The following is a 72,089-nucleotide window of genomic DNA, read 5'->3' on the forward strand; positions in this document are numbered from 1 at the left end:
CGGAGCATTGCAACTGCTCCCTCGCCCCATGGACCCCTTGCGCGATGGTACACGGCCAGCGCGCTTCCTCTGCGCTCGCACGCTATCACTTGCACATAGAGCGCATAGTGCGAGGGGCAATGGTATCGATCCGCACTTGAGTGCGGACTGATACCATCGCATGGGCAGCCCAGAGTGCCCATGCGATTGCTACCGCAATAAACATATGCATGGTGGCAAAGCATAGCGTTCGCGGTCGCAGTTTCTCGGGCAACTCTTCTGCTTCTGCCGCATGTTTATGACTGTAAAATCCTCGTGCAACGCTTCCCGAAGCTTCAAGAGTATACGCACGAGCGTGCACAGCCGAACACCTCAGAAGATGGGCAGAAATTTTGGAAAATATTTAAATTGTGCGCGATGTCTCCACATTTATATGGACACTTCTCCGACTAAAGTTTTCACCAGGGGAAAGCGAGGCGCCGTATGCTTGGAAAATGGACCATTGACTAACAAAGCATGTACTGGAGCAAAGTTGTGTAACCCGACGTCATTCACTGTGTGTTCCATTGAGTGTCCCATTGGGTAGATCGTTCCACAACGACGTGGGGATCCTTACTCTAAGTCCCACCGTTGGACACGAGTTATGTAAGTCCCGAATGGGTACCGAACGAGGCGGCCCAGGCACTCTGTCTAAGAGGTTAGGGTATAAGGAAGCGAATATTTCATAATATACACATCCTCAAAGAAAACAACCTTCTGCATGCGATGTGTCGCTACTTTTTGAAGTAACACTGGTTGCAACATTTTGCTTGAATAAACAGAAACCGCCCTGAGAAACACGCCTCGGAAGTTGACGTTTAATACATCATACGGCCTTTTTTTTTATTCCCAGCCGTACTACTATACCCAAGACGTCGCTGAGAAACTGCATCCAGTCACTGAAAAAGAAGCGCGCAAGTTCGCTAAGAAATCAATACACGTTCGTAAGCATCCGAAACATACCTGATTATCACTTTGCGATAGCCATGAAATCTCCGAAAGCCCACAGCAATGCCCTTAACTCAATCAACATATGAAGCGCCAGAAAGAATAACTGAACTGATACCATAGGTGCCCAGCTATAGGGAAACATCGTGTTGTAAGAAAGTACAGCACCTTATATAAAATAAATGCACAAACATGCTACTCCAAAAATTCATCTGGCGAACGAAAGAGTGCAACGCCAACGGTAGGACTGAAAAATTATAATAGCATGGAGCAGGTCCTACAATTATCTGATACTCATTTGTCGGGCAAGTTGCCGAAAAGGGTCTCTTCCAGCGCACCCTAAGCAGTTTTTTGTTCACTTACCCCTATCTCTCTCCGTCCTTTTTCAGCAGGATTGATGGATAATATAAATGCTTAAAACCACCCCTTGGTATGAATTGATGTTTCCTAAAAAATAAAATGTTGCAACAATAATTTCTAATGTGCTTCGAGAAATCCCTGTTTTAATAATTCGCCAGGACAGGATGCGATTGCAACGATGAGATTACGCACGCACGAAAACATTATTGGAGCGGTGTAGGTCAAAGGCGTATAAGCAAAGGCTCTTCACTTCTACCCGGCTATACCACAAACAATGCGTTTTGCTGGGCGCATTTCTTCATCGTGCGTTCTCCGCGATAATAAGTCGCGTGCGGGTTCTCTAATGCCGTATATTCAATAGCGTTTTGCCATGTCATGGAAAGGTAATGTCGTCCACAATGGTGTATTGCGTAGATAGCAGCTCTGTTGACCGTCGACCAAGCTCCTTCTGTTGGCTTTTCAGGGGCCTGTTCCACTGCTCTGTGTACAGTGCCTACTGCATTGTAGCATTGTAAGTACACACTAAAATAGCACCTTTCGAGTACTTTTAAGAAGAATCGAAGAGAATAACTCGTCGACTTATGTTCCTAGCGTCTTTCAAGCTATTAAATATGGCCCTAACCATGTGGCATTGGCATAAGTAGAATGTTCTGTGTTGAAAGTGCACACTCTATGTGGAAGTGCCCATTGTACGAGTCATTCGGTTTTCCATTTCACAGGGTTTTGCAAAGCGTCCAACACTGCTGTCTAGCGTCTCTTCAGCTATTAAGCCAGACACAAGCAATCACTTGGTATTGGAACCAGTGGTATGTTCTGAGACAAAAGTGTCCCCAATGTGCGGACCGGTGTCTATAATTTGCTGTATATTTTGCTTGGCTGCCCTTATAATGATAAAAGTTCCACTAACAATAAGTTCTCGTTGCTTTAAGTCCTATATTTTGTGTCGAAAGTGCTCACTTTCTGTGTATCAGTGGCTATTATTTGCGAAACCTTCTGATTAGTTTTGCATAGCGTTCACCTGTTGCCTGGCGTCTTTATAGACACAATCTCACGCAAACAACTTGGCAGCCACATCAGTGGTGTGATATGATTCCAATGTGACCACAACGTGTCAATGAGTAGCAATAATTTGTTTTCACTTCTGAAGAGATATGCGACGTGTCCACTTCCTTTACCGGCCTTCTTTGAAATGCACAAACAATAAATTTGCATTCTCATGAGTGCTGCGTACTCTGTCGGAAATGTCCACTGTGTGCGAATCAGTGGCTGTAATCTGTTTTCAGATCTGAACAGTATTGTAGCAAAACAGCCATTTAGGCTAGTTGGTCACGATTCATCTTAAATGCAAAAATGGAGCGCGCTACGAAACAGGGTCAAAAGTAGAGAACGACGACACAGGCGCACTGTGTCGTAGTTCTCTACTCTTGTCCCTGTTTTGTAGTGCGCCCCATTTCTGCATCAAGAAAACACCTGAACAATTTCGCAAACAGGCCACTTATGCTGCCGGGTGTCATTCAAAATGATCCTATTAAACCTGGCATTAATAATACCGTCTCTTTGGTACAAGCGCTACACTATGTGTCGAAAGGGTCGAGTATGTGTAAACCCGTGGATATTGCCGCAAGTCTTATATTTCATGAGTTGAAGCTTCACCCACAAAGACTGTGGGCAACGCGCTGCGCAGGCCTCGCCGTGATGTGTAGGAAGCTTCGCGATTGTTTTGGAACAATCCGTTAAGATTGCGCGCCGCTAGAATGTTCCAGCTTTGTCGAGAGATAACGCCGCCAACAGCGATATCGCTGGAAAGTTCGATAGCACCTGTATAAAAGCCGACGCACTTCGCCGCTTGTCAGTTGATCGACGGACGACGCCCTGTTCGCCGCTATCATTGTACAGCGTGTATTGCTGTAGTTCTAGTTCTCATTTTCCCGGCCACAAGTTCGGCCAAATAAACAGTTTCATTCTGCAAACGCCGACTGCTTTCTTCGTCGACGTCACGACCACGTGACATCTGGTGGAGGTGCTGCTCGTTCATGTTCCGGACGCCCCCGACAAGCCTTGAACCCAGCCCACGTCGCGAAGAAGACACCGACACCATCAGCGGCAGTCGAGCCAGCCGCAGACTGGAAGGACTACCCCCACAATACGGACCCCTACCGGACAAGACCAGGATCACAACGAAGAAGACAACAGCCACAATGACAACCGCTGTGGCGCCTACAACGGTCGTCATGCATCAACCGAGGGAGCCGCCGACATTCCGCGGATCACCATGCGAGGATCCAGAAAGCTGGCTGGAGGCATACGACCGAGTCTCCACGTTCAACAACTGGGACTGCGACGAGAAGCTACGCCATGTCTACTTCGCCCTTCAAGATGGCGCAAGGACCTGGTTCGAGAATCGAGAGTCCACGCTAACATCATGGGACCTCTTCCGCACCGGATTTCTCAACACCTTCACGAGCGTCATCCGGAAAGAAAGGGCTGAAACCCTTCTCGAGACCGGTGTACAGCTCCCGAATGAAAACGTCGGACTGTACACCGCAGAAATGGCTCGACTATTCCGCCATGCCGATCCAGCCATGTCCGAAGAAAAGAAAGTTCGCTTCCTGATGCGGGGAGTGAAGGAAGAACTCTTCGCCGGACTTGTGCGCAACCCGCCGAAGACGGTCTCGGAATTCCTTTCAGAGGCCACCACAATCGAAAAGGCACTAGAAATCCGCACTAGGCAGTACAACCGCCGCATTCCTACGACGACCTACGGGGAGGTTCAGGCGCTGCAGTCTGATGACCTGCGTGACACCATCAGAGCGATTGTGCGGGAAGAGCTGCGCAAACTGTTACCTTCGCCGCAGCATCAAGTGCATTCAATCGCCGACGTTGTCCGCGAGGAAGTCCGGCAATCGCTTGGAATTCCCGAAGCACCGCAGGCTCAGCCGGAAGCAATGAGCTATGCTGCTGCAGCCCGACGCAACGCCCCACCCCCTCGCCCACGTCAAGACGCCGCGTCGCCGCAGCAGTTCCGCCGCCAGGCACCGCCGCCACCACCACCGACGCCATACCGCCCGCCGACAGGACAACGCTGCGCCCCCCGAAAGACCGACGTTTGGCGTGCCCCTGACAACCGGCCGCTCTGCTATCACTGCGGGGAAGCCGGCCACACATACCGCCGATGCCAGTATCGACAGATGGGGCTACGCGGATTCGCCGTTAACGCGCCGCGCCCGCAGCCAGGCGAACGGCCTCGCGACATCGACGACTACCTCACCGGAACACAGTGGGAAGAACGACGAGCTTCCCGCTCGCCGTCGCCCGGCCGCTACATGTCACCGCACCGCCGGCAGTACACTGGCCCAAACCGGGGCCGGTCGCCTAGCCCGTATCCGGGAAACTAAGGGCAGCAACCGATGGAGGTGCGGTTGCTGTACGACGAAATGCCGAAGATCCTCCGCGGCCGCCGACGACGACAACGCGACGAGACCTTCAGAACACGACGCAAACCGGACGGAGCCCTCACGACGAAACTTCGCGGCCCGAAGAAAACCTGACGACGCAACGTAGAAACAGCGGGACAAATCGACGAAGCCGTGATCCGACGCCACGACCTAACCGCAACGCAAGACGACGAACTAGCGACCTCGATGTCCTTATCGACGGCCACAGCATCACAGCTCTCGTCGACACCGGAGCCGACTATTCCGTCGTCAGTGGGCCATTCGCCACCAAGCTGAAGAAAGTAAAGACCGCTTGGAGTGGACCCGAAATCCGGACAGCTGGAGGCCACCTGATAACACCGATTGGTGTCTGCACGGCGAGAGTCACCATCAATAACCACACTTATCCTGCGAGCTTTGTAATCCTACAAAACTGCTCCAGGGATGTGATACTCGGAATGGACTTCCTAAGTGACCACGGCGCCGTTATCGACCTGAGGTCTGAGTCGATAACACTAACCTCAGACAAAGCGCTCCCGCCCCACCCGACGCCAGGGAACCATGCACTGAATGTGATAGAAGAGCAGGTGACCGTTCCGCCGCGCTCCAGCGTCATTATTTCCGTCGGCACTGAAAAACCTGCAAACCTTGAAGGCGTAATCGATGGCGATCAGCAACTACTCCTGAATCGTCAAATTTGCGTCGCAAGAGGTATCGCCGAGCTGCATGACGGTAAAGCAAAGGTACTGCTGACAAACTTCAGCCACGAATATAGGCACCTCAACATGGGTACGACGGTTGCCTACATCGACGAATGTGTAGCCGCCAGCGATGCTTTCGCCCTCTTCGATGCTGCCGAACCTGCTTCGACGAATAGAGGTCCCGAACCGGATTTTGACGTCAACCCGAGCCTTCCGAAGGTCAAGCAAGACCAGCTCAAAACCCTGCTCCTGCAATACAAGCACTGTTTCTCGTCGTCCTCGCGGGTCCGACAAACGCCCCTTGCTAAGCACCGCATTATAACAGAAGAAAATTCTCGACCACTCCGACAGAGCCCCTACAGAGTTTCGACGCGAGAACGTGAGGCCATAAAGAAACAAGTCGACGAAATGCTACGCGACGATATCATCCAGCCTTCAAAGAGTCCGTGGGCGTCACCCGTGGTATTAGTGAAGAAGAAGGACGGGACACTGCGCTTCTGCGTTGATTATCGGCGCCTGAATAAAATCACGAAGAAGGACGTGTACCCCCTCCCACGGATAGACGACACCCTGGATCGACTTCACAACGCAACGTACTTTTCGTCGATGGACCTCAAGACCGGCTATTGGCAGATCGAAGTAGATGAAAGAGACCGAGAAAAGACCGCTTTTATAACACCCGACGGCCTCTTTGAGTTCAAGGTCATGCCTTTCGGTCTTTGCGCGGCACCTGCGACGTTCCAGCGCGTCATGGACACCGTACTGGCTGGATTGAAGTGGCAGACGTGCCTTGTGTATTTGGACGACGTCGTCGTGTTTTCCTCGACCTTCGACGAGCATCTCCGGCGGCTTGAGGCAGTACTTCAAGCAATCAAGACCTCTGGACTGACCCTGAAGCCAGAAAAGTGCCGATTCGCATACGACGAGCTCCTGTTTCTCGGTCATGTGATCAGCAAGTCTGGAGTGCGCCCAGACCCGCGGAAAACAGCGGCCATCGCCGACTTCGCGCCTCCCACCGACAAGAAGGCCGTCCGCCGATTTCTCGGCTTATGCGCCTATTACAGACGCTTCGTCAAAAGCTTTTCACGCATCGCCGAACCACTCACGCTTCTCACGAAGACTAACGTGGAATTCAGGTGGGAACCGGAGCAAGTGCAAGCATTTGAGGAACTTAAACGACGCCTGCAGACGCCACCCATACTTGCGCATTTCGACGATTGCGCCGATACTGAAATACACACCGACGCAAGCAGCGTAGGACTCGGTGCCGTCCTTGTGCAAAAGACGGACGGGCTTGAAAGGGTTATCAGTTATGCTAGCCGGTCATTATCCAAGGCAGAAGCCAACTATTCCACAACAGAAAGGGAATGCCTCGCCATCATCTGGGCTACGTCAAAGTTTCGCCCCTACCTCTATGGCAGGCCCTTCAAAGTTGTCAGTGACCATCACGCCTTATGTTGGCTAGCTAACTTGAAGGACCCTTCAGGTCGTCTCGCACGATGGAGTCTGAGGCTTCAAGAATTCGACATTACCGTCGTGTACAAGTCCGGACGAAAACACTCTGACGCCGACTGCCTCTCTCGTGCCCCCGTCGACGCGCCGCCGCAAGACGACGACGATGACTGCTTCCTCGGAACTATAAGTGCCGACGACTTCGCCGAAAGGCAACGAGCCGACGCGGAACTGGGGGGCCTTATGGAGTACCTCCAGTGCAAGACCGCCGTTGTTCCGAAGGTATTCAAGCGAGGACTGTCGTCGTTTTTCTTACGGAACGGCGTTCTCCTGAAAAAGAACTTCTCGCCACTTCGAACGGACTATCTTCTTGTCGTGCCCTCATCATTGCGACCAGAAGTCCTCCAGGCCCTACACGACGACCCGACGGCTGGACACCTCGGTGTTTCCCGCACGCTCGCCAGAATACAGGAAAAGTACTACTGGCCACGCCTTGCTGCCGACGTCGCCCACTACGTCAAGACTTGCCGAGATTGCCAGCGACGGAAGACACCGCCGACTAGGCCAGCGGGACTTCTGCAGCCAATCGAACCACCTCACCGGCCGTTCCAGCAAATCGGGATGGACCTACTGGGGCCGTTCCCGACGTCGACTTCCGGCAACAAGTGGATCGTCGTAGCAACTGACTACCTCACCCGCTACGCCGAGACAAAGGCATTGCCCAAAGGCAGTGCCGCGGAGGTAGCCAAGTTCTTCGTGGAGAACATCGTCTTGCGTCATGGCGCCCCAGAGGTCCTCATCACAGACAGAGGTACCGCCTTTACAGCGGACCTAACTCAGGCGATCTTAAAATACAGCGAGACGAGCCACCGCCGCACCACCGCCTACCACCCGCAGACCAATGGCCTCACCGAGCGTCTAAATAAGACCATCGCCGACATGCTCGCCATGTACGTCGACGTTGAGCACAAGACGTGGGACGCCGTCCTTCCGTACGTGACCTTCGCTTACAACACGGCCGTCCAAGAAACGACGCAGATGACGCCGTACAAGTTGGTCTACGGAAGGAGCCCGGCGACGACGCTCGACGCCATGCTACCCAACGTCACCGACGAAGAAAATGTCGACGCCGCCGCTTACTTACAACGTGCCGAAGAAGCTCGACAGCTGGCCCGCCTGCGCATCAAGACCCAGCAGCACACCGACAGCCGTCGCTACAATCTTCGACGACGCTTCGTCGAGTACCAGCCCGGCGACCGTGTCTGGGTCTGGACGCCAATACGACGACGCGGACTAAGCGAGAAGCTTCTTCGACGATACTTCGGACCGTACAGGGTACTTCGACGTCTCGGCGCACTCGACTACGAGGTTGTCCCCGACGGCATCACGAACTCTCAGAGGCGCCGAGCTCGACCCGAGGTCGTGCATGTGGTGCGCCTTAAACCGTACTATGCTCGTTAACGCACCTGAGGACTCTAATGTTTGCTTTCTTTATTAGTTTTCTTTAGTATTGCATGTATTCATGTTTTGTTTTTAGGCATCAGGACGATGCTTTTTCAGAGGGGGGCATTGCCGCAAGTCTTATATTTCATGAGTTGAAGCTTCACCCACAAAGACTGTGGGCAACGCGCTGCGCAGGCCTCGCCGTGATGTGTAGGAAGCTTCGCGATTGTTTTGGAACAATCCGTTAAGATTGCGCGCCGCACGAGAATGTTCCAGCTTTGTCGAGAGATAACGCCGCCAACAGCGATATCGCTGGAAAGTTCGATAGCACCTGTATAAAAGCCGACGCACTTCGCCGATTGTCAGTTGATCGACGGACGACGCCCTGTTCGCCGGTATCATTGTACAGCGTGTATTGCTGTAGTTCTAGTTCTCATTTTCCCGGCCACAAGTTCGGCCAAATAAACAGTTTCATTCTGCAAACGCCGACTGCTTTCTTCGTCGACGTCACGACCACGTGACAATATTACTCATCTTACGTTACGAAAACATTTGCAGAGCTTCGATATCTGTTGTCCGGCGTCTATCCACTCAGTAATGCTGGCACCACGAATAACTTGTCATTGGCATTACAGATGTGTTTTTTTTTCTTATTTCGAATGCCTGCCCTTACGCATGGTTATTCGAGGTATCAAATATACACATGCAAGGTTGCTTCATGTATAAAGTCCAGCAGTAAACGGTGTCGAAAATTTTCAATGAGTGTGAATCAGCAGCTATAATTCTCTTTGCCTTTCAAACGCTTTTCCAAAGAGCGCACTTATTCTTTTCCCGGCCTCTTTTAAATGTAATAGATCTGACATAAAAAATTGGCCGCGTATCTGCGTGCTTCGCTGCAAATGTCGTCTAAAGACGATAGAAGATGCGCTGCGTGAGATATGGACGCCATCTGGTAACACGTCGGGAAACATGAGTGCTGTGTTGCGGGCTGGTAGTCCCGGCGAAGCGGCAGGCGAAGACCGGCGGTGACCAACCCGACCGGTGGGGACGCCGGCCAGCCCGAACACGCTGTTTGGCGCGATGCGCCGAAGGAGAAGAAACGTCCGCACTCAACGAGTACTCTCCAGAAACTCTGACTTATACATCGCCTGGGTAAAACAGGAATGCCAGAGCGGCGCCCCCTGTCATTCGTACAATGCAATACTGAACCGAAACCGAAACACAATATGAGCTTGTGCAGAGGGCACGGAGGAAGACAAGTTTCAGCGCAGTCGCATTTTCAGCGCACCTTAAGAAACTAGGGTTGTAACATTGTAGGGCGAGCAGGGCCAGAAGGACCGTCACTACGAAAACCTGCCTCCTCAGTCGTATTCGCCTGGAACGTTGGTGTGGCTTCGCGTTCCCTCCTCCGCTCCTGGCCTTTCCACAAAGCTACTGACTAAGTACGAAGGCCCCTACCGCGTCCTACGTCAAGCATCCCGAGTTAACTATATGATTTAGCCTGTTCAATCATCTACGGACCACCGTCGTCGCGGCCGCGAGACTGTTCACGTCGATCGACTGAAGCCGCATTATGACCCACCTGTTGTACCTGTTCCTTAGGTCGCCAGGATGGCTCCTTTTACGCGGGGGAGTGATTTGTAACATGGTAGGGCGCAGACAAGAACGCCTGCGAAAGAGGAAGACGAAGACGGTTGTTGTTGGCGCTCGCGCTTGCTCGGCTTGGACCGCTGATTGCTTCAGCTGTGGCAATCTTTTAAAAAACGCGTTACTGTCTCAACGTTAAACGCATACCATCAAGGTCTTTAAAATTGCGTATCTATGTATTTTCTATTAAAGGAACACACCACCTAATACTTACCTAATGATGTTACGCCTCAGATATGCGTAATATTTACTTTTTGATCGACAACGTTCACAAGTATGAACAGCCGTACCAGTTCAAGATGGGTGGGCGGTAAGCAAGTGGTTCAACATTGGCCGGTTGGCTGAATCGGGTGACGTGCCGACAAACAGAAAGACAGAAAGACAGACCAAAATTTCTGCGTTCAAGTTCCCCAAGAAAGACTATCGTCTTTAAAAATAGCTTGGAATAAGCGGTATGGTCGGGATTCAGGCTGTCCAATATGCACGCGGATCGCAGCTGTCTATTTCTTATAGAAACGTTCGAGATGTTCAGGAAAGAACAGGAGAGAAGAAAAGACAGTGCCATGAACTACACGTTTATCCCATTTGCTATACTGCGTTGGCGAACGATATTCGCTGATGAAGCAGTGAACAGAAAACGAATAGCACAACTCGTAGGCTGACTGGGAGGCGCAAATGAATCGTCGAGTAGTCGCAGATACCTGTTAACCTTAAAGCACTGCACCTTCGTTCTTTTCAATGTGATGGACCCACGTACCCATTGTGAAAGAATTTCGGCGTCCGGTTATTCGTCCAGGATTTCAGTCCACATGTTTCACTGTTGTGCGCAGAGAATGGCATTGCATGTCCTGCCGAGCCTAATCGCCCAAGTCGTTGTCAGGATATTTTCATTTTCGCAGAGGTCTTTTGTCGGAGCCTTCGTCACACATATGTTGTGCATTTTCTCTCTTCCCCACAAACGCTGTCCATTAATCGCAACTGCCATCATAAGGCTCCATGCCAACATTTCATTCCTGTGAGAAATTTGATATTGCCGTTGATGTTCTCAAGCAGGGTCATATTTATGCGCGCGAAGCTGGCAGTTCATTTGAGCAGAGGCATGAGACACGCCTTTTCAAATCGGAGAAACAGAGGGCAGACTGACATTAATTTGTGAGGGGATATCGGTCCGCGAAAACGCGGCCAGTATGAAGCAGTGAGGAATTCCCCTTAGCTTGCTAACTAAACACACGTCAACCCCGATGATCGGAAAAGGCAGCTGACTCTTGGCAAAAGAAATGGGCAACAGGTGGCTGCTACAAAGATCTTCTGCAGAAGATTGCGAAGGAAAAAGAACAAACACCGGATGTATTAATGTTAAAGATAGCCTAGTTGAACGTGGTCGTAAGACAAAGACTCCTATTCTTGCGCCCGTCAATCTCCAATGTTTTCTCCTAACGCGAACACACTCGAGAGGGGCATTGTCGGAAAAAGTTAGCGGTAGTTGCTTAGACTGAAATCGCAGAAGGACATGTGTCGCTGTGTCCATTCGCAGAAAACAACACAAGCTGGCTGCTGAGAGGTCTTGAGGTAGACAAAAGTTGAACGATGGAAGAATGTAACCTCTTAGAATGTAGCCAGAAGTGCCTTGCTGGGAGTGGAGAAGTTCATCCGCGACGCGTGATTATCATCTTTAGAACACATGGGCTCCCCTGATTCAGGGGTTACCTTATACTGTTGAGCGTGAGTAGTACTAAGGTCAGCTTTTTCACCACGTGCTGTCTGGCAACCATGGTAGCCAATGACGCATTCAGTTGTCTGTCGAAGCTCCTGACCGTGCGGCTCCTTCTGGGTAGTAAGCCGCGGTGTTGTAGAGGCGCATGGTGCGCACTTCTGCCTGAGCAGAATAAGCAAACTTTGGAATTGGCGATCACGGTCACTATTCAGTAAACACGGCATCCGTATGCCGGCATTCGCGGAGCAAGATTGATTTCGCCACTGTTTAAACCATGGCTCAGAGGGGTTGCTTCCAGCCACCTTGTGTACCGAAGGACACACCTGAGGGGCTGGTTGAAGCCTTGGCAGGGCGAAGAATGTCTACAAAGTTGATGCGCATGTGGTTCATAGGGCTCTCTGGTGGTCAAACGGCTGCAGTGCTGGGCGTGTGCGCCGGATTACTTTCACTAATTTACAAGCTTGCCAAGTTCATTGACAGCTTCGAGCATTTTTTATGCCTGTAGAAGCGAATCAGTTCGTGATTAGCCTTTGTGTCGCTCTGAAGCCACGATGGTTTAGCTCGAACAACGAATCAAATACTGGACGTTTTAATTGATGGCGCATCAACAGACGAGGAGCAGCTTGCGGTTTGTCGCACGTGGTTAACGCTGTTAAGCAGAAAAGCCGCATTAAGATGCGGCTTTCCTTCGGGATTGCCCCATCTCAATGTCTTGTGTCTGTGTGTGTGCGTGCGTGCGTGCGTGTGCGTGCGTGCGTGCGTGCCTGCGTGTGTGTGTGTGTGTGTGTGTGTGTGTGTGTGTGTGTGTGTGTGTGTGTGTGTGTGTGTGTGTGTGTGTGTGAAAGAGAGAGAGCGAGAGAGGCCGCCGAGGCTTGAAAATCCAAAGGAGCAGCAGGCACAGCTCTGTACTGAAACAGAGCGTCAGCTGCCTGATTTTCGGGCCCAGATATATGGAGGTTGTTTGTAATTCTCGGTAATTCTGGATGGTTTCCGAAGCTCACATTTTGAGCAGGAGAAACTGTTATTCGAAAGGAAGATTCAGAGGCCTTATGGTAAGCCGGAATGCCAAAGGTGCAGTCTTAAAAGAAGATACAGAAGTGCTTCAGAGCAAGATAGATAGGGAACACCTCCTTCCTACTCTCGTAACCACTGTGATGAGCGTCCTAAGGCTTCAGGTGCTTAAAAGAGAAGGCCGGTTGTCTCCAGTCTGTACTATCATGCTGCTGCAGTACTACACCCACTGCAGCGGTCGAGGTGCCTGCCATAATGCCAGGAGATAAATCGGCCAACGTATTAATCAGGCTTGCCGCGGTTGCCAACCTCGTTACGACTTCCTGAAACGAGTGGTCGTTCTCCGAGCACCAGTGCAATGTGGGCGGTTTCCTGGAGTAGCAACGCGACAAGTCGGCAACGACTGAAGAACTCGCGCGCGAGATCTTGTGAAGTGCCTGTGAAACTTTCTGGGGCCCAGAAGCTTGCACAAATATTATAAGGGGCCAAGGCCGGGAAAGCCTTTGATTGCCTACGCTAGTGGTTCTAATGACCAGAGGCATCGGCGGCAAGTGCGATGGCCGAGAAAATGCAAGGCTTTCGCACTGCTAGTGCTCTTCTGAGGCTTCGGGACAAGGCAGCGTTCATCAAGCCACTCGAAGAGAAGGCGAAGGTTTCGTTCTTGCCCTTCGTCGGTGCTTCTTCCAAGGATATTGTCGTCAAGGTAGACGAAGACAAACAGGAGTCTGCGCGTACCGTGGTCAGTGAAATTTTGCAATGTTCGAGCCATATTCTGCGACCATTAGGCCATGCGGAAGAACTTAGGCCGAATAATGGTCGTAATTGCTGTCTTGAATATGTCACTTGGTTGAGCACAGTGTTGCCCAGTATCGAAAATACGTGCATCTCAGATACTGTCTTGAAGGCTCTTTAGATGTTGTGCATCTGTATCGTGATCCGTCTGCGAAGAGGTGTATCAGCATGTGTATGCCTATACACGAAGGCTCGTGCGAAGGAAGATAATTATCTTACAAAGCCAGATAACGATATCACAGCGTCACCGTGCCATTATACTGTAAGCGCTGGCTGAGCTTCGCTTCTTCAGCTGATACTGATCCACTGAGCCACTTGAACAAAGGAAAAGCCAGTGACATTCTCTTATCTTTCCGCCAGAGCATTCCAGCGAGAGCAACTGATCTGCGCGCCCCTGGTGGTAGAACACAGTCTCGTTGGGCCGTTCACGCCGTTCCGGGAAAAACAAGTGCGCGAACATTTGCGCGCATCCGACGTTTTTTGAAACAAGATTCAGGAGATTTTGCTCTATCGGGAAATTAGGTTTAAGTGAAGCTTGGTGCGGGCGTGCCTTACGGTACTACTTTCTTTTATCTCTTTTTTCCTTCTTTCTTTCTATCGCATTGCGCAAGGCTCCCTCCTAACTGTTTCCTTCCTCCATGCTGGGAATTTCGCCTTCATTCAAGTGCATATCCGCCTAACACTTCAATCGCTACAGGCAACAATGACGGTCATGTGTGCCAATCTAGGCGAAAAAAATAAATGTGGCCACGTAAAATGACAGGTCATCTCAATAAACTAACAGATTGACATATCAGAAGCCGCTGATGGCCCATAAGTCCATTGCCTATAAAGGATCAATTATTGAAAGACGGCACATACAGATATTCATGTGACCTGCGCACCTTTGAGGGCCGCATATATGTACGCTCGCTGGAGCCGGGCTTTTCGCGTGCCACGGCACCTCTGAAATCTGTGAGTTAAAAAAAGCTTCTCTTGAACAACAGCCCGAAGTGAACATGAGCAAGTAATGTCACAGGACTAGCGCTGTCCGTGTCCGTGTTTAATTCGCGCTGTTTTACAGCACAGCTCTTGTGCTCGACGTTCCGTGTCTCGTAGATAGAACATTATCATCATCGTGAACCACCACGCGCTCATTGACCGCCCAAGCATTCTGTACAGATGATTAGTGCAGGCTGTGCAATTTTTTTTTAACTTTGGAAGCTTACTAACAAGCTCGACCTCAGATGCTATCGCACTTTTCGTTCGTGTTCACTCGTTTCGTTTTACCGTGAAAGCTCTGATGTGATCACGAGAACAGCCGATTTTGGTGGCGTAGGTGCTGTCGCCGCCGGTACCGTAGCCGCTATGACGCGAAATGAGAAACAATATCCAGAACTGGATGAGAGTTGAGCGAGGACCCCATGCGCGGAAGTTGAGTATTCTACCCCAGAGGTACGCCGGTGCTTGAAACTACTTCGTATAATGACCCTATGCAGGCGTCGCGCTGAGCAAGGAATCGCGTTAACACATGTAATACATTGTGATGTAAGAGTAAAATAAGAAAAATAAAAACCCGGCGTCACACACTGTCACACACACGACGCGTCACAACTGCAGGACGAGTAGGTCGTTTAAAGCGTCCAGCCCATTACAAAGGGCTCAGCCATAATCATTCAATGTCATCAGCCACAGCACCAAAAAAGTGCACATAATGCCCTACAGATGTGTAGCGGGTACCTCGCTTGTCCGCAGAATGACGAATAATTGCATTGTGAGTGCTTCCCTACTCCAACAATATAATTATCAGTTAGGGCGTAGTGGGTACATTGGAAGTGTACTTGTATTACGGTATGCCTCAAGAGAGCTTACAACAGGATCTACAAAAGGCCGCTCTTACCAGCTATCACTGTGACTGTGCTTCGTATTGCGTGCAGGCCTGGCGTTTTTCGTTACGTCGGTGCCATGACTCTACCTCGGAGCAACTATACTGTACGGCGTACGCTAATGCATGCGGCCTCTTTAGCGCAAATTTCGATGCAATAGATATCTTGCGTTATGCGTTTATCATTAGGTATAACACATTGATCTGCTCTTCTGTGCCTGTAAAAAAATGTTCTCTTTTGACTCTACCACTTCTCGCCCTCGTCGCATGTTAAATTCCGACCTTCTATTCAAGCAACTACGGCTCCTAAATCCTCCGAGAATGGAGTCTAACAATTATCGCATGAGCATTAGTGATGCTAGATCTAATAGAACAATTATTTACCTAAGGAAGTATATCTTCGCATATAGTATCTCCATTCTACCTCATATCCTTATTCAAATAGTTTTTAATACAAGTGCTTTCTTACCTGTCTTTCTTGGCATCGTACACAATATGTAGTATTCTGCGTCGTTTTCCGCGTCTCTTCGCTGCAATACATCTTTTATAACCTACTTCCAATATACCTTTTACGTCTTTTATTTTTTACATGTCTAGATTAGTCCTAATGCGCATAGTGTTCCATCCAACTTCAGTTTAAGTAAACGTGACGTAGATAACAAAAAAAAGTCACAGTTTCGCCGTAACGGCGAAGCAATGAATGCGATAGCAATAAATTGAAATGTAACGCGAAGAACGGAAAACAGCTCGAAATTGCCAGCGCGTCGCTCGAGCCCAAAGGACGAACGAAAAAAAACGCACGGAGGACGAGCGCGAACTATCATGCATCACAGCTCGACACTGGAAGCCCACTGCTCTAATATAAAGCAGGACGCACGCAACATACGAGCAGGTACACACAGGACGAGTGCGAACTAACTGTGCCAGTTGTTACTTATTTCTGTTTGAACAGCGCGCTCCTTTCGCAAACGCGGCCCCTGCAGCGAGCGAAGCGACCTTCGTACGCTCTGTGACTTCAGCGTGGACATCGCGGGGAAAGCACAAGGCATACAACCCCCCGCTCCCCCCTCCCCCGCCAGTTGCCCCTTCTTCCCTCGAGATAAGCGCACGAAGGCGGCCACGCCCTGTAGGTCGAAGAGCAACGGCGTTCGCAGGAACGGCGCGATGATCTTTAAAACGCGCCACGTGTGCACATCGCGCCATCTATGTGGTAACTAAGAAAGCATGCTGATGTAAGTGGTGTATAAAAATAGCTCGCCGTAAGCAGGCTGAAAGATTGTGCTGTCGGTGGCCTAACCGTCTAACGCCGTGCGCTGGAAAGCGGGAAGTCGCCCGTTCAATTCCGCGCGTCGGAAAGTTTTTCTGAATTAATTTTCTTTGTGGCTTTCATATATATACCTATAGACATATATATATATATATATATATATATATATATATATATATATATATATATATATATATATATATACGGTACATGGCGACGGCGACGGCAAAAATAAGGCGAGACTGTCCATATAATCGCTATCACAATAAAATTGTCTGGGCTTGCCTGGAGCATAGAATAGCAAAACTGTGCTTACGATTCAGTAGAATAGCGCAATTTAATTCGAACCATAATAATGAACAATACGGATATGTGCTACGCTCTTAGGAAGCGGGTTCCAGAAACATAATACTAATTGCTCCTCTTTTTCTCAGGAGTGTATCCACGAGCCGTTTTTAACTATTTTTCACAGGAACTATATTTTCAATTTTCTGAACTTTACCATGAGTTTACGTTTTATGCCCAAATGTCATGGCTGTTAGTCGTGTGGCCATTAACGTGCTTTTACGCATTCACTCTGACTTTATTGGGCAGAATCACATATCCATTCTCCTTGGACACAATACATTTTTTAGATCATACTTTTTTATGTTACAAATCACATAATCAGAGCTATATGTTGGAGTAGCGGGAATAACAGCGCTATTCTGCGATGACTTTGGCCTCCTCAATAGGTGTGAATGGTTTTTAGACTGCAAAAGCTTTGTAGGGGAAGTAATATTGCAAAGTGTTTTCACATTATTGAATATGCCGCTAACGAATGCTTTAGACCAGCACATAAGCAGAATATGAAATGCCATTGTAGCGTTAAGTGATGTCTGTATAATCAACGCGCCACAATAAATGTGACGACCATTGTTGCTGCTGGAGTGCGCTGGTCCAGTGATCAGATAATGCGTATACGGCGATGCTTCTGCGGACAAGGTCAAAACTCCGCAGTGGTATTTGTGCCACTGGATAGGTGTTTGATGCTGACGAAAGCGGAATGAAACAGCGCTTTGAACGGGACGATGGGAGGAAACACGACATGGTGCCGCTTTTTAGATGGCGTATTTAGATGGCGAGCCCCAAGCTCACCGGCAAGCAGCGCAGCGACTCCTATCAATTACGAAAGCCACAAGCAAAAGCCACTGAAAGTTTGACATATTAAGGTCACCACCTTCTAGAAAAAGTTCACAGTTGTAGTCCAAAAGTTATAATTATTGTCTTGGCTTGTAGGGCTTAGGAATATTTAAAGTTTAAAATGGCAAAATTGCTTAAAATGTAAAAAAATATAATAAAATCAATTCCTGCCAAAGTATGCATGTTGCGGCAACAGTCATAACTACAATATGGTCGGTGCGATTCACACGCGATTTGGCACGCATATAGTGAGGACAATATTATGTGCATCTAACCTCCACGATCACAACTCTAAGCAAAGTTGCCTTATCTCAACATGAGTCATAAAGTTGATTTTGGCAGGTTTGTTTTATGCAAACCTGGCCATTGTACAAAAAGTTACAGCTAATTCTCAACAATTCAGCTTAAATGCGCAGATCCATCTATGAAGGAATAGCACACAAAATTTGGTGCGAAAATATTTATTAGAAGGAAAGCTACAACTGTTCGCGCAACTGTAGAATGCAACAATATCATGTTTTGAGAACAATGGCTTTAAAGAATGGAACCGAATTTCCATGTAGTAAAGAAACATTCAATATGTCTGAAATTCACCTGGCTCGCAGCTTCTTACCTCTTTATAACGGCACAATCTCCTTTTGAGCGAGCTGAAGCACGTATTTTTTCTAGCTTGTTTTGCGTCACTAACTGACTCTCATCCACGTGCTCCACAGCGGGTCCACACTCGATATATTGATTCTCTAACTTGCGCTGAGGCTTTTTCATTTCGTCCTATATTTTAGCATATGTCATGGAGTACTATAACTTTCTCATTGAAAGGTCAAGGCTAGGTCGAAGGCTCGAAATGGCGTACGAAAAACCACAGATGGCCAAGCCAAAACGCGCGCGATTTAAACAGCAGAGTGCTGCAGCCATCTACTGGAAATTTTAAAAGAAATTGAAGAGATCATGTCCCACAATCTTTAGAATGCGCTTAGACAAGTTAGTATTACGTTATATGCGTACGAAGAGACCTTTATAAAAAAGATTCAAGGTGCTGTGGAATCAGAAATCTCCAGGTTCGGTTTTGGATACGTCTAGGGGAGGGGGGGGGTAGGAAAATTATCATAACTTTCGAACGCCTCAAGATAACTACATAATTCCTTCTGCTAAATATTCTTGAAAATACAGGGAGCTTGAAAATATCAAATAAACTTTTTTTTTTTTGCAAAACATGCACTTTTCAAGGTGGAGACGTACCTTAGAAACTTTCATATTTGGTAACTAGAACAACCGCAACACATTATTTCGAAATGAAAATTCGCAATGCCCATAGACTGTCGCGCCGCCAAGCGGAATTCAGGAGCGTCCTCTCGAGGAGGGTTAGTAGACGAAAAAATGGCAGTACTAGTCCTTGTTCGGCTGCGCTAGCGTCAGTGTTAACGCGTTGGCAAGAAAGGAACACTACGACTTTGCATGTTCCCTGCATCAGTGAAGAAACCGGACCCTCCGTGACACGAGAAATTTGATTCGTTCTTGCGAGACGCGAAGTTTTTGTGAAAATACGTGGCAGCTCGCGCTTTCAATGCTAGCCCAAAGCGTACACATACTATCAGCTTCGCGAGGCTTTCTGTAGCCACGTAGATTAGTTAAATGTTGTCGTCTGACATATTCAGTTGAAGATCACCCTGTTTTAATTGCATATAGCATTGGTCAGTGTTTCTTGTAGTGCATGAATCCCATAACACTGTACGCGGGAGGTCGCGCGAGCTCGCGATGTGCTCTTGTATAAATGATCGATCCCAAGTTGGCGATACATTAAAATAGGGCCTCTATCCTTTGTCAGCAAAGCGCTGTTACGAATCGTGCGAGCGACGTTTCAGTCATTCGAGGACGCGTCTGCTCGACGCCTTTCGTGGAGCGAATGCTTTCCACGCCGTCCTTCGCCAGTGTTGGTTTCGTCGCCAGCGCTGCGCCGCTTGTTTTTGTACGTTTGTTGATGGGCGGCAGCACACTGCAAGCGATTTGCTCGTTGACCGGTCTGAGAGCGAAATGTTCTCCGCGCCCAGACGTCTCTCTAATTGTAAACGTGGTGACGCGGAGTGGTCGAAGTGGTTCGGCGGAGGAAATTCTACTGATTGCTTTCAGCAGTGATGTTGAAAGAAATCGTCGTGACGACGAGGATTTTTCACTGGACGTAGAAGACTGTGAAAGCACCGAGGGTGACGGCGACGATGAACGATCAGCTGCTAACTCACGAGGAGCGAGTTGCACTTCACGTCCCCTCGTGCGTTAATGTTCTTTCACGCTCGTAAGTCACTTCGATTGTATTTAATGTACAATATCTTTGAGCGAGATCAAAATAAAAGCATAGTTTCTCTTGTGCATTGCATGTGTCACAATTATTGTGGATGTTCTGGAGCGCTGCATGCCGCCAACACGATCGAGCTCGACCAGCGAAGCGAAATGGTTAGAGCGATGGAACGTGCAGTCACGACCACAATCCACGCCTCTCGTGTAACTTCTTCGACGTTGCTAACATCATACGTGTGCATTCTTTTCGATATTCATGTTTCGATCGTGCTGATCGAACCTGCAACATGCGAGTGAAGTGAATTGCACACGGCTAGAGTCTCGGCATGGCTGTGATACAAGCGCTACTGAATATGGGATGTTAAATGCTTGTGTCCCGTTGAAGACGTAACTCCGCGTTCCCGACTGCGCAAGTAATGACGACGGCGTATTATGTTTGCAAACAATCACCACGTTAAACGTGCGTTCCCGTGCAGCAGCAATGGCGCTACTCGCTGGCGGCCTACTACTGCGGCAAATCCGCCAGGCAGGCTCGGTACGTACTACCTCGGAGTGGCGTTCAGCTCATACGTCAATTCTAGTTCATGCGGTTTTATCTAGCACGCACAGGATTTCGCAAGCATCGTTATGCATGGTAACGGAGCTGAAATATAATCTCTCACACCGCAGCAAATAATTAGGTGGCGAGTACTTAGCACTTTCAATGGTTTGGGAAAGTATATTAGTCTCATATCCATTTCAGCGCAGCTCATGACTTCATCCGGTGAAAGTGGCACGGGCCGTACGTCCGCACGTCCTATCTATTCCTTTGCTAACAAACTGGTTGACCCTCCTCCTGGCGCCATCTTGAAAAGCACGGCGCGCCACCTATAGTTCGTGGGCATTGCGAATATCATACATCAGACACTAATGACCGACTTTTCGAGATACTAACAGACACTTCATTAAAACCAAACAAGGTAGGTGGGAACGAAATTTTCAAGCACACATCGTTGAGCATGCGCGTTTGCTTTACATTGCATAGACACATATAAGAACTTCACGAGGATGGCTCGATCGCGTAGGTGGTTTTGCATCTTAGAAATGCTGCAGCGCACACAAACAAGGACGCAGTGAAGAAGGTATAAGAAAATATTCGGCAGATCCCATGCATTGTGGGAACCGGTTTTATGGCGGGCTTACCAGCCACGTCGACTACACTGGCCTTTAAACGGTAACTTACGGTCTTGCATAACGTCAGCACTCATGCCAGAGCACAGACGTCATTTTTATCGAAACTAACTACATGCTACGGTGCGATGATGTGCATATCATATGTGGCTTTCGTTTGTTGAAAACCAGGAAGCTGAGCCGAATTATAGAACGTCTTGTTTATGGACGCTGAGTAAAAAAAAACAAAAAAAATGGAATGCAGGCGTGCGCTCAGGTCCACGCTCGCTTGTCTCTTCTTCGTCTTCGCTGCTCTTCCGAAAGAATATTTAACAGCTCCCGACCGAACAATGTGTGCGGGTTTGCTTCCTTCGAGTCGAATGTCTGCAAGATGTCGAAGCTTTTCCAGCACGTTCCTGGCGGTACAACATCTCTACCGGTGTTCGCAACGTGGTGCCCGCAGAAGCGCCCACGGTGCATCAACGAACTTTGCCGTCGCTGTCCGTAAATACTTCTGCGACTCTTCCACCTTCCGCAGTTGTCTTGTCGAGTCCTTTCATTTGATGTCTGCAATCATCATTGACTCTTTGCTTCTATTCTTACTGACGTAAATGGAGCGACGCTCTTGGAAGTGCTTTCGTCGCCACCGGCTACCGAGATCGCTTTGCACTCGTTGACCGTGTTTCCACCTTCGCTGAAGTATTTCGCGTGACGACTCTGCCTCTTGTGATCCTTTGCTCGTTGCTTTGCACGAGCTGCTTATCAAATAGCTATTTTCCTTCTGAAGCTCTGGATCTCGACGTATCTTTTTCTGCAGAGACTCCAACCTCTTGAAAGTTGCACCCCCGTTTTCTTTAACCTCGGAACAATCGCTGCGCCCAGGCAGTCGAACTTGGTAACGTCCACTGGTTTTAGGAGTTGGTTCAACGTAGTCGTATTTGTCAATTTCCGAAAGTCTATGTTCGTTGGACAGTGCCCGCTGTTCTACTTCGCAAACATGCTTCAATTGATTGGAAATGTCGGTTTTCGTTGGGCATATATTAAAGTTCCTTACTGCTTCTGGCTTGTTGACCTTAAGTAGACTTCTGGTGTCTCCGTGAAGTGTCCATCCCATCATAGTTTCTATGGCAGTCAAGGAGTCGTCGAGTCGCTGAATTTTTCCGCTGACAACCTGCCAGTAATAGTCTGCTCCTACGAGTACGCGTATTCCAGCCTCAGGCGAGACGTGCGATACTGTGGCGTCAGCCAAACGCAAGTCCTTGTCGCTCACCTTATCAAGTACACCTGTCTTTTCCAATGCTGACAATTCATTGCATATTTCTGGAACTTTTATGGCTTCTATTTCAAGTGAGTTTTAGTCGAACTGACTATGCAGTGCGACTTGCACTCTCCGATAATATTTGCGAGGTGCGGAAATGCTTCCAAACCCGAGATGGCGAGCTGCTTTTCGGCTAACAACGTGGCGTTCAGTTTCCTTGACAAGTCTTCCGTGATGAAGCTGTGTTCACCGCCTCATCAATCACCATTCTTGCGAGGTGTTTCCTTCCAGTGCCCTGAGCCCAAACTTTAGCGGTCTGAAGAAGAACAGTGCTTTTTATCCAGTCTGCTGACGAGCTGGAAACTGTTGTCTGCGTTTCTGTATTCTTCTGGTTCCATGTTGGGTGGCACATGGTTGTGCTGTATCGTCCCTTGCAATTCGCGCAGCTCAATCTCTTCCAGCTTCTGCATTCTTTCGCCCTGTGAAATTGTCTAGCGCGTCGGAAGCAGCAACCTAACTTGAGCAGTTTCTGCTTTTTCTCATCTACGGTGAGTTCAGCTGGGCAGGCATCCACAGAGTGATCTTTGTTGCCGCATAGTATGCAACTCTCTGGAATTCGTGTTACTGTTAACATAGATGTAGAACCTTGTGTATGTTCAGTAGAGTGTTGTTTTGTGGTTAGGAATCGCTCTCTGATCAACAGTCATCAGTGAAGCCTGTTCCCGGCTTCTTACTTCAAGGGTCAAGAAGTCTAGAAGAGTAGACAGTCTAATTCATCTATTTGGTCACTAGTACCTCTTGTGTTTGTCGAAGACAAGGTGCGCTGTGTATAACAGAGCACAATATCTTGCGGAAGCTTCTGTATTATAGCCGCCTTTAGTAGTACTCCATATTCTTTGTCTTCAACACCAAGGTTATGAAGAGATCTAATGCGGGTTGGGACCTCTTCATACAACCTTTGAATCCCTTCTAAATCTTCACACGAGCGGACTTTACGTAGGTTTAGAAGGCGGCGCATGTGGTCCTTAAGAATCAGCGACTTATGGCCGAATCTTTTTTTAGAATATGTATAGCTGTGCTGTAACTTTCCTTAGTTTTGGCCAGGCTACTGATGACACCTTCCGCTTTACCCGACAGGTAGCTCCGGAGGTATTTCAAATTGTCCACGTATGCAAAATGGCGGTTCTGATGAATAGATGACTCAAATTGATCCCAAAACTTACGCCATCTAACTGGGTTTCCATTAAACTTCGGTATATCGAGCTTGTGTAGCTTAATCTGCGCACGTGCTTGGTGAGAATCGTCGTGAGATGTGTGCGTAGCTACAGGTGGAGGATGCGTTCAGTGTGGACTTTGTGAGGACGATAGAATCTTCATATTGCCCGATGGTGTTAATCTCATCCTCAAGGTTATCATCAGTGGCATGCTCTTATACTTGGTTGTCAAGGTGTGTGAACATCGTTTGCTTTATCTTCAATAGGTTAAGATGATCGGTTAACTCACCAGTTGGCGTTGGTTCCGTCCGCATAAGAGTTGTCATGTCGTTGACGGTCCTGGTGACCGAAGCTCGAAAGGTAGCACGTTTCCGTCGTAGCCTTTCCATGTCGTCACGTCGGCAATCGAAGAGCTCGTGATGACGTGGATCGTTATTCGTTTCTCTCCCAGCGTCGTCGCGTTGATCGCGTCGATCAGCCGTCCTCTTCAGGTAGCTTGCTTCATCGTCAGGGGTCTTCAACTGTTCTTCGTAATCCTGGTCATGGAACCATACTGTTGAAACCCAGGAAGCGGAGCCGAAGCATAGAACGTCTTGTTTATTGACGCTGAGTAAAAAAAACTAAAAAATTGGGGGACCCTTAAGCTTCGCCTTTAAGAGTTGAACGCCATAGCGAAATCCGGCCTCCTAGTGCGCACTTCAACCACGAAGTGCATACTTATTAATGTGTATTGTTACACACACGCGCACACAGACACACACACGCGCGCGCGCGCGCGAATGGTACAGGTTTTTGACGTAAAGCAAGAATCGCATGGCCTCCAAGATACACGCCGCGCACTTGCCATCTCAGAGGCCATGAAGAGTCTCACAATGCCTCATAGATGGCAGCACAATATCAAGCGTTTGCTGTTTGCTTGATCAACGCCTCCTCTGGAAACCCGGCGTTGGCTTCATATGTTTTCCGCTAGATGGACATAGTTGTCCATTTTTAGAGCTGCTTGAAAGTTCGTGTGTGTTTTTAGCGGCGATCGCTGCACTATCCCGGCCTTTTTCGACGTAGTTTGATGGCCTCCAAAATGCGCCTACAAATCGCAGAATGGGCTCGTTTTCGTCGTAACACCTGTCGACCAAAATGCGTTAAGGAGACTCGTTCCACTACATGGCATTTATGTAGTGTTTTTTTTCCGAAGCAGCTGCAAGTAACATCGAGGCTTTGTGGTAGGACACCTGCTTGCCACGCCAAACGGCCCGGGTTCCGTCCTCAATGGGACCGAAAATTTTATTCTTTATTTTATTTGCTTCTTTCTCGATTTTTCGCTCACGGACGATTTTTCGCTCACAAGTAACGGTGGCGACACCGACGCCGACGGCCGAATTTCTGCGACACGAGTTCTCTAACGCTATCGCGTTAATGGAATGTGCGCGTGCGCTCGGGTCCACGCTCGCTTGTCCCTTCTTCGTCTTCGCTGCTCTTCCGAAAGAATATTTAACATCGTTAGCGCACTCCTCCTGTGTGGAGCAATGCTTGAATATATCTTCCAAGGTGCGCTTAGTGAACACAAACAGCACAAACGAAAAAAGTACAGGACATAAGGCAACGAGCGCAAACTACCAACTGGTTTATTGTCTGAAAAAACGTAACCCCAAGAAAGGGGTGTGTCAAACGAGCATGCGCAGATACTCTTAAAAACGCAAACGGGGCAGGGCGATAATGCGGGGGGGGGGGGGTAAGAAGAAAGGAAAAGTTGAAAAAGGAGGGTAAGGAGGGAACGCGATCAGAAGAAGCAAGATCTAATCAAAATTAGCTTGTAATTTTCGCGAAATCTACCTCAGCCGCTGTAAGGACGATAGAAGGGGCACTAACACAAGCTTCCTCGCCTTCTTCCATAATTTTCAATGTCTCTAAGATTTCTCGGACCGTTTTATCTTCGGAGCGGGCTACTACAGCTGTTCTTTCGAAGAAGGCTTTACATGAACATTTCTTGCAATGTGCCGCTAAGTTACTAGCGGCTGCTAGCTGCTGGCAAGCGTACCGATGCTCTCTTAGCCTTAGGTTAAGGCATCGTCCCGTCTGTCCGACGTACGACCTACCACATGATAACGGTATCTTATACACCACCCCTTTCGTGCACTCTACGAACCTGTCTCTGTGTTTAACATCGCAAATTGGCTTTTGGTTCATTTGACCTGCATTGACCATTTTGCACAAGCCTTTCAGCTTTTGTGGAGCTGAAAAGATTACGTTAATATCGTGTCGCGCAGCGATTTTCCTCATTCTATGTGAAAGACTGTGTACGTATGGCAACACGACAGGCCTCTTGCTTTTATCTATAGGTATTTTAGCTATGCTAGGGTCGCGTTTTAGTTCTCCTATCTGCTTTTCACAAATTTGTGTGATCATTCCTTTAGGATAGCCACTGCTCTGAAGTCGCTTAATTTGGGTTGCTACGCTTTCTTCTACCCTGTGGTGGCATGATTTCGCAAGGGCTTGCTTCAGGCACGTGGTTGCGATTCCTCTTTTAATTATTTTTGAATGCCCCGAATCGAAAGGAAGAAGCCCTTTCTCCCCGCGCACATTGTACGACCAACAGGTATGTTGATCCCCCATCTCGATTTCTAAGTCAAGGAACTGTAATTTACCTTCCACTGGGAGTTCAAATGTGAATTCCAACCCTTTATGTGCCCTTTCAAATGACTTGACAACACTCTGCGGAGTAAATGTGTCTTTCATGTTTCTTTTGGTGCAAATTAAATAGTCGTCGACGTATCGGAAACATGCGATAATGCCAATTTCGCGTAGACTATCCGACATCTCACGGTTACCCACTGCCAAAAACAAATCTGATAAAACCGGCGCAACGCAAGAACCGATTGGGACACCCTCTTTTTGGACGTATAAAAGCCCTTCATGTTCTATCACAGTTGAGTGCAGATAATAGTCCAAAAGGTCGAGGAAACCCGCGACACTGCACTTGCATAAGTCCTGGAACTTGGAAATCCCGAACAGGTCAATGGCGTCCTCAACTGCCCTGACAGTCTCTTTCCTCGGGATATTGTAGAAAAGGTCTTTGACCTTTTCTACAATATCCCGTTGACCGTTGCCTTATGTCCTGTACTTTTTTCGTTTGTGCTGTTTGTGTTCACTAAGCGCACCTTGGAAGATGAATCAACACCAACTAGCCCACCTTATAGCTCTTCTCAATCGCTTGAATATAGCTTGCTGCGTCATAGGAGTATATATGTGACGTTTATTAGATTTCTATAAAAGTGGAGCAATTAGTGGAACCGCAATAAACGTTAACCCGGCATAAGGCCCGTATCACAGGAGCACACATACAATGTTCATTACCTTGTTATTAATTAGGTGCCACGAAAATTGACTTTGCACTGACACGATGCATGCATCAGTCAGTCGGTCAAGAACTTTATTCATCGGTCCTGTAGAGTTTAAGCCGCCGGGGGATCCGGGGGGGCCACCCTAGCAGCCGCTGCCGTAGGCGACGCCCTAGTCGGGGCGGGAACGTGATGGCGTTCCGCCAGTTCTTGAGCCCTCTGGACTGCCTTGAGTTGTTGGTGAAGCTCGGAGCTCCTGAGTGCCTATAGGATCTTTTTCCAAAGCAGTTTCAAGAACTGGCACGGGTCTGTGGTAGAATACTTGACTGCCACGCAGAATGCCTGTGTCCGATTCCTTTTTATTATTTCCAATAATGTTTTCAACGCGGCCAATGCCACACTTTCTTAACGCCCTAGCGTTGAAATTACCGATGAGTGCTCTCGACGTTCCTGGGTAGATCTAAACTGTAAATCACCGGTGGCGCATACACGCATACCGCGGCCCGTGGTATACGGGTATGTGCCAGACGTGACCTGAGTAAAGAGTTTCATGATGTCCATCATAGCATTTTCGCGTTATTCATGTCATGACTAGGCAGTCAGGTTCGCCATACCCTCATGCCATCCTATGCCAATTTTGGTCTATACTATATTAAGACGACAACAAGAGCACCCAGACGTAGATAGATAGATAGATGGATAGATAGATAGATAGATAGATAGATAGATAGATAGATAGATAGATAGATAGATAGATAGATAGATAGATAGATAGATAGATAGATAGATAGGTAGATAGATAGATAGATAGATAGATAGATAGATAGATAGATAGATAGATAGATAGATAGATAGATAGATAGATAGATGGATGGATGGATGGATGGATGGATGGATGGATGGATGGATGGATGGATGGATGGATGGATAGATGGATGGATAGATAGATAGATAGATAGATAGATAGATAGATAGATAGATAGATAGATAGATAGATAGATAGATAGATAGATAGATAGATAGATAGATAGATAGATAGATAGATAGATAGATAGATAGATAGATAGATAGATACGGTCAAACCGCACTTGGTTCGCTAAGAAATCCTTCGCATTTAAAAGCGCTGTGTCTTCTTTCTTCTTAACTCTGTGCCCCTGTGTCCGCTGCAACATTTCTAGGATAATAAGAAGTTTGTGAAGTTAGCGAAGTATGATACAATATAAATGGAAAGTATGGTATTCGATACAATAATTGCAGTCGTATCTTTTATCTGTACCTGAAGTTCTTTGCCCTGAGGTACTTTGCCCAGCACTGGTACAGCAGGCAATTGACGGTAGTCCTTCTTCAGATGACTCAGATTTAACAGTAGTCCGAGATCAGATCTGACTGACTGCTTGCCCATCCAGAGCACGCTACTAACACTTTTATACTTTCTTGAATTATTACTGGATATACCGTGCCGCAATTGCATTTCTTCTGCCTTCTTCTACGTTGCAATAATAATTTCTGGGTTTCACGCGCCAAATAGTCAATATGATACCAGGCCTTCTATAGTGGCGGACTCAGGATTAATTTTAATCACATAAGGCTCATTAACGTGCACCGCAAGCTAAGCGCACGAGTGTTCCTTCTCTCTTTCGCTCCAGCTATTTTATTTGGTTGCTGTTGCTCATATCGTCTGTTATAGTCACGTCATAAATGTTCGCTTCTTCTCGCCACTCATTGTTCCCATTGCCTTTGTAAGTTTGTATTGTACCACATTCTGCCCTACCGTAGTTTATCAATTGAGACCCCTAGCGCATTGGTAAATAATAGTGTAAATTACGGTTACACACTCACAATAAATGATCTAATGTATCCGAGTGACATCGCTCAAAGTTATCACTTCATGCAGCAAGACTGCAAAAGGCAACCTGGCGTCGGTAGAGACCGAGCCTACCACCTTCACATAACCCGTCCAATGTTTTAGCGATTAAGCTTAAGCGGCGGTCATCCTCCTCCCACTTTATTGAGCGTCTCTGGGTATGTAAACCTGCGAGTGTTAGTCGCATTATTCGATCATTTTTGGCTGAGCCCCTACCGGCGGAAAGTTGTCTTTTCGTCCACTTTAATTTCTTTGCATTTATATTACAATAATTAAAATACAGTTAAAGAGTACAGCTGATGTCCCCTATACCTTCCTTGACTTCATTTTCTGTTGGTTCATTGGGTTTGTGTCTAACGAAGACAGAACGAGCCCTTGATCCATTCCGCATCTGGCGTTCGATAAACATTTCACGCTGCACATGCAGGGACCGACAGTCGTAGGCCACCACGAATGCCGTTTTGTTTGATTATGTGGCTACATACTTTCGACAGAACGGCCTTCATTTATCAGATTAACAATAAATGTTCCTGTTGGATTTACGAAGATGGTGCGGTTGCACAACAAACTTCTTATTGCGTTGTTTCTACACCGAAGCATGTTTATTGTTTTACTGTTTCACACGTATGAAGAGCATGCGCAGTACTTCGAGTGAAAAGTGGTCAATTCCTGAGGGGTCGATAATTGAAGAGTAAGATGCACGAAAAGCACAGTTCATGACAACCACGAAGGAAGAAACACTGCTGCCACTGGAAGTGGGCTGAAGGGGATGAAAAAGCGTTCGCTGTAGTGGCGAAAACCTAAACCTACGGCTCCATTATCGCTGATTCCGCCGGGCACGAAATTGTTCATTCCAATCAGAACGTCTTGACAAGATGGCTGGTACGTGATTTTAGCTTGTTTTTTTACCATTTCCTGGTATGGTTTAAAACACTCTGTTTCGTTCACTACTAGTATGGAGGAGTTTTTCACCCGCAGTTCAAACGTGGTCTCTTGTCCACCTGCATAAAAAACGTTTCACGACGTCACAAAAGTTCTGAGGTGCCACCTGACAGTTCATAACAATTATGCTGATACTTAAACTGCACATCCATGTTGGTATTCTTTTCAAGGATGGATGCTTTTTCTCCATTTGCAAATGCTTTATACAGTCAGAAACTAAAAGCAAAATGGGATGAAGGAAATTTGTGGCATGTGATTGTTGAACGCCTCCCTGGCGAGGAGATATACAAACACAACCTATTTCACCATTGATAAATACGCATGTGAGGCATGTAATTTCCCGCATCGTGTAGGCGCACTAAGTTTCCGAGATTACGGAGACATTTGCAATGTGATAATCTGTTCAAAATCTCCTCACGGATATAATCAGTTCTGTGTGTCAGCATCCTGTCACACATTTTAGAACAAGCTTGAGTGAGTAAAATACCAAAGAAATTTCTCACAGATTGTGCTGTGTAAGAAACCCGCATGCATGTTTCTCGAAGCAAGACTATAAAGCCGCGAGACCTTATTATTGCGCAGGCAGCAAGGTCACAGCTGCGTTGCCGCTAGGATCACACATTCACATATGCGGGAGCTGTGTTTGAGATATAGCTTTTGTGCACTAAGTGCTAAAGCGGCTCCATAGACGTGCGCTTAAAGCTTTTCTTCAGCGGCGCCTGGTCGCCTTGGTATCCGCTACCTAGACTCTGACTGTGTTCCCGATTTCAAGGATTGTGCTCTTGTCATTCGTCATGGGGACCGGCTGACACGTAAAACCTGGAGGCTTTCTAAATGGCACGGCCAAGCTGTGGTTTGTAAGCAGGCCTTCGATTGCTTTCTCCGATAATGACATTCTTTACCCCTCACAACGTTGCACACGTAATGTGCACGGTATGCAGTCATGGTAGCGACAGGTTGTTTATATTATCATCGTTTCATTATTACCTTGTTAATTCCTTCATTTCGATGTAGACTGCGCAAGTATATATTGCGCGCTGTTATCGAAGAAACATTTCATGTAGGTCAGCGCTGTATTCAATGCTCCTTGTTTTGCGCTCTTTGCATTCTATGCTGTTGTGCTGATCGCGTTTTCGAGCATGTGCAGACACTTTATGATGACTGCATATATGCGGGCATTGTTATTATTGTTAGAAATTACTGTTTTCACATTTGACTGTGCTGGATAAAAATAAAACACGTACTCACCATTTACCATATCATCAACCGCAAATATACCGCACAGGTTGTCGATGCTTAAGTACACTAATGTTTCAACATCTAAAGGAGGGCCATGTTCTGCAATAGAGATGGAACGACCATATGCCACACGTAGAAACTGAAATTACGAAGTCGCACTTCTAAGTCTACAAAAAAACTTCCTGTGCTTTCTCCCTTTAGTTTTTTGGCACTGCCTGCGCCCTTGCCCATGGCTTAGTCGCAGCGATAGTACATACTTCTCACGCAGACGCGCAAGCCCCAGCTAAATCAAAATCAGATTAAAATGTGTAAAAGTAGGCAGAGATGATAAAGCTATAACGCAATTATTAACCGCTCTAATGAGCCAGGAAAAAGAAAGGAAACAGAGTGGGGCTCTGACACTCAACCACACTCTTCAGACATATCCAGTTAGTAAAGAAGGTGTCAGACGTGTTCAAAAATACGCAGCTCATGTGCTCTCTGTTATCACTGTTTCTATTGCACTCCCTGTTCTCATCTTGACGCGTTTCTGGCGCTAATATGACATGTCGAAAGTACGCTATGCGTGATGTCCAACCCAACAATCCTCACTAATATGTCAACTGTCTGTTCGTTTATTTTATTATTTATTTAATACATACTGCGGACACGAAGTCCATGCAGGTTGGGTAGAACACATTATGTCAACAGAAGTATTAAATTGAACGATACAGTTTTGAGCTCGCATACAAAAAAGCAACAGAAAAAACAAAAAGAAAACACGTTTATAAGGTGACTACTTGAACAATGCAAGTGTAAAAAGTAAAATAGTAAAATAGTACAGCGTTTATAGAGGTAATTTGTTCCAATCGTTAATGGTGCGTGGAAAAAAAGAGTATTTGAATAGGTTCGTTCGGGCAAAATAGGGAGTTAGAGCATTCGGGTGATGTTGGCGAGTACGCCTCGTCATTAGTGAATTTAGATAAACTGCCGGGTCGAGTGTTAGTTTGTTCGTAAGTGTTAAGCGGTTTATTGGACGGGACTCGGCGACAGTTCGCTATGGCGACAGTCAAGGCAAGCGCACGGGCTCCGAGAGCGAGCGGCGTTTTTATAAGAGGACGACCCACTAGGAGCCGCTGGAGAACGCAACCGTTAAACAGTACCAATTGCTTCGCCACAATTACCCCGTGTACGAAAAGGGAGCCGTCCGGCGACCTAACAGCTCGTCACTATGAGTGGGTCATAGTAGGCCTTGAGGCGCTCCACGTTGACTATGTCGCGCCCTCGACGGCGCATGTCCGAAGCTGGTTCGATGAGTTCGATCAAGTAGTTGACCGGGGATGTGCGCTCGACGAACGGGTATGGGCCTTCGTATTTCGGCAGCAGTTTTGAAGAGAGGCCGCTTGCAGTGGTAGGGACCGAGAGCCATACGAGTGCTCCAGGGAGGAACGTAGGCTCAGAAGTGGTGGTGCCATCGCGAATGCTCTTCTGCAGCTCTTGTTCCTGCGTCGTAAATGTCTTGGCAAGCTCGCGACACTCTTCAGCAAGCCTGGCTGTGTCAGAAATAGGCGCACACTCAGATGGATCCGGCTTGTATGGAAGTATCGTGTCGATGGTGTGCGACGGGTGCCTTCCGTACAGTAAGAAGAAGGGTGAAAAACCAGTAGTGCTCTGAGGGGCGGTATTATAGGCGTAGGTGACGAAGGGCAGAATGGCATCCCAATTTGTGTGATCGGCGGCGACGTACATTGACAGCATGTCGCCGAGCGTGCGGTTAAAGCGTTCGGTTAGGCCATTCGTCTGCGGGTGGTAAGCAGTAGTTTTGCGGTGAACAGCATGGCACTCTTTCAGAATGGCTTCCACGACTTCTGATAAGAGGACACGGCCTCGAGAAGCTCTTGGGGTGGACCGTGACGCAGTATGAATCTGTGTAGTAGGAAGGAGGCAACATCGCGCGCTGTAGCCGCTGGGAGGGCGGCGGTTTCGGCGTATCGCGTTAGATGGTCAACAGCGACGATGGCCCAGCGGTTACCAGCCGAAGTCAGAGGAAGTGGTCCATACAAATCGATGCCCACGCGCCCAAAGGGACGGTTAGGGCAAGGTAATGGTTGTAGACCTGCTGGCGACACGTGCGTTGCAGGTTTTCGCCGTTGGCAGTCGAGGCAGGAGCGAACGAACTTCTGCACGTAGCGGTACATCCCACGCCAGAAGTATCGTTGTCGAATGCGGTGGTAAGTTTTGGATACCCCAGAGTGCGCGCATTGCGGGTCAGAGTGGAAGGCTTCGCATATTTCAGAACGCAGACTGCGGGGTATCACTAGTAGCCACTGGCGGCCGTCGGCGTTGTAATTGCGTCGGTGCAGGAGGTCGTCACGAACGGCGAAATGGTGGGCTTGACGACGCAACGCGCGAGTGGATGGTGTTGCCGACGGATCAGTGAGCAAGTCGATCAGCGACGTGATCCACTTATCCTTGCGCTGTTCGGTAGCGATGGTGTGAACGTTGATTGAAGCAACAGCCATGTGAGGTACTGAGCAGGGGGCATTGTCGTCAGGCAAGGGGGAGCGCGAGAGGGCGTCGGTGTCAGCATGCTGGCGTCCGTTGCGGTACAGCACGCGGATGTCGTAGTCCTGCAGGCGAAGTGCCCAGCGCGCGAGACGGCCTGAGGTAGCTGGTAGCTGGTAGAGTACGGGATCGAAGCTCCAGAGGCATCGAATGGGAGCACAGCACTCTCCACCAATTTGTTAAGCGGTTTATTGGACGGGACTCGGCGACAGTTCGCTATGGCGACAGTCAAGGCAAGCGCACGGGCTCCGAGAGCGAGCGGCGTTTTTATAAGAGGACGACCCACTAGGAGCCGCTGGAGAACGCAACCGTTAAACAGTACCAATTGCTTCGCCACAGTAAGTAACTGTGAAAGAAAGTCGAGCAGCAATTTTTTTTTCGACGGGATTCAAACGTCGGAATATCATTAGACTGCTAGTTCAGTTGGTGAGTCGAATGTTGAAAACTTGTTGTACACCAACCGGATAGCCTGTTTTTTAATTCGCTCGAGCTCTTTTATGTTGCATTGTGGGTAGGGGTCCCATGCGATGCAGGCGTACTCGAGCTTCGGTCGAATTAAGTAGTTATAGGCGAGAAGTTTAACAGAGGCTGGGGCATGTTTAAGTATGTGTTTAATAAAACACAGTTTGCGGAAGGCAGATGAACATATGTTTTGCACATGAAGGTTCCAGGACAGGTTGTTGCAAATAGTAACACCTAAATATTTATAGTTAGTTACTTCTTTAAGTACAGAGACGCCCAGCATATAAAAGTAATTTAGAGGTGTTTTCTTTCGGGAAATTGGTAGAAAAACACTTTTTTGTACATTCAAGGTCATCTCCCATTGATTCCACCAATGAAAAATGTGACTGAGGCTTTCATTTAGATCATCTTGGTCACTAGCGCGGGTTATATCTTTAAACAACGCACAATCGTCCGCGAAAATCTGATTTCAACATTCGGCTTAACAACATCAACAATGTCATTGACGTACAAGAACAAAAAAGGGCCCAACACACTTCCCTGCGGTACCCCAGAAGTGACTGGAAAACAGGCCGAATGGCGCCCACCTATGTCCACGAACTGCTCACGATTGTTTAGGTATTCAGCGATCCAAGAAACAAGTATTTCAGGAAGACCATAGTTCTTTAGCTTAAATATTAGTTTAAAATTAGGTACCTTATCGAAAGCTTTACTAAAATCGAGAAAAATTAAACCAATTTCGCTATTACTATAAATAGTAGAAGCAAAAGTGTGAATGACAGTGACTAGTGTAACTGTGGAATATCCCTTTCTGAAACCGTGTTTAGAGCTGGTTAGAATTTTTTTCTCTTCAAGAAACTCATTCAGGGCTTTTGCAATAATATATTCAATTAGTTTACAGCAAGATGACGTTAGTGATATAAGACGATAGTTTTCTAAAAGGAGACGATCGCCTTTTTTAAAAATGGGCACCACTCGGGCTGTCTTCCAATCTTTCGGCAAGCTCGAACACGACAAGGAAGCATGAAATATAATAACGAGGTACTTTGCAAGAGGTTCGGCATATTGGGGAAGAAAAACATTTGGAATATTGTATGATCCGGAGAAAGTTTTAGTTTTCAGATTAAGTAGCATTGAGAGCACTCCAGGATGGCTAATAAAATTTGAAAAATTTGTAAGAGCAGCGCCGACAACTGGGCCTGCGGGATGACCATCAGTTGCAGCGGAACATACACTGCTGAAGTATATGTTGAATTGTTCAGCAATGCCTATTTGTTCATTAATAATAACGCCGTTAGCAGCAACCTCGGACGCTGGTTTCTTATTTTCGCTTAAGTAATTCCAAAATTTAGTCGGGTCGGTTTTAATAAAACCTGGTAGCGTTGAACTCGCCTATTTAATACCACATTTTCTAAATAATAATCGAGAAATTGCTAATATGATTCGGGACAACTCTTCGACATATAGTTTCCGGAAAAAAGTTAAAGATTACCATAAGTTTAGCTCCTAATCTTCTCTTTCTATTGTACATTTGCCGTCTCTCGATGTTTTTTTTTTATTATTTATGTTTTATGTTTTTCTTATACTCGGTTTACTGTTTTGTAACATTGACCATCATCATGGCTCGTATAAACATTCCCATGTCACGCATTATTATTAGTGTGTACCGAAGGTAACTACTTTACTTATTCTAGTTTGATCGCCTGTATGCCTGTGTTTTGACCTTCTTTTCTTGTTACATGTACTTGCGCATGTGCCGCGGCTTTCCACCCCTGAGCAATGTATGGGTAGGGGGGCCCTTGTCAGGCAGTTGCATCTGCCTTTAGCCCCTTCATCCCAGACAATGTCTGTCTGAATAAAGTTCAAATTCAAATTCAATTCAAATAACGTTCTTTTGAGCGATACAATGCAGTTGCAAGGCATTCGTTGACCTCTGCTTATGGCATGTGGTGATGCCCTTTTCTTTTTTAATGTTTTCACTTTACGTTTGAAACGTATAATTGCCTGCGTCATCCACGATGTTTCGTTGTGTACTTTCTTTCGTTTGTTAGGGACAAACTTGTCAAGGCAATACCGACACAGGAGGAACAAATTACGTAAAATTGTCAGAAAACGACAGTTTTAACGATAGGACACAAAAAAAAGAATTTCATGAATTCGGAAGGGGAACATGTATTTGTAGTTTCATATACACCTAAAACAAAAGACACCAGACTGCTAGAGATATTTTAGTTGTTAACGTGTTACATCAACCGCTGGTATTTCTACACAAGTGCATGAACGTTCAGAAATAAGACATCGTTGTTGACCTCCAAGTTGAATCACCTATGAAGAATAACCGACACAAGTACCCTCAGGCGGTGGGATTGGGGTATCGCCGGTTGGATTGCCTTTGTTTTGTTGGCAGCCCACAAGCAGTTAGGGTGCCTTGAATTAGGCACCTATGTTTCTGCTCGCCACAATAAATATTTGCACAGTAAGATTCGTTTACTCGAATGAGCCGTTCGTCTCCAGTCTTCCCCATTAAATAGAAAGCATAGGTCTGAATCGTAGAGTTTCTAGGCAGCGCTATATTAATCATGTCAGCTAATCCATTCTATACACCACACTCCATGATAGCAAAAGTACACTATTTGTGATGGCGCTTCAGTCATTATACTGTGGCCTGCCTCTCTGCGCCCCCTGTAGTATGCGTCAGAAAGAGCAATCTCAGACATGTCCCGTCATCGCATGGTTGTAAAGACGAAGGACGCAGAAAGCCAAGGCGGTAACGATGAAACTTCTCTCTTTTGGGCAAACTTGTGCCCAGGAAAAAAAGCGATTCAAAGTACAATTAACACTCGCCACGCCCTCATAGCATCAATCACAGTCGTCGGCCGCCGGTAATCTTGTCGTCGGCGGAACGCGTCATCTTTTATACGTGAGTGGTGGATCATTCCAGCGTTGTCGCTGGTGCTCGCGTCAGATCTAGCATAAACTCGACTACTCGTATTATGCGTGCAATCTTATCGGAACAGTTTAAAACAATCGACATGTTTCTCAAACACTGCGGTGCGGCCTGATATGAGCACTTATAGCAGTCATTTTGTTGGCGAAACCTGAACACATATAATAAAGAACTGAGCGCGCGCGGCTATAACACAGCAGAGGTAAGTACGTGGTCTAGTATTCTAATATGTGACATATTGTAATCCAAGGGGACAAGTGCTATGTGTTTGGAGACAAATATGCGCTTGAGAATACGTATAAAAAACAAAGAGGAAATGTGGAAATGTGCGGCAGCAGCAAAGAAACCAACCTCGGACGCTGACGTTCATCGCATTGTAAATCTGGACGTTGGCTCCATCTCGAGCACTCTTATGGTATAAGTGTCCTACGAGAAACTTCACCCAGTCACTGAAGAAGAATACGGCAACGTTTTAAAAAAAATTACACGTTTGTAAGCATTTGAAACTTACTTTACAATAAGCTTTCGGTGGGCAAGAAATCTCCGAAAATACACGTACTCGCTGTCTATATTATCAACAACATCCACCTTGCAGTCATAGCCTGTCCTCGTTGATGTCGTCATGTAAGACCATATCGGATCACTTGTGTTCAAAAACTGCAAGTGCATGAAAATGTTGATGGGGGGTAAATCAATATACGTACTTTTTTTTCAGCGCACAGGCAGGATCTACAAACAGTGCGGGCTATTGATTGACGACGCTTCATAGAAACAATGCATTTCAACGTGTATACCAAATATTCTATGAGTTAAGTAATAACTACAAATGAGGCATTCTTTGATTTGTTGAGCCGTAGGTCTGATTCATTTTATGGCCGACACAATCGTTGTAAATGTGTATTTAAACGTTTTTTCTTCGTTCATGAATATGGTATCTCATTTGGCAAAAGAGCATTCAGCAAATGTAGGTACAGTGAGAGGCCCAGAGTTAGGGCAAGCTACTTTAAAGTGTGACTTCTCATATGACACCTTGAAACAATGAACTGTGGACGAAATTATGCAAATAAAGATAACTAAACAGCAATAAAAACATGTCTGATCCCTTTGTCATAGAAATCGGTATAACACGAAAGCGAAACGTGTCTTCACAGATGTACTTGAGCGTTTGTCGGGCACTCTTTTGCCCCAATGGCGAAGGAATGAACACTATAGCAACAAATTCTAATGTCGCGCGAAGTACGCCAAGCGAAGTGTCCGTGCTTGCGCGCCCTGTCTTTTTAGAATGAATACTTACCAACTAGCTCAGCTCTCTGATATTCTAAGTACGCCCAGCAGCTCGAAACTTGCAACGCCCTGCTCCAGCCGAAAGGACGCACGGAACGAACATACAGAAGATGAGCGCGAACTGTAAGAGTTGTAACCTATTTTTGTGTAAGCAGCGCGCTTCTATCGCAGAAGCGGCCGCTACAGTGAGCGAAGTGACCTTCATGCTCTCAACGCAAATTTGCGGTGAAAGACGCACAAACCACCGCCATCAAGAAATAAGCACGCGCACGAGAGACCACGCCCTGTAGAGGCGTGCACTCATCGCGATGCGTGTGGCGTCGATCTTTAAAGCGCACTCTTCGAGGCCTCGAGGCCTCGAGGCCTTCACGCTCGTGTACCACCGATCTCTGAGTACCGCCGGCAAATTGTGTAGATAAATAGCTCGCCGTTAGGATGGCGAAGAACGTGCCGTCTGTTGCCTAATCGTTTCGCGCCGCGCGCTGAGGACCGAGGGGTCGTAAGTTGGACTCCCTGTGACAGAACTTCTTCTAGTTTTTTTTCTTTGCCATTGTTAGTCTATATTTTGCAACGTCATATCCGTGGTGGAAATACGCAAGTGGAGCCGTGGTGTACCCCGGCATAAAGCGCTTTCGTGTTAAATATTATAACAGCAGCAGAACGATAGCAAAGCAGCAACACAAACCTGACAGTTTCAAAGAACAGTGACAGGGTGTATATCAATTCCCTGTACAGGGAGGAAAGGCAAGGATGTAGAATAAATATAGCGCTAAGTCGCGTAAAAATGCCAACTGGATAATTTAGTGTTTAGCCAAATGAAAATTACTTAGATGTTTAATCATCGAATAAACACACCAGTAACTAGCAATGACGCGCTTTCATTTTGTAACGTACGTGTTATTTTTATCGTTGCATATTGATGTTGAATAAGATTAATTCAACAAATAATGTTAGGTGCAAAACAAACCTGTTTTCTTCTCTCAGGAAAGTAACATGCACCAAGATAAGAATTCATTTGGCCATCGACTACGGTAAACTATTTCCTGTGCGCATTCATGTCTTCTATAGCAGACATGATAGTGGTATCCATGAAGCCTTAGAATAAAATGTTCAAGCCTCTGCCTGTTATTGAGAAAACAGCCTCTCGTTGAGAGGCAGCTTTGGCTACAAGTTTCAACGACTCTAATTTCTTTGCTTAAGTTTATGCAACAGCTACGAATGATCGCAAAAAAGAACTCCACAACCTTATTGAATAGGCATATATTCACGCCTGATTTATACAATCCGCTGTTGCATTATAGAGCAGGAGTAAACCCTAACAATCTGGTTGCAATGGTGTTTACAATTTACATTTTACTTTCACAGATGTATATAGCCTTGCATTTTGTTCATTCTTCCAAGTTGGCCTTTCTATCGAACGCCAGGAACAGATAGCGAACGTACTGGATGACAGATGTCATGTCTTTCATATACACTGAGCTCTTTTAGGCATACCTGAATTTGGACTCTTCCGCACCCAATTGAGATCTATACTGAACAACATGAAAAATACGCGCGATGGCATATTGCTTCGAGGAGGTTTCAAATATTGGTTCATGCTGTGTAAACTTCTCAGCAAAGCCTACCTTAATGATGTCAGGGGTGATTTGTGAAGAAATCCGACCATCTAATCTCAACGGTGCAATTACGAAGGCGTACACAAACGCTGAAATTATTACATCCAGCTGCATAGTGACAGATCTGTTATTGCGCTGATGTAGAGGTGGGTTGCTTAACCAAAGTCTGAAAGTACAGCAACCGAGCGTTAGACTTTCATCACAAATATTTCCGCGTGGTGGTGACGGTGACCAAACAAACAGTGGTGTCCTTAAAGATTGAGTTACTCATTGCACGAAGTTGTTTCTTGCAAGAGCAACACTCGAAGCTTAGAATAACAGAGGGCTGATGTAGTTGGGTGATTCCACGAGAGATCGAACATGCCTGTCCGGTCGATATTTTTGTTTTGCCTGGGTTTTTCATATGTTATGTGGGCACATTCAAAGTGCGCGGAACCGAAAATTTTATTTCCAAGAAACGCTCCCAGCGCGCCAAAAAAATATTTGAAGGTGGCGGGCGGGCCTCCTGTGTTTGCTCACTGCAATGTTTTCGGATGTCACGGCCGAATTTAACGCGAACTATAAATATTGTGTCGAAAATTTTTTTGCTGGTTTTAATACGCATTACTGTGAATTACATCCATGCTTTTTTTATGCCGTCCTCAAAAAGAAGAAAACGTGAAAAAATGGCAAACACGGCCGAAATTAAAAAAAGGGTCCTAAGTTTGAGGCGCCTTGGCGTCTTTGCTATTTCAAACAGAAACTTGAAAACAATGTCAACTATAGAAAAGAGCCTTTTCAACATTTATACGGAAGATCATTTTCCTGCAGGCAGCGCAAAAAAAGAAAAAAAAATTGTTAAAGAAGCGAGTTTTTCGAAAAAGTACATTTTCAAAAAAAAAAAAAAACTTCGGTCTCAATTTTGACGACAATTTTTTATCGAAGAGGGCATATGTCAGTGAACACACGGTTTTAATATCATATGTCCTCATTTGCTTTGTTTACGAGATATAACTGGCCAAAATGACCCTTGCTGTGTGTGCTCACTTCAGTGCGACTGATGGTTGTTATTAGCTTGCATTGTGCGTAAATCTCAGTTTTAATTATTCTGCTGCAGCAAAACCTTGCTCTGGTGGCTTTTCGTCAAGAAAAATGTGTTCTCAGATTTTATTCGTGTCTAGCGTGTGCAAACGTGGGCTGCTGCCGCCCTCTAAATGGCTAACGTGTAAACAGTTTGCAGCCTACAACCTCGCCTACAATCATCAGAGGAAAGATGGGCGCGCCCTTTCAAGATAGCAATCGCTTCTTCTTCCTGAAAAAATGCCTGGTCTACCTCATCGCGGTTAGATGTAGACAGGTTTTCCTTGATGAGCGTAAAGCAATGCAAGCAGACTTCGCAGGTGTCGCGAAGATCCTCAGCCTATGACAGTAGCTTCTGGAGGTAGGCAACAACAAAAAGGGCATAGAAAAATATTTCCGCAACCAAATTGTTTTCCTCAGCAATCTTCTTTTTGTGAATGCGTAAATTATCGGCACAGAATAATCGGACGTAGCCATGGGCCGCGCTCATCGCGTGTAGTGGACAGCTAGACCTAGAATAAGTCGAAACGTTTATACTGAACGGCACCGCACAAATTATCTCACATCTGCGCAGCTGCCAGAACTGCTCACGGTTTAACATTTTATGACTAGGGGTGTCTAAGCGCTTTGGGCTGTAATAATTAATTTGTAGGCCACACTCATTGTCAAAACTAAGGGTAATGTCCGTCTGGCGCCACCTCTGCTCTCCTCGACGTGGGAAATCACTTTAGTAAAGTGGCAACAAAACATCATCAATTGGGCAGCTTCGGCCACTAATGGCTTAATCATGCCGCACCGTGCACGTTTTCTGGCTGTTGAAACGCTGAGGTAAAGGTCGAGATGATACAGGAAGACGTTATCTGCGACGCCGAAAATATGTGATAGCGGGAAGTGAAATAAAGGGCTCGGAAATGATTGAGCTAACTTTTTACAAATGTTGTTTAGGCAGAGTGTGCGTCGAATGGGGAAGATGGTTCAAGCGTACACTGCACGTAATGAAGGGAAGGAAGCAGGCAGTGAGAAAACAACTGCGTAACAGCGCGCCGGCTGATTGTGGTATTTAGTTACAGATTAAGCTGGCCTTCGCTGCATACAGATGCTTTATTCTATGTGCAAGGAGAGTTTTGACAAAGTGACCTAAACCACGTGTTCGCGGTGTCTCGCGTGCTTTTAAATAGCGAATACTGACGGGCTAATTTGAGGTTGTAAGCTGCAAACTGCGTACGCGTTAGGCCTTTAGAGAGGGGCAGCAGCCCACCCCGGCACACGCTAGGCACAATTAAAGTTTTAGAATACATTTTTCTTGAGGACAAGACACCAGAGCAAAGTTTTACTGCAGGAAAATAATTAAAACTAGATTTGCGTGCAATGCAAGCTGATGACAATTATCACTCGCACTAAAGTGAGCACACACAGCAAGGGTCATTTTGGCTCGTTATTTCCCCTGAACAAAGCAAATGAGGACGTATCATATTAAAACCGTGTATTCACTGACATAAGCGTTCTTCGATAGAAAATTGTCGTCAGGATTGAGACCTGAGCTTTCATTATCTTATTTTCGAAAATGTGCTTTTTTGAAAAAAACTCGCTTCTTTAACTATTTTCTTCTTATTTTGCGCTGCCTGTAGGAACACGCTCTTCCGCATAAATGTTGCAAAGGCTCCTTGAACTACTTGACACTGATTTGAAGTTTCTGCGTGAAATAGGAACGGCGCCAAGGCACATCAAACTTAGCAAACTTTGTTGATTTGGACCGGGTTTGACATTTTTTTTCACATTTTTTTCCATTTGAGGACGGCATAAAAAAGCATGGTTGTAATTCACAGTAATGCGTATTAAAACCAACAAAAAATGTTCGACACATCATTTATAGTTCGCGGTAAATTCGGCCGTGAATTCCGAAAACATTACTGCGAGCAAAAACAGGAGGCCAGCGCCGCCACCTTCAAATATTTTTTTGGCGCACTGGGAGCGTTTTTTGGGAAATGAAATTTCCGGTTCCGTGCACTTTGAATGTGCCCACATAACATATAAAAAAAAACCAGGCAAAACAAAAATATCGACCGGACAGGCATGTTCGATCTCTCGTGGAAACACCCTTTAGAGGGCGGCAGCAGCCCACTTTCGTACACGCTACAACTAAATAAAATCTGAGAACACACTTTTCTTGATGAGAAGCCACCAGAGCAAGGTTTTGCTGCAGCAGAAAAATTAAAACTGAAATTTACGCACAATGCAAGCTAATAACAACCATCAGTCGCACTGAACTGAGTACACGCAGCAAGGGTCATTTTGGCCAGTTGTATCTCGTAAACAAAGCAAATGAGGACATATGATATTAAAACCGTGTGTTCACTGACATAAGCGCTCTTAGATAAAAAATTGTCGTCAAAATTGAGACCGGGGTTTTTTTATTTTATTTTTTGAAAATGTACTTTTTTGAAAAAACTCGCTTCTTTAACTATTTTTTTTCTTTTTTGCGCTGCCCGTAGGAAAATGTTTTTCCGTATAAATGTTGCAAAGGCTCTTTTCTATAGTTGACATTGTTTTCAAGTTTCTGTTTGAAATAGCAAAGGCGCCAAGGCGCATCAAACTGAGAACCCCTTTTTGATTTCGGCCGTGTTTGCAATTTTTTCACATTTCCTTCTTTTTGAGGACGGCATAAAAAAAGCATTGATGTAATTCACAGTAATGCGTATTAAAACCAGCAAAAAAAATTTCGACGCATCATTTACAGTTCGCGTTAAATTCGGCCGTGAAATCCGAAAACATTGCTGTGAGCAAAAACAGGAGGCCAGCGCCGCCACATTCAAATATTTTTTTGGCGCACTGGGAGCGTTTTTCGGAACTTAAATTTTCGGTCCCGTGCACTTTGAATGTGCCCACATAATATATAAAAAACCCACGCAAAACAAAAATTGCGACCGGACAGGCATGTTCGATCTCTCGTGGAATCACTCACTTGGTAAGTATTCATTCTAAAAAGACAGGGCGTGCAAACACGGATACAAGAAACAAGTCGGGACACCACAAACGCCACAAACACCACAAACTGCATTTGTGGTGTCCTGACTTCTTCCTAGTGTCCGTGTTTGCGCGCCCTGTCTTTTTAGAATGCAACTCGAAATACAATCAAGTAATACCCTTAGTACAATGATAGCAACTACACGTTCGTCGGTTGTCAATAGTCAGCCGAGCGGATAAAACACGTCGGCATTTATTCAGGTGGCAACGCACATTCTAGCATTATCGCTGGTGCTCTAGCGTTATAGCTGGTATGTTCGAAGATATACTCGCCCACTCGCGCCGTGCGCGCAATATTACCAGTGATTTGACGTGCGCCGAGCGACAGCATCTTTTGCTTTTAGCCAGTGACACACAGTCATTTTCAATATAAAAAGAGCGTACGTATCAATATTTACATGCAATAAAGACAATAAACGTCTGTATAGCTTCGTACCGGCAGTAAATTGCCAGCGGCGTTAGCTCAACGCATTCCTCACGAGCTGCTCAATTAACGTCTTGATAAAGGTGCCTCTTACTTTTCGGTGCATTGATATCGTTTAGACGCTAATAAAATGAAAATTGCTTGGTTTCACGCGTATATAAGCCAAAATTCGTTTTCAGGCACGCCGTACTTTAGGACTCCTTGTTCTGCTGCACTCTCTGGATGCACGTATTGCGCACTGATAGCCATGTGCGCAGGCATTCATCATTTTAACAACAAGAAAATGCGCGTGTCCCAGTCTAGATTGAATCCACACCCTCGAGATCCGCCACGCAACGCAATCGCCACTTGGCTGCCATAATGGGCTTCAAAGACCACAACTTTTCATAAGTGACCTAAGTTGCTGGTAATGAGTATGGCTTTTTGCTTATTTGCTATTTCAACTTTCTTATAATAGCCACGAATTGGCGCTACACATGAAGACAGGCATTTCACATCTAATTGATCACTGTAGAAGTGGAGATGTTGGTGGAGCCAACAGTTCGACAGGAGGACTTGCCTTCGTCGGGACAGTGCTTGCGTACATGGGCAGCGTTCTCATGTTTACCAGCCTGTTCTCGCTCGTCCCATCTACATCATTAAAACTGTTTTCACCATTCCTTATTTCCAATATGTCAGCATCATATATTAAATAAACGTTCAGCATCGTCTGGGACATTGTAAGCTTTTATAGCTTTATAAGTTGAACTAACACTATTCTTTTGGGCGAGAAATTCTTTGTAAGACAGTGCGTATCATGAAGACAGCAGCAATGGGAACACAGACGCAAAGTACGACGATAGCAAGGCGTCAACTCCGCATTAGCGTTTTAAATAACCGTCTACTCATGGTTGGCGCACCCAGAGAACCCTAACCGTTAACTATTGGTTAACTATTGGTTAGGACAATAAAATTACAAAAATAATTCAATCGCCCATCAATCTAAGCCACTTCTTTGTGATCTTTGTTGCTGATTCATTCACACTTGCTGGACTGCACCTGAAGGCGTCCAATATGAATTCGTCGCATATTTACTTATTTTATTGTTGTATAATGCACAGCGTATTGAGCGTCGTAATAAGTGACGACATGTTCATGATTATGTCACCAGTCGTTAAATACTAAATATTTTTTTCACGCAGTCTCACATTACAATATTCCCTCCCACAAAAAGTTGTGGACATCTTGTGACGGTTGTTTATCAGGAAAACCGAACTTTAAAAACGTAATACGCACGGACCTCGACGAAGTCATTTGGCGTGCAATTATTTTCATCTGGGTTATTTCACAACCGTAACCTGGTGAAAGCCCTGGCAGCAAATATGTATTTGGCCGAAGTTGACCGAACGTTGGCAGAAGTTATGATGTGGGGTTGGGGCTGCATTGGTCCAATGTCGGCAAAGAGGGTTGCTAGCCGACATTGCATTGTCATGCACAACGCATATTTATACAAAATACACATTTTTCAGTAATAAACATCTCATTCGTGTCTAAACAACCGACTATGAGGACGAACCCGAAATATTCGCGTTTTCAAACAATCTTAACACGAAGCGCACAAGCTTAATTAAGCAAAACTGCAATTCGGCCTAGTTGAACAAATTCATCCTTCACTTACTCGCGCTAAACACACAGGGACAAGAAGAGGTCGCACCTGTCCTCGTAAGTCTCTTCTTGTGCCTGTGTGTTTCGCGCGAGTAAGTGAAAGCTTATTTAGTCGCTGAACGGCGCCTGCCCAGCTCTTTTGATCTAATGCCTCAGTTTTTTTATATCTGTAAAGTAATCATTCTAAAGAATGCACAGGTAGGCACAGTCATGTATAGACATTGTCTAGTGCAAAAAGATCTGGTAGTCTAAAGGCTCCTAAATTGAGCGGCGTAATTAAAGCGCTGTTTTAGCGCTCATATGATCCCCGTGGGCCCACGTTATCGCGGAGATACTATGTGTAACTCTGCGCAACTATGTGTAACTCTGTGCTATGTGTAACTCTGTGCTAAGGGGAAACCACGGACATCGCTTAGAAGAATTCCCCTCGTCCGGGTGCCGCAATGCGGCGTGACGCGTGAAGCGCGAGTAAAATAGTAACTCGCGCTATGAATGAGCAACACAGCCCGTTGCTCCATTATCACTGTGCAGGTTTGTGAATGTACTGATAATTCAAAGACAACAAAACAGAGTAACAACATCAGCGGTACGGTGGTCAGTTTATTTCCTTTTCCCTGTGTTAGAGCTGTATTTCGCTCAACACCGTAGCTTGCAACGAACCAACCCATTAACAATATTACTTTCGTTACAAGGTTTTAGATGCGAAGTATCTATCGCTCGGGGGTATGTAACGCGGCGTGGTAATCCGCACACGGCGTAGTCCGCACTCACACTACGCATGCGCGACTCTCCTATTTCCCTCTCTCCAACAGCTGCGCGTTGCTCTATCCACTTCTCTACCCGCACCTGCTTGCCCTTCTCCTGCATTCTCGCTTCTGATCTCACGGCGCATACGCTACTCTTCTCCTCTAGTCTCCTCTCCTTCATGTGGTAGAGCGCTGCGCGCGTTCAGTCCAGCACTTGCCTCGGTTGGTTCCTCTGAACTGCGGGCTCGACATGCCGAAATTCTCTCCTGTGCAGCGCCGCGATGCGGGCCAGCGAATGCGCGTCCCTTCCCCCTCTCTCTCCTCTCCTATGCTGCATCTCTCTCGCGCGCCTGTCGACCGCGTTCCCCACATGCCCTGTGATAATTAACGGCCAGGCTACAGGGAAGACACGACGCGCGTAGTGTTCCTCTTCGCGTTCCACGACGCGAGGTCGGTAGCATGCCCAGCGAACGCCAACGGAACACGATCGTGCAAGTGCTCCGGCTTCGCATCGCCTCATGGTCCCCTTTAGCGGGAGATGGTGTAATTTTCTTTCATTTTATTCAGAGTGACATATGTAGTCTGCATTGAAGAATCATCAAGCATGAACCTAGCAAGAATGACAGATTCCACGGTCTCCAAAATGTCACGTTACACAAATACTATGGCGATTCACCGTGAAGAATGAGTCAGAGCAAGAACACACAGGTCAAAAACACGGCAACAAACGAACACACTAAAGAGAACACAGGACAGAGGTGCTGGCGTGACGGCAGCACTTTGTTCTCTGTATTCTTCCAATGACCCATCGTTCGCTCTCTTTCGTAATAATATACGAATGCCAACCAGGCCAGCTAAGAACTCTTGCACCGTCTTTGTGTCTCTGCTGCTGCTACCTTACTATCTAGTATAATTAGCATATTAGAGAAAGTTTGGATATAAAAATACCGATATGTTATTGAAACAGTCTAATAATATTGCCTTAAGCAGCAAAACCAGCTTAACAACTACGTTTAGCAGCACTGATTACTGTAAGACAGCAGCTATAAGCGAGCTAATCTTAGAACAAAGGTATGTTTCACTCACCCCTCTTTTTGTGCTGGGCAGCAAAGAAGCACGGCAGCCTTTATATCCCCTGCTTGCCACATGTCAGAGTGTTCGAAATAACTGCAAAAGCTTGACGGCAGCAATTAACAAAGCCTGCAGCAAGACACGCGCCTAAAAAAGCCAGCCGTGAAAGTTGGTGAATGGTTTGTACTTTCGAGAACACTGACTTGCCCCAGAGACACGTGTTTTATGTTTTACGTAATCAAGGAGTGGCCAGAGAAGAATACATAACTCCTGCTGCGCGCCGTGAGTCGCAAAAGAGGTCAGATTATGCAAGCACTTCGCAACAAGGATTAGTGCAGCACAATACGGCTTTGTATTGGCCTTCTTGGGTGTTGAACTTGGACCGCACGTATGTCGTAAATAATGCATAGCGCACAGACTTCACCTCTTTGCCAGGCTGCGTTTGCATAGGCTGCAAACGCTGCCTTTGCTGAAATGTTGACCCGCCATTGTGGTCTAGTGGTAATGGTGCTCTACTGCTGACCCGAAGGTCGCGGGGTCGAATCCTGGCCGCGGCGGCCGCATTTTCGATGGAGGCAAAAATACTTGAGGCCCGTGTGCTTAGATTTAGGTGCACGTTAAAGCACCCCATGTGGTTAAAATTTCCAGAGCGCTCCACTACGGCGTCCCTAATAACCACATCGGGGTTTCGGAACGTTAAAACCTAAATATCATTATTCTTATTAGTTGCTGAAACATTGAATTACGTAACTTGTAATAATGGCTGTTCAAGCACTCGGCAGTGCTAAAATGGTAATGAAGCTGGGCGAAAAGACAACCAACCTTCTGCAAATACGCACCTAAAACACACATTTCAGCTTAACTGCGGATTGCTCCACCAATTGACCTTCTGCGATTTCTGCACCTAAGTTCACAAACACAAATTTTTATGATCGTTAAAACTCACAGGGTCCCTTATGCATTGGCCTACGATGACTGGAATGTAAAAACTATTTTTAACACGAAAGTGTTATATGCCGGGGTCCACCAAAGCTTCAGTGACGCATTTCCGTCACGGCTATGGCGTTGATGAAATGATAGGCAATAACAGAGGAGAAAGAAAAAGAAAAATGTTCCGCCGCCGGGAATAGAACGTGTGACCTCTCGGCCCGTGCAGATGAGTTCCCAGCCAGCTGCCGACTAAGCTGACGAGACAGATGCGCCACACTCCAAAAACGTGCCTTATATCTCTCACACATTCTCTCTCGCACGGTGCTCTCGGTTGGCGGGAAGGGGCGGTGCCGCTATCTGTGAGCGGTGAAGAGAAGTATGGCGGCATGATGCTTACAAGCGGTGATAGGGATAGATTTGGCGAAAAGGGTAGTTAAAGCGTGGCCTCCGAGAAATCTGCCAGTGCGCTCTTTAGGAGGCCATCTTAAAGCGTCTCAATACCAGCGAAAAACTTGCCGATCCAGCATAGAGTAGCAGCCTTACACGCAGTTACGTTCTTTGACTTTCGCTTTGTGTCAGCCAGCGGTGGCTCGTTGTCGGACTACTGCAGCTTCCACATGCAGCAACGGTGTTTTTCCGCCACCTACTGGTTCCAGTGCGAGAGCACCGATTGATAAAACTACGGCAATAAGAGCTGCAGAATGGCACCTACGTCCACGGGCGATTTTCCTGCCCAGGGGCGTAGCCCCCACTTCTCCGATACATCAGCTCGGGGGGCGGGGGTTCAACCCCCCTTCCCCGATCGTTTTTCAATTTTTCCATGCGTGCATACAGGAACGCATACAAACGCAAGCACGAACATACATAAAGTATGGTTGAAACACCCCATTCCCCGAAAAAATTTCTGGCTACGCCACTGGCCCTGCCTCGGTGGAGCGAGACAGAGGCGAGCAGTACGTGGAACGTGGCCAGCGGTACGTGAAGCTAGGAACCTCCGCCTCCCGTATTGCTGATGCGCAGTGTGATAGTGTATGCATGATCACAAGCCTAGGTTACACTATTACTCAGAAGCGCACACCGTGCCGTTTCTTTCCTCGATTGTTAACGCTTTGAAGAAGTGCATATCGAGTGCCATTGTATTTTATGTGTTTGTTCATGTTGTTGCGGCACGACATAGCCAATCCTGTGGCACACGGCAATAAATACTCAATGCGTAGTAGAATGAACTACGATCGCTTTAATGGCGACATAGAATCCGAAGAAGAAGAAAAACACGTGCGTAGTGGGTCGCTTCTCCGCTTCCTCTTTCTCTTCTTTTCTAGGTCCCAACAACTTCCGGGGCCTCAGTTTTGGTAGCGCCGATCTCCATGTAGTATATATTCTGCGCGGGTCTTTTCAAAACTTTTCCGCTACCCAGGCGTAACAAGCAAGCGCGAACAATTCCGTCATTGCCGAGGTAAACTTCTTCAACTTTTGCCAGAGGCCACATAAACTTCGCTTTGTTGGGTGTGTCCACAATAACGATGTCTCCAACTGCTAGGTTGCGGGAAGAAGATCCAGGAGAACGATGTGCAGATGGTAGAGTGAGAATATACTCGTGCTTCCAACGTCTCCAAAAATGATCCAACAAACTTTGGCGGTGTTGTAAACGCCGTGAATATTCCTTCGCACCGCTGTGGTTCACTGAATCTTCTGTTGAATCACCATCCGGCAAAGTGGTAAATTGTTGGCCTATAATAAAATGTGCTGGCGTAATTGCGGATGGCTCACCAGCTTCGAGGCAGGCGTAAGTAAGCGGTCGGGAATTAACCACAGCTTCGACCTCGGTAAGTAGCGTACCGAGTTCTTCAGCAAAAAGGCTGTTTCGTCCGAGGACTTTTCGTAGAGACGTCTTCACTGATCTAATCAGTCTTTCCCACCAACCGCCCCACCACAGCGCCGCATCTACGATGAATTTCCATTTAATCCGCTGTGTCGTGATGAACGACTGGAAGTCGGTCTCTTTGATTCGGTCCAGAAGAAGGCGCTTTGTATCTTGAGCCTTCTCCAGGAATGACAAGATATTCTGAGAGCTGTAAGTAAGGCTGTCGGTCTCCATGTTCCATGTCATTCCGAGGACTTTTGTTGTGGTTGACGTTTGTCCGCTGCGGTTAGGTATAGCTGGTTCGTTTGAGTCGAATATGTCCTGCAGCTCTTGACAACTTGTTGTCCATTTTCTGAGTGGCATTCCAGCGTCATTCATTATTGCCTTTGTGGTGGCGTAAAGCTCTGCAGCTGCTTGTAAGTTATTCGCCCCAATCAGCAAATCGTCTACATAGAATGACTTCGCAAGTAGTTGGGCCACTCCATGCTGCTCGTTGTCTACACCTGTTTTGAGGTGATGTTGAATGGTCGCTGTAAGAATTAATGAACTTGGCGTCGATCCGAAAGGTACTCTTGTCATTCGCCAGACCTGTATGTCGTCTTCCCTGAATGGTAACGTCGGCTTCTCAGCAAACCACAAGAACCTGAAGAGATCTCTGTCTTGTGGTCTAACACCAACCTGCAGAAACGCTTTTTCTATGTCTGCAGTCATTGGTACTTTGTACCAGCGAAATCGCATGAGGACTTGTTGCAGCTGAGGATTCAAGTTCGGTCCGGTTTGTAGGCAATCATTCAGCGATTTTTGGTCTCTTTTTGCATGCGACGAGGCATCAAATACCACCCTCAGCTTCGTAGTGAGAGAGTCCTCACGGATAACTTCTCGGTGCGGCATGTAATATGTACGCTCATCATTGGGTTTCCTTTTGGAGACTACTTCCGCGTGTCCCGAGTCAGCGTACTGTCGAATGGCATGGTCGCACCGTTCCAGCAGGCCTTTTTTGGTTGATAGTCGTCGTACAAGGCTCTGAAGGCGGTTACGTGCGACGAGGTAGTTGTCTTCAATTAATTCTATGTCAGGTTCTTTGCACGGCACTGCAACTTCGTACCGTCGATCCTTCTTGACAATATTCTCTAGGAACCTGGACAACGTGGTTGAAGAAGTTAGCTGTTCTTCCTCTGGGGAGATGCCCATAACATCCAAAGTCAAAAAGGACTGCAGATCATCATTAATCTCCGATTGTGAACGTATATCTGTTCTTAATACACATAGCATCACTCTGGATGTGCTTTGAACAAAGCTCCTTTTCTTCACAGGTCCTTGTAGTGTCCAACCCAATATAGTGTTAATAGCCACTAGTCCTTCAATTTCTTGGCTTCTGATGACTTCACCGGTTATGATCTTCCATATTTGGTCTGATCCAATAAGCAGACTTATTCCAGGCTCGGCTTGCGCCATAGGAATGGTAAGCTCGTCCGCTAATACCATCTTCAGTTCACGAAGGTTCTTGCTAAAGGAACAGTCAGTATTTGTCACTGCGACATCTTGACAGATCACTGGTATCGTGATAGCTTCGATGACCTGTTCTTTGTCTCCAAACTGACTTCTCACGTGCACTTCGACTATTTTACTTCGTCGTGGTTGGGAAGGTACTTCAGACGCAAACGTGTTGATTGCCAGCTTCGTTTCTCCGATTACTTTCAGCTGCAAACGTGTAGCGAGTTCTTCCTTTATAAATGAACGCTGGCTGCCGCTGTCTAAGATTCCTCTTATGTAGCAAGCCTTATCTTCTCTTCCCACCCAAGAACGAAAGGTTTGAAGATGTACACCTTCGTCAAGTTGGCAGCTCGTTACGGCAGTTGATCTTTCGTTCTGATCTGACTGCGTTTCGTTAACGCATGCGGTCGTTGTGTTCAATTTCCTAGTACTCTTTTCATTGGCGTTTGGGTTGCACATAGTTGTTGCGTGCCTTTTTTTACAAGAAAGGCACTGTAAGCGTCTTCGACAATCTCTGGCTAGGTGCCCCGGTATAGTGCATTTATAGCACCTCATGTTTTTGCCTAGTCTATCTTTCTTCTCTTCGAGCGTTAGAGAACTGTCGCAAACCTCCGTTTCATGTCTCAGGGATTTGCAGAAGAAACACTCACCATATTTCTGCTTTTCCGTATGCGCGGTATGCAGCACAGATGCCGATGGAATATGCTTGCGGTTGTAAGTGCGTTCTGACGATTCTTGTGCCCCTGATCGCTCTCGACTTTCGATTTCGATGCGGGTAAACTGTAGCAAGCTGTCGAGCTCCTGACACGATGACACTGTTTCTTCGTTTGTAGCAACCGATGTTCGGAGCATGACTTCACTTATACGGCGCTGGCGGTGAAAAGAAATGACGATCTCTTGCGGCAGTGCTTTCAGTAGAATGTCATAGAGCATCGCAGAAAAGCTGCTTGTCGGCACCCCGAGAGCGTCGAGACCACGCATGTTCATCTGGACTTGGTCGTATAGATTGCGCAGCTGTTGTACGTCAGACGCCAGTCTCACGCATCGAATGTCTCTCAAGGCTCGTAGGTGATGTTGCTCTATTTGCCGTTTATCCCCATATCTGTCTTTGGTAGCTGAACTGCATTTCCGTAGCATGCGCTTGTAGTCGCAAATCCAGCGATTGCTGCAGCAGCTTCTCCTCTCAGCTAATTCCGAAGGTAATGGAACTTGTCCGTCTCGCTTAGTGTCGCATTTGAATGCACGGTGCCGTCAAACTGCTCCCAAAAAGCCGTCCACTCCCGTATGTTTCCGTTAAACGGCGTGATCTCCAGTCGAGGTAGGCGGGGTCCAATATGTGCATTGCCGACATTCGTAGGAGCATGGACGGTACTTGCTGAATTTCCAGCGTCGACGGCTCTCTGCGCGTTGTTGATGTCTTCGATTCGGCACTGTAGACGTGCAAGTGTCGCTACTGCTTGGTCTTCGTAGTCTGCTGCTGCGGCGTATTCAGACGCGAGCTCCTCTGTTGGAATGTGATCTTCCATTTCGTCCGATATCTTCTTCAGCTTGTCATTGCTGGATGTCAGCCGCTCCTTCAATGCGATGATTGTCGCTCTATCTACGCTGTCGCTTTCCAAAATAGCTGTCGCCTCGTTGATTATCTTTGTATTCTGAGCTCGTGCCGATGATCTCTTCTGCTTCAAACGATCCATTGCTGCAGTGTACTCACAGGAAACCTTGGGCTTGCGTCCACTCGTTGACGTAGCTGGTCGCGGCCACCGACGAGGCTTACCAAGCACTGACGATTATTCCTCAGAGAAATCGTTCTTGTCGATGCTGCCGTACGTGTCGCCGATTAGCCGCAGATCCCGGGTTTTCGGCACCATATGTTATGGCACGACATAGCCAATCCTGTGGCACACGGCAATAAATACTCAATGCGTAGTAGAATGAACTACGATCGCTTTAATGGCGACATAGAATCCGAAGAAGAAGAAAAACACGTGCGTAGTGGGTCGCTTCTCCGCTTCCTCTTTCTCTTCTTTTCTAGGTCCCAACACATGTCATATGTGTCCAGGTATTCGTTAACAACTTCAGCTGCCACAATGGCTGAATCATGATCGTAGGCGTTAGTCTTCGCGATGGAGATGTGCCACTAGGGGCCAACGGGGGTGCATCGTCGTCAAACAGGGCTATAGCTGTGAAACCCGAATAGACATTGCACAAGCTCTCATACATCACTACACCATAAGCACTACATCTGTGAAGACATGTTTCATTTTCGTGTTATACCGATTCCGATGACGGAGGGATGAGCCTTGCTTTCTTTACATTTTTTTGCCTAGTCAATTCTATTGATACCCCGCCTCTGAAAGCTTTCTGCCTCTAGCGTGGTTTTGCACTGCTCCTAGATGGGACGCATTGCAAGTTTTCTGCAGTTCAGATGCCTCCAGGATCGGTCCGCCTATGAACAATCGACGATGTGATGTGGTTACATCATCTAGCTTCATGATGAAGTCACAGCATCTGCTGATCTGTGAAGTCCTGGTGACTTCATATTGTACTGTCATCACATGATGATTTTTCGCATCACTCATTTTGCCGCGGAAGGCCACTTTTCGAGCTTCAGGAGGCATCTATGGTGTTGGAAATATTAATTTATAGCGTTGAGGGTGTTTGCACCATCTTGGTTGCGAAGGCGCAGGCCCTCATTGCAGGCACTTTAGTTGTGTGAGGCACAGCAACAGCTGGGCAGGTTGAATGTGAAGCCTTGTTTCCGATATGCAACCTGAAGCTTTTTGTTGTGTTACATGGTTGATGCACAAGGAGCAGACACGTTTCCAGGGCCGAGCGACGCTTATTGCCACGTGTTCATCGATGCGTGGCTGGCCCCGATAAAGGCGCGGGCAGGTTGCGGCGCATGCCTTTTATTTGCTTCGCGTGCGTTCACATTTACTTGACTATATATTTGCGGTGCTAGGTCGTACACCACATGCCTCCCTTTATATAATGGCCATGTTAACATGCTAAGTTCCAGCTAGAAATTTGTCCGGTGGTCGTTCATTTCTGGTCGGGTAGCGTCTTCCACCCGCCGTCTGAATCTCTTACGAAGCGGCAGGACCGCTGGTAGTAGGAGCGGAGGATGTCAGTGGGTCGATGCTTGGTTGAAACGCCAGGAACTTTGATCCCTCCTGGTCAGATGTCTCGCGGTTCGGATCCATGGTCCACCCGAGCAGCTGGTCCTTGTGACGACGCCAGGTGAGACTACCCCTGGATTTGGTAGAACGAACGGTATAAGACAAACGGCTGAACTGCGCCATAACAACACCTCAATAAATTGCGAACCATCTCTCGGTCACCGACTGCTGTGTGACGATGGCGACGTGGGCAAGCCACGGCTTCCTTGAACTCATTATACGCAGCTCTTCCTCCCACCGCTAGCTTGACGACATGGAGTCGATTTCGCAGCCGTCATCTTAGAAACCAGTTTGCCGGCGTCTAATAGGTTATTGCACGGGCCCCTTGCGGTAGGCATGCAAAAATTTTCAAAGCCTCAGATCTAATGTGTCCGCTCCACTATATTTACGAAGAGCGTTTTTAAGTATCTGAAAAAAACACTCTGCGAGCTCGTTTGAGCTGGGATGATACGGTGCTGTAAGCACGTGCAGACAGCTCATTTCTTTCGCAAAAAGTTCGAACTCTTTGGAAGTGAACTGCGGGCCATTATAAGCAACCATGGCTTCTTGGAAACCAAACCACGCAAACAGCTATCGCAGTCTGTCTACTGTAGCATCCGCCGTAGTCGAACGCATAAAACACATCTGGCCACTTGGAGTGCACGTGCACGACTACATCAAACATTGCGTGTAAATATATTGGCGAAGCTTGCGCTCATGTAACGCAAGGCTTGAAACAGCGAAATTAGGCGATTCTGAACACTAATCTGGTTGCTTCCAGATTGCCTGTAGACCTTAGCTAGGTGATGCAGGTTGTTTCAAGGTTGCTTCTAGGTCGTTGCTAGGCTTTAGCTAGATGATTCTAGGTTGTTTCTACGTTGATTCTCAGCGCTGAGAGGTTCGAGTTAAACCACAGACAGTCACACACATGATACGGATGTCCAAATTGCCGAGACAGAACCTCGCACTGAAATCAAGCGTTCGAACATCTGATAGATCTACGGGCACGTTGTCGTTACCGTGTGCCTTCCATCACGTCAGGGTCTTCTCGGAGCCGCCGTTGCGTTTCCTGTTTCCTAGAATTCTCTCGTTGTACGTACTCGGAGTCCTCGTATAGCCGCCGTCGCTTCGCGGCCAGTGGTTAGTAGTGGGATTTATTCAGTTTCTGTGGCACATGCCCGTATATGATAATGATAGATTTCTGGTTCACCGGACGAAAAACGATTCGCTAGACAGCTTCCATGTTAAGAAAAGGAACCAGCAAATATACATGCACCCGCTCCCACGGCAATGTAAGTCAGACCAGCGGTGCAGACGCGCTTTGCACGGCTAGCAGCGCTGTTCTTGAAAACGTACTCAGGCCTTGACAAGATGCTTGAGGTCCGCCTCGGTGGACGGCCACCACACGTAGCTACGCGCCAGTTGCGACCTTTGCCGGCATGATCAGTCGCATTCCACACATGATGCAGCGTTGATGAACTGCGTGCTCGGTGCGTCTGTAAAAAAGGCTTCAAATCTTTTTCAGTCGCACACGACGGCGACCCCAAACTTACGCAATCTATCGCTTTACAAATCACAGGATCCCGAGCTGTTCGCGCAATGTAATGGTTTGAAACAGCCATTGATTGTAATCATGCATCCTGCATCTTCGTGCATCCTGCACCTACGAGCATGGCCGTCCTATTGCTGCGACCAGGCTTTGTAACCTCCGTCTGCCGTTTTTCGGCTGCTTGCGACTCATGCTAGCGTCGCAAAAGGCCGCCACACCTCTCTGCTTATAAGTCAATTGACATCCCCGATGAATCATTTTTTACATTGCCCTGGACCATCTTGGGCCTTTCTTTCCCGACACCCACCCTAAAGAGCCACCGCGTAGTGGGGGCTACTAATTGCGCCACGTACACAGCCGACCAGTTGTGCAAACGATTACGCGTATTCGGCGCTGCGTGACGTCAGTGTGTCTCACGATACTCACTGATAGCTTTTCACGAACCATGACAGCAATAGGGTTTTTTTCGAAATCATCACTGACATCCCGCGTTCTCCTTTTCGACATACACTAACCATCTAGTACAAACTTCCTCACAGTCACGCTGGCTATGTTAGCTATCGAAGACCAGTACATGGGCTGGTACGTGACTCTAACCTAATGTTTGCGTATAACTGCTCCTGTCTAGGCAATGCTGCATTTTCACTGTTCTACCTCACATGTGGAAGATAGATCACATTACTTCAGGGTGCCATTGATTCAGTTGCTCGGACGGCCTCACCTTCATAGCGCCCAGTTCAACGCATGCGGAGGAGGTGTTGATCGCCCTCGCAGCCTCCCATCCCGATTCTAATTTCATCACCACAGGCTCTTCCAGAGCCTGTCGTAGCTTTGAATTCAGTTGCATCACTCATTGACTTACCAAATTTTCCGCCGCAGTACTCGCAACTCCTATCCAACTCATCGCTTAACCATGTGGGTACCCGACCACCAAGGCATGCCGGTTAACAAAACAACCCATGGGGTAGCCTGCACACTCACTACCTTCAAGGTTCTCTCAGGCATCACTTGGGAGGACGTTGAACCAGTTCACGGGTTTCTTCCTTCTTTCAAGGACATCACTGAACATTACCACGCCGAACACCGGCGCCACTCGGTTCCCATAAAGGGACTGGGTAAATCTGGTGAATGGACCTTTTTTAGGCTTTTTACAACTCCCTGCTGTGCCCAGCGGTTCTCAAGCACTTTAATCTTTCTTTTGGTGGCCGCTGCTCATTCTGTGGGGCGGTAGCCGACATCATCCACATGGTTTGAGCACGCAGACAAGTTTTTTCTCTCCCCCTTTCAGTCCTTCCCATACCCGAGAAGACTGGGAGGCGACGCTGCTCAGATGCCGAGAACTGTAGGGCAAACAGGTCCTCGTTCGTCGCGCTAGCGCAGTGAAGTTATCTTAAGGTGCGAGGTCCGTTGGGCGCCTCTCCTCGAGCACGCCCATGTAAATACAGCCAAATTAACCATTCTCACCACCGCCTACCAAAGAGCACGCCGTCATGTCGCCACGCATGCAGATCGTGTACGCCAGCTTGGACGTCTTATGGTATCACGAAGCGGCCAGTGTCGCAACTATAAACGATGATCGACACCGCTGTACACATTTTACGCCTGGAGTGCTTCTGTTCCTGCGGTCCCCTCACCGCTGTATGGGAAATTCGAAGAGCTGGCGTCCAACATGGGACCATAACTTGTGCTGCGCCAGGTGACTCCTGTCACCTGTGTGCGACGTAAGCTACGACGTCCCACGACGTCCTAGCTTACGTCGCCCACTGACCTCGTCCACGTCTGAAGGCTGAAAGCCTACGACTCTACATCTAATGAATAATTTCATCCCCTCCGTGAAGGTGCTTCTGCCAAAGGGGGTTTTCAAAGCGAACTGTACTATGCCATGACTGCCAAGAAGTGGACCAAAAAAGTGTGTGTGCTGTTCCTTCAGTATAGTGATGTGCTACAATACAGTGGTATAACTGCATATGGCCTTCTTTCTAAATACTCCTATGTAACGATAGTAAAAGTGTATAGCTCTTTATACTAAATATATCATAGAATACCAAAGCTAAGGGATATTTACCTGTCTAAGTATTCCCAACATTCCCAACAATTAAAACGCATTGTTCGAGTGGCCAAGTTCAAACCCCTGAGGCCACTCTCAAAGGCGCAAGATACGCAGGCCACCCTTCGTGTTCAATAGAGCGCAATATAATCATATTCTAAGGCATTACCTCAAAATAGATGGAGCACCCTTTGTTCTGATTTGTATGCACAATTCCTTGTTTTGCCTTTAACGATAGTTTTGCTCAAGCATCCGTTTCGACGACCGCTCTCAATGTTCATTGACGTCATTTACGCCTTTTCCCGCTTCGTAGCAAAGCGTATTACGCTAAAATATGCCCTGGTGAGATTGGTTGGTAACAACTTTATTGAAAGTCCTGCAGAGCTTTCGCCCACCGGGACTTAGGTCTCCCACGTGGGGACGTGCTCAGGGGTAAAATCAGCCGTGTTTGTTCTTAACAAGGACAGACATGCCCTGGTTATCGAGCATAACAAGAACACGCACGGTGTAACCCACGTGTTAGTGACTTTATGTAGTTGCGAGCTGAATTTCCTGAGACAGTTTCTTGCACTTTAGTATATAATTTTCTTTCTGCCTTTATATTACCCACTCATTATTATCTACTCATATGACAAGCGCAATTCTGCGAAATTTTATGTTAGTCGTTTTTTTTTTTTTTTCAATATACCTTTCAGTTGTTAATACCCACTCCTCCCACTTTCCTGCCCCAAACGTCTATTTCGCTCATTATGTTAAAATGAAATGTTCTTTTAGTTTCATATGTATACCTATGACAAGGCGAATTTATCCCTATGACAAAAGAGACTAAAGTTTAAGTTTCTCCAGTGAATACCTGAGTAAGTTCATACAAACACCATCGTCAAATTCGTGAGTGATAAATGTTCTCTTAGTTCCTTTCAATGGTCACGAGTAATTAAAAAAATACTCGTGACCATTGACGATTACCTCTTTCCGAGAGGTTGTGTTTCTCTACGGGCACAGGCCCGTCGAGCTCCGCTGACCTTTATGGACCAAAAAGATCTGGCCACCAATTTATAGACGTTTTTTTGTGTCGTGTTTTTACCTATTTTTGTTCAAGTCTTCGTCATTTGTTTCTTTACTTTCGTATCTTCTTTCCTCTTTTTATTCTCTCCCTATATTGCTTTCTTCTATCTCTTCCCTCCTCCCGAAAGAGAGTGCCCCTCTAGGCGGCAGTTGCCAGCTTGCTCTCTCCCTCTTTTCTTTCTGTCCTTGTGTTTCTAGGTATGCAAATAAAATAAATAAATAAATTGCGCCGCACCCCTAGAACGGCTCCACCAGACTCACTAAATATAGTCCAGCAGACATCATGCACAACGACTGTAAGCCCGCAGAGCCAAACTGCCAATACATTTTCCGTGCATGCTTCATATATCTTCAGAAGTGTGGTTTGTTGGGCTAGTTGGTCACACGTTTGTAAACGGAAAAAAGAGCGCAAAAGGAAACTAAACGCAAGCGAAGGACCACCGACGTTTCAGTTGTTACTGAGCGCTTCTCCTGTGTTTTGCTTCGCTTGTGCTTCGCCCGCTTTCGCGCTGTTTTTTCTAATTTCAAACATCCGCTTCCCAAAAGGAGGCATTTAGAAATTACGACGACATATATTTACAAAATGTCGGCTCGCCATATTATACCACCTTCTCGCTGTGTGTTCGACGTGTATCATGTTTTGTCATCCAAAATGCGTCATGCCTTCTCTGAGAATATTGCTTTCATTTGGACGACTTCAGCCGCCGTTCACAAGCCTCTTCGTTCCGATGCTACATCAGTGAGCTACCTGTTAAGTTATCATTGTAAAAAGCTACGTAGATGAAGCATATTTTTTGCGCTAATAAAGTCTCTAGCACTCGCAATGGTCCTATGTGATTTGCTGAATTTCGTGCAATGTTTCCACCGGCAAAAGCTGTGCGTGTAAGAGAAAAATGAATGATAGAACACAGGAAGTGAATAAAGATGGGAGCTGCATTAGGTCATATTTAGTCTACAACACCTTAGCAGACGACGTATGCTGCTTAGCATAAAGTTCTCGTTTAATGATGAGTATCAAACTTATATAAAACATTGTATGTGCGTCTTTGTTCCTCTTGAAATGGAATGGCTTATATGTATCTGAGCTTGTATGTATCTAAGTGTTTGTCAAATATCATTTGCGTATATCATAAGTTATATGAAAGCAAGGAAGAACTCTAGAGAGGCTGCAAGTCGTAATACTGGTCTCCCGCCAACGTCTCAGGTTTCGTATCCTCGCAGACGGCTGACCCTGTTCTTCCCATAGTCGTAAATAGGGCGTCAATAAATCCCATAGTCGTAAAAATAAAGGCGTCAATATTCGACAGTGTCATCTGCTTTAGCTTTTTCTACAGCCGCCAAGTTGTTCTTCAGCAATTGTTGCGTAGAAATAGCGTTGACGTCAGATATTAACCTACGAAGGCAAGCCAAAGGGGGTAGAGCTAGCCAAAATTATTCGCTCACACTTACACATCAAAGTGGATTGATCAGCGAGCCTTCTGTGCTACATGTTGTACGCAGTGTAAAGACACTTTTCATTGCGATGACATACGGGTGCATTGTTGCTATTTATGCTGGTGGTCCAGCGCTCTCGCAGCGTCGGCGGGCATAAGGACCTTTCGGGTGAAACTTACAAGTGTGGATAGTCCTACCTCAGTACGACGTCGCTTTTAAGTGCGTAGCGTTTTAGGGGCTCAGCTTGTAGTCCATCCACTCTCTCATCTCGCATGGTCACGCAGTGGTCGACACATTCTATACAGGCTCTAAACAAGGCTAACAATGATAAAAATCAGTGAAAAATCACTAACAAGGTCTAAACAATATAAATACAGTAATAACCTAAAATTATTGCCAATAATTTACTTAAAATTGCGAGAAACGCTTCTGAAGCACCCGGCTAATATCCGCGCCCCGCTAGCGAGCACGCCACCTCCTTAACAAGCGCGCAATTGCCAAGGCGATCGCTAGGTGTCCCGTGCTAGGCGCTTCCTCAGGTTTGACGGTAGTGCAGCTGCAATAGGCGCAGGGTTTAGAACTACGCCAGGACCTACACAAGAACACATTTGCGCATGATTTAGCTTGCGATTTAGAACTACACATGAACTACATTAGCGCTAAATTAACCGAAGAATTGTTTACTGCTTGCAACCACGCTAGTGCCGAGATATCAAATGACTAATGCTTAGAAGGCATACCTTATCCGCGTACAGGAATTCACACTTGTATATCAGGGCTACTACAATTGGGGCAATGGTAATGTGCGGCTGGATCTGCGAGCTAGCCTCATCTGGCAAAGCGTCTGGCAAACCAAGCAGTCGAGTCCTTAAAGATTGTACTGCTCATTGCAGGAAGTTGTTCCTTGGAAGAGGAACACTGTAAATACAAACCCGTAACACCCTTAGTACAATGGTAGCAACTACACGTTCGTGGGCCGTCAATAGTCAGCTAAGTGGGTAAACCACGTCGGCAGTTATTCATGTGGCAACGTACATTCAAGCGTTATCGATGGAATGTTCGACGATACACAGACCCACTCGTTTCGTGCGCGCAATCTTACCAGCACCGTGACGTGCGCCGAGCGACAGCAGCTTTTGTTTTTAGCCAGTGACACACACTCATAATCAGTATAAAACGAGCATACGTATCAACGTATATATGCAATAAAGACAATAAAGGCAAGGTATATGTAAACTGGTAGCGTAACTTCCGTAGAAGCCCACGTGTCAAGCCGGTGGCTAGTTGTTGCAACAGTCGCCATCTATGTGAGGAGGGTACAAACAGAATTAAAAAAAAAGAAAAAGATGACGTCACAACCGGAAGCGGAAATGACGTCACGTTTTGACGCGATGGGCGCGAAATTCTGAAATTTTTTGACAGGGCGCCGCTTCTTACCTTTTTTATAGCTGCACGTTCTTTTCCTTATCACTATGACGGCTCCATAATGGAAGCCTGCAAGATAACGGGAAGACGAAAAAGACAGATTTGCCTGGCGTTAAAGTGTTGCTCTTGCATCGGTAGACAGCGCAGCGTTTCTTCGCGTAGCGTGGCGGACTCATCGTCCCGAAGGGCGACTGCACGCCGGCCGTGCGCTGGCAAAACACAGTCACTGAAACGGTTCCCGATGGCTGCGATGGGCTATATTACCTTCTGCCAAGTACCACGACTAGAAAACAACGCTTATGCGGGGGAAATCACCTACGGACGACAGGCACAAACCTACTGCGCAAAAACGAGCGACGCCATTTGCATCTGAAAATGCGCAAAACCGTTGGCCTGTTACCAGACTGCCTGCATGTGCGCGCTGTTTGTGAAAATAAACGAAAAAAATTGGCCACTCCAACACATACCCAAGACTAAAGTTTGATTAAAGTAATCTACTAATTTAATTCGTGACAAATAAAATTAAAACTAATAAAAATAAACGTTTAATTATTTTTTGTTTTCATTATTTGTCCCCCCCCCCTCACCTAGTAGCGCTTTAATCGTCACGCGAGGGTTGATGTTTGTCGCAATAGGTTTCCGACCACTTTTCGTTCCGACTTTCCCGACCTATTTAGATTGACCTTGATAAAGGTCTATGTAGCTCCGTACCGGCAGTAATTTGCCAGCGGAGGTAGCTCAATGCATCCCTGACAAGCTACGCAATTAGCACCTTAATAAAGCTGCGTCAAACTTTTGGATGCATTGATATCGCTGAGACGCTAATCAAATGAAAGTTGTGAGGTGTCACGTGCATACAAGCCAGAATTCGACATAAGGCCATAGGTCGGAAAAAAATGTGGAGATCACTCAGACTCACTCATGGAATATATTTTGCCCGTAAGGCTCACTCGGACTCAGACTCACGAAAATTTTCCTCAGCCGGACTCCCTCGGACTCAGACTCGCTAAAATATTTCTCAACCGGACTCACTCGCACTCAAGGTCACGCAAATATTACTCACTCGGACTCACTCATACTCAGACTCACGACTCGATCTGAGTCTGTGTCTGAGTGTGTCCACTCATGAGTCCGTTAGCATACAATGAGATTGTTTGTTCTCTCAATGCACTTAAACGCGAATATCTCGCATAATCGGTACTCAACGATACTCATTTTGATCTCATACTTTCACATACGAGTTATCAGTAATTGCAATCTAGTAAGGACATTTTTATTGAAATATGTGACTCGCAAGAGATAGTTTTATCAAGAACTTGCTTTGAAAAATTTTGGGGGGCGGGGTCAAGGCACGTCTCTGATCAACAATATTGAGCAGGCGTATGAACGCTAGTGTGTAGAAGTATCTTTAAGTAGACGTGAATATCAATGTGAGCTTCCATAAGGCTGATAGTAATGCTGAAGTTGAGTAGCTATCACGATAGGTCGGCAAAAAAATTTGGAGCTCACTCAAACTCACACGTGGAATATATTTTCCCTTAGGGCTCACTCAGACTCAGACTCACCAAAATTTTCCTCAGTCGGACTCACTCGGACTCAAACTCACCAAAATATTACTCACCCGGACTCACTCAGGCTCACTCTCATGGCTTGATCCGAGTCTCAGTGAGTAAACTCATGAGTGAGTTTGCCTAGCTATGTTTAAGGCACGCCGCACTTGGGAACTCCTTGTTCTACTGCAGTCCCAGAGATGCACGTATTATGCACTGCAAACCAAGTGCGCGGGCATTTATCATTTTAACACCAAGAAAATGCGCATGCCCCAGTTTATATTGAATCCACAACCTCGACCTGCGCGACGCAACGCAACAGCCACTTGGCTACCATAGTTGGCTTCGGAGACCAGAACTTTTCATAAATGACTTCAGTTGCTGGTAATCAGTATTCTTCTTGGCTTATATGGTATTTCAACTTTCTCATAAATACCCCCAAATTTCGGGCACCACGGGAAGAGAGACTTTTCATATCTAAGTGATCAGAACTTGTAGAAGTCGAGATGTCGGTGGAGCCAACGTTTCGACAGCCGTTGACTTCGTCGGTGCAGTGCTTTTGTGCATGGCATGGCGGTCCTATGTTTACTAGCCTATTCTCACTCGTCCCATCTACACCATAGAATTCCTTTCACGTTCCTTATTTCCTGTTCTTCAGCATCACCTATTAAATAAAAGTTCTGCGTTGTCTTGGATTTTGTAGGCTTTTAGAGCTTTATAGGATGAACTAACCCTCTTCTTTTGGGCGGGCAATTCTTTGAATGGACAGTGCATATCTTGAAGACAGCAGCAAAGTACTACGCTAGCAAGGCAACAATGGCAATCACTTGAGTACTCACTGTGGCGAAAAAACGTTTCAGCGCGCTCAGCTACAATCTCAGCCTATTCTGAAGTTACTGCTACATCACAAAGCGTGTTGAGCAACTAACGGTCATTAGTAAATATTTGTGCGCAGAACCCATCCACCCTACTCCGCCTTAGCGTTTTAAACAACTGTCTACTCATGGTTGGTGCACACCGAGAACAATGGTAACGTTCACTAACCGTTAGCTATAGGTTAGGTAACACATAGTTATAGAACAGTATAAATACAAAAATAATTCAATCGCCGATATATCTTAGCCACCTTTATGATCTCTGCTGGTGGTTCATTCACGCTTGGTGGACTGTACCTGAAGCAGTCCAATACAAAGTCCTCGTATATTTCCGTATTTTTTTCTTGTATATTGCACAGCCTATTGAGCATCATAGTAATGCCGGACATGTTCATGATTATGTCATCAGTCCTTAAATACAAAATATTTTTTCGCGCACTCTTACATTACAATATTCCCTCCCACCAGAGGTTGTCAACATCTAGTAAGGGCTGTGTGATGTGCGCGCAGAAGATCCGCAATGCCCCTGTGGGATGTGATAGAAGAGAACGCAGACGACGACGACTACGACGCTGGTGCTCGCGCAAGAATGCGCCAACTCTGCTAGCTGGGGCGTTGAAAAAAATCACAGCATATCCACGGGGTGAATGATGATGAGTGGGGCGAAGCTACGGAGGGAATCATCTGTAAACCGTGAAACTCTTCCGTGAAATGCGCCCAGTACATAATATAAAGAGTGTGAAACATCGTGTATATATTAAACATCAAACTTTTATTGTACTGTTGGTTTACGTGGTCCCTTCATTATCACTTGTGATCGGTGAAATGCAAGGAAGAAGTCCGCTCCCGAGCGAAAGAGCGCCAAGAGCGACCGCATTCCCCGCTCGCCCTGTGCGAATTAAAGGCAAGGCTAGAGGGAAGACAGGACGCGCGTTCCACGACGCGAGGTCGGTAGCATGCCCAACGAAAGCCAACGGAACGCGATCGTGCAAGTGCTCCGGCTTCGCATCGCCTCATGGTTCCATTTAGCGTCCCAAAACCAAATATATTGCTCAAGGTGTGCCTTGCGTTTTTCGTAGAAATAATTTCTTTATCATGTACATTAGGACGAAAAGTTGAAAGCTCACTAGAGTGTATCGCCCGCAAAGTATGTCTTTTAGTGTGATTTAACTCTCGTACGGCAGGGTCCTCGCGCCGTTGCCGGTCCACCTCGCCCGTTGACGATCCGGCGAGGTGGCTACATACAACTACTACTACTACGCTTTAAGAAAAACATCTGGCGTTCTTTCGTTCTGCTTTTACAAAACATCTGGCGTCTTTCGTTGGTTTATTTCATCAATCAACGGCGTTTTGAACAAAATTTTTATTGTTTAATCACGCACAGGAGAAATCTCACCAGGCACTACCTTGGAGGTAAACAATGGCTGCTAATGGGAATGAGAGACAGAAGAAGTCGGCTTTTAGCTAACACTTACACTTCTACTTCTACTAACGTTTCCTACTGGAACATGCCAATGGCTGCTAATGGGGAATGAGAGACAGAAGAATTCGGCTTTTAGTTAACGCGCACGCTGCGAATTTTTTATTGTTCAACAACGCACAGGAGAAATCTCCCACCGGCACCACCTTGGAGGTCAAAGCGTAAGACTTGTTACGGACTACTACGATGACGACGACTACGAGGGACGAACGGGTGCCGCCTTAAGGAGCTTCGCCCCTAAAAGAAGAAACAGAGGTAGGGGACGGTACTCGGCGTTCGATGCAGTCGTGTGACCGTACCCGAGTGTCTACGCTCTGGGACGCGGTCCACGAGTTGGAGCCAAGGTCTTCACATGGCCGCTGACGCACTCCGACGCTTCGCTTTGGCAAGACGCCACGTTTCTCGTCATCCTTCTCACACCATCCTCGACTTCTTCAAGAGTTCCCGTGCCGGTCGTCTCCTCTCGTCGCCCAAAGCATTGGACTCTCCGATGGGTGAGCCCGTGTCAGCTGACTTTCTTAACCCATTAAGGCCCAAGCAAAAACTATTTGTTTAATGTAATTGAAATTTTGCGCACTTATCTAACTACAGTAGGCAAAAACATCTGGCAAGTTTCATAGCGTTACATCTATTTCTTCAGAAGTTATGATACTGTACTTTAGAAAGTACGCTGGGCTCTTGCGATAGCAATGCAAGCTGGCTCGGCACACGAATAGCGAGCATGCTTGGCCCTTGCCATACTAATACAAAAGTTGTTTTGGCACATGCAACTTGTCGAATCAGCGACGCATCATGCAAAGCGTTGCACCATACTTTTCGCAGCATCATTTCTATTTATCACAGACAGTGCACTTCAACCGTTTTTCAATCTTCTTTTGAAATGCCCATATGGATGGAGGGGTCTCGCAGGCACACTGGACACGGAAGACCTCTTGATAGTTCTATTGTGTACACAGCACAGGTAGTGTCTTGCAAGTGTGCAGGTGAATGACAGCAGTCGACTCATAGAGGGTCTGCAAACCTCCAGTAGGTTGGCAGATCCTCTATGCATTCAGTGCAGCAACGTTGATGATCTGTGTAAATAGGTGCTTCCATCTCATTTTCCCACGAATGAAAATTCTGAAGTTATACGCAGCTTGATTGTGGAGGTGAATCTCTCCCGTGCCAATATTTCTGTAGCTGCTGACGGTGTTCCGTGATGGCACTACGTTTTTCTTTTGAGTTGACGATCATCTGCTTACAGAGCGTAATGGCTCGACTGTGTCATAGTTCATCGCCATAGAAACTATGCTATTGTCTTTGCCTTTTATGAAAAGAAACTCGTTTCCCGGGTCAAAACAGAAGCAGTCTTCCCGATTTCTTTCGTTCCATCAGGCAGAAGGCATTCATTCGCACAGCCGCCCTCCCCCTCGTCCTCAGCCGTTTGGGAGTGACAATTACTTCACCAAGAGGCTCTCGTATATCTCTGCCGGCATCTGTTGCAGTCTCCCGAGTCTCGAATGACTGTAAAAACGGCATTATTCCGAAGAAAATACCTGGTTTGATCTCTGAGGCAACCTACAACGCAATGCACATGTAAGCTCTCACAAAGGCCTAGTGTACTACAAAAAGTACACCAAGATTTGATTACCCCTCAGAACAAAACTGTGCACTACAGCTGATTCTTGCGCTTCGCCGTGGTTATATTGTTCCTTTTGAAGCACAACCAATCTGTTTTGTCAATATATACAGTGTGAAACCTTAAATTATTTGAGAAAATGTAGTAGTCGTCACATGCGTTCGACGGGCGCTCGTTTTCCAAAAGTTAACTCGTAGCACAGAAAAAATTCACGTGAGTCAATATGTTCGATTAGGAGTGTCTTGCTGCAACCTTTAGCATCAAAAATGCTAATCAGAAAAATTAGAATATTGGATAGTGTATTTTCTATTCCAAAAAATGAAGTGTACTTTGTAAAGTACGCTGGGCGCTAATGGGCTCGCTGCTTAGAAACTGTTTGTAGTTAATTCGTTCTCTGTTTTCTGTGTTTTCTTTTTTGTGTGTGCCTTTCGTTCATATTTTTATAGTGTTGGTCAAAACCCTCAAGCAGCCTCATCGGTTTGTTAGGAACGTCCACGTTCCTAACCTAAAGGCTTTAAGAACCTCACTGTTCACATTACAGGGTGTAAGTCAGGAGAACCGAACTTTATAAAGATAATACGCGCTGACCTTTATAAAGATAATACGCGCTGCCGGGGCTTACACCCGTAACCGGGTGTAAGCCCCGGCAGCACGTAAGCATTTGGCCAAAGTTGGACCTTGGCAGAGGGATACGATCTGGGGTTGGTGCTGCATTCGTCCAATGTCGGGCAAAGAGGGTTTTAGCCGACTTTGTCGTTGTCATGTACAATGCATATTTATATGCAATACGCATACTTCAATGATAAACATCTCATTCGTGCCTAAGAACGGACCACGCGGACGAACCCGAACATATCCCCGTTTTCAAACAACCCAAACACGAAGCGTAGAAGCTTAGTTAATCACTGAATGGCGCCTTCCTAGCTCTCTTGAGCTAATTCGTAATCTTCCTTAAATCTGTAACCTAATCATTCTACAGAATCCATAAATAGGCACAGTCATCTATTAATCACTTTCTGGTGCACATTAATCTAGAGGCTCCTAAATTGAGCGGCCTAATTACAGCGTTGTTTTAGCACTCATATGACCGCCGTGGGTCCACGCTATTGCAAAAAGGCTGAGTGTAACTCTACGCAACACGGAGTCCAAGATCAAGAAGGGAGCCGACGGATGGATACACGTTATAGATTTCAAAACAGGAGAAAGTGCCTCAGATCAGGCTGGCCGACGTTTCGATAGGGGACCTATCTTTGTCAAAGGCGCCTTGTCATCCCTGGCGTGTTAGTTTTATGGGGTTAGTGATGACGTCATGTCCAGCGGCGGCGTGTCTGTTGCTGTTGGTAATTGATGCCTGGAAAGAGAGAAACTCGAAAGCAGAGGAGTAAAGCCCTTGCCACCTTTCAAGAGAGTTTGCAAACACGTTCGGGTCTGCCATGTCAGAGTTCAAGGTAGCTGCAAAGAAAGAAAAAAAAAGAGAAAAAAAAGGGGGGGGGGGCGGGTACAACCAAGCGAGAGGACGAGTGCAGCCATCACAAAGAGCTGCAGAAGGTGGTGAGGAAGGGAACTACAGGCGGGGAGAAAAAAAAAAAAAGAGGAGAAACCGGGCGGTTTACGTTTAAATGTCCGCCAAGGAGCTGCAGAAGGTGGTGGGGAAGGCAGCTACAGACGACAAAAAGGTACTCGGGCGGCGTACGTTTAAAATGCCGCCTGCCTACTTTAAGTGATATTGAAAGGGTTGCCTGAAAAGCAAGCTCCTGCTTAATGGGTGAAGTAATTGGCTGGCATATGCATCCAGTGTCGTCGGCGGCTTCCAAAAATTGGGCGCCCGTCAACTAAGAGGGGAAAAAAAAAAAAAGAAAAAGTTGAAAGGAACGAGGGGCGGCCGGGGGGGAACAATCGGAATAAGACTCGTAGAACTTCCTGAGAAAGCGAGGGCTGTGACAATGCTGGCCAGAAGCGGCCTTTGGAGCGCGGAAAGGGGGAAGGAAACCGTGGCTCGGATTCACTAGAAAATGAAAATATCTTAAGAGAATAATATCTACACGTATGTGCACATTTTTACATGCAAGGTTAAGAGATATTAAAAAAGAATATTGATAGTGTATTATGGGAGCTGGTCGGGATTTTATTTTGCGAATAGGTTAAGGTTTTTGAAAGCTGAGCGTACTTCATGTCTCTTAATATTATAGGAATCATGCTATGGCTTTTAACGATTCCAAATTACCACGAGCTAGATTTATTCCTGATGGGTGTAGGGATTGAAATTTGTGTGTCAAATACGATTCCATGTATTTCCTCTCACGTGGTGACCGGAAGTTTGTTTGTAGAATGTAAAGTTTGGCTTGATCGAAATTGTGGTCTTGTTGATTGAAGTGGCTGGCTACTGCTTTTGGTAAGTTGTGCTTTGTGTCTGCGCGGTGGCCGTTCAGTCTTACATGAATTGGTTGTCCAGTTTCGCCTATGTACTGTTTTTTACAGGTGGCACACTCAATGCAGTAGATCAGGTTGTTTGAGGTGCACGTGAAGTTCGATGTTACCTTGTGAAGGTAATCGGATGCTGTGCTTTTTACGTTGGTGGCTGGCTGTATATGTTTGCACGTAGAACATCTTGGACGCCACAGGGTCCAGACGTTGGTGTAGTTTTTGTTGCGAGTTTTGCATGTACGAGCATATCTTTAAAATTGGCGTTGCGTCTGTAGGCAACCTTAGGCGGTTCGGGGAAGATTTTTTTAAGTTTCTGGTTGGTTGTTAGAATCGGATAGTATTTTGCGAGGATGTTGTTTATGTTCGGAAGTGCGTTGGAAAATTTTGTAGTGAGAAGAGGCGTTGTTGTTGTTGTGGTTTTAGGGCGTGGTTTGAGTGTCTCAGTGCGATCTAGTTTTAGTGCGTCCGTGTAAGCCTTATGAAGGAACGCGTTTGGATGGCTTCTGTTTGCTAGTGTTTCTTTTAGGGTAGTAAGTCTGTTTACGTGATCCTGATCCTCTACGCATATGCGACGTAACCTTGTTGCTTGGCTCCTGAAAATGCCCTGTTTACAATGTTTTGGGTGATGGCTAGTATAATCTAGGTATTGTTGCTTGTCAAATGGTTTCTTATAAACTCACCAACTACACCTGCCACCTCAACACGTACAAGCACTGCATAAAGAACAACACAATTCCCAAAGGACTAAAACTGAAAGCGACACCCGCGTTAGGTACTCTCTCCACCCAATATCAAGATAACTGGCAAGCAGCACTAGACAACGCTTCATTTTCTCTCTTAAATATACTCAAGAGCCACTGCATGGAGCAAATTGAAGAATTTTCCCAAAAACTCGAGAACATAATTCTAACAACCGAAGAAAAAAAAGGGACCTAGAACAATATAAAGAAAAACAGAATAAAAAATTGAGGCAAAAGCAGAATAAGAAAATGATTTCGAATCAAGGAACACCCTCCCGAACAACCACCCTAGTCCCGCTAACAACTGACAGTACAAACAGAGAAATACCAAGCACAGCTAACATCACACAAATAGAGCAGTCCAATGTTGTAGACATTTCAAGTACATTAAGCTTGGAGGAAACAAGGGTCCTTAGCAAGGGCCTAAACTTTTGTCCAACCAACAACACAATAGATGAATTCGAACTCCACAGAGACCTCACAGAATTT

General features: G+C 46.5%; 2 protein-coding genes across 3 annotated transcripts; both read right to left on the reverse strand.

The window, feature by feature from the left end:
* Positions 1 to 29,500: 29,500 nt before the first annotated feature.
* On the reverse strand, positions 29,501 to 48,061 carry LOC119373297 (uncharacterized). 2 transcript variants are annotated; one of them, XM_049410731.1, is made up of 5 exons: positions 47,963 to 48,061; positions 37,591 to 37,736; positions 37,431 to 37,528; positions 31,136 to 31,225; positions 29,501 to 29,946 (listed from the first exon to the last, which is right to left on the reverse strand). In XM_049410731.1, exons 2-5 carry the CDS (start codon positions 37,701 to 37,703, stop codon positions 29,660 to 29,662), a joined length of 588 nt encoding a protein of 195 aa, XP_049266688.1. In that variant the 5' UTR covers positions 37,704 to 37,736; positions 47,963 to 48,061; the 3' UTR covers positions 29,501 to 29,659. The 2 variants fall into 2 exon arrangements, with proteins under 2 accessions (XP_049266688.1, XP_049266687.1); XM_049410730.1 differs by lacking the exon at positions 47,963 to 48,061 and adding an exon at positions 39,989 to 40,140.
* A 5,361-nt stretch (positions 48,062 to 53,422) lies between these two features.
* On the reverse strand, positions 53,423 to 53,929 carry LOC119375228 (uncharacterized). Its single transcript, XM_037645412.1, has one exon. It carries the CDS (start codon positions 53,927 to 53,929, stop codon positions 53,423 to 53,425), a length of 507 nt encoding a protein of 168 aa, XP_037501340.1.
* Positions 53,930 to 72,089: the final 18,160 nt, after the last annotated feature.

Source organism: Rhipicephalus sanguineus, chromosome 11 (assembly GCF_013339695.2).
Source record: "Rhipicephalus sanguineus isolate Rsan-2018 chromosome 11, BIME_Rsan_1.4, whole genome shotgun sequence".
Taxonomy (NCBI): Eukaryota; Metazoa; Arthropoda; class Arachnida; order Ixodida; family Ixodidae; genus Rhipicephalus; species Rhipicephalus sanguineus.

Coding starts and splice junctions, on each gene's coding strand:
- LOC119373297 (XM_049410730.1), bottom strand. CDS start 40,093: ATGCAGCTGGATGTAATAATTTCAGCGTTTGTGTACGCCTTCGTAATT. Junction 37,737..39,988: donor TCACCCCTGACATCATTAAG/GTAGGCTTTGCT, acceptor ATGCACTTGCAG/TTTTTGAACACAAGTGATCC. Junction 29,947..31,135: donor GGTTGATGATATGGTAAATG/GTGAGTACGTGT, acceptor TTTTTTATGCAG/GTGGACAAGAGACCACGTTT.
- LOC119375228 (XM_037645412.1), bottom strand. CDS start 53,929: ATGGATCGTTTGAAGCAGAAGAGATCATCGGCACGAGCTCAGAATACA.